At 44.1% G+C, this 67,295-nt stretch overlaps 1 protein-coding gene and 1 long non-coding RNA gene across 4 annotated transcripts; both read left to right on the forward strand.

Annotated features, from left to right (window-relative positions):
- Nucleotides 1–2,843: 2,843 nt before the first annotated feature.
- On the forward strand, nt 2,844–54,802 carry rbm39a (RNA binding motif protein 39a). Of its 3 annotated transcripts, XM_072515260.1 has the most exons (19): nt 2,844–3,215; nt 9,288–9,460; nt 11,282–11,351; nt 14,004–14,053; nt 16,006–16,200; nt 17,665–17,682; nt 19,518–19,589; nt 27,925–27,978; nt 33,515–33,632; nt 37,192–37,344; nt 39,210–39,347; nt 41,027–41,092; nt 41,242–41,446; nt 45,160–45,246; nt 46,404–46,436; nt 48,225–48,306; nt 50,796–50,901; nt 51,795–51,873; nt 52,525–54,802. In XM_072515260.1, coding segments are annotated over exons 2-19 (1,629 nt in total). In that variant the 5' UTR covers nt 2,844–3,215; nt 9,288–9,458; the 3' UTR covers nt 52,626–54,802. The 3 variants fall into 3 exon arrangements, with proteins under 3 accessions (XP_072371361.1, XP_072371364.1, XP_072371363.1); XM_072515263.1 differs by lacking the exon at nt 9,288–9,460; XM_072515262.1 differs by lacking the exon at nt 17,665–17,682 and having other exon boundaries at nt 2,845–3,215.
- LOC140428607 (uncharacterized) lies at nt 11,701–13,653 on the forward strand. The gene is made up of 3 exons (XR_011948820.1): nt 11,701–11,788; nt 12,754–12,834; nt 13,602–13,653. It is a non-coding gene; the product is annotated as an uncharacterized lncRNA (long non-coding RNA).
- Nucleotides 54,803–67,295: the final 12,493 nt, after the last annotated feature.

Raw genomic sequence — 67,295 nt, forward strand, 5'->3', positions numbered from 1 at the left:
AGGGAAGGTTGGTAGTTTGAGTGAGGGAAGGTTGGGAGTTAGTGTGAGGATTGGGGGAAGGTTGGGAGTGTGAGTGGGGGTTGAGGGAAGGTTGGGAGTTTGAGTGAGGGTTGAGGGAATGTTGGGAGTTTGAGTGAGGGTTGAGGGAAGGTTGGGAGTTTGAGTGAGCGTTGAGGAAAGGTTGGGAGTTTGAGGGAAGGTTGGTAGTTTGAGTGAGGGAAGGTTGGGAGTTTGTGTGAGGATTGGGGGAAGGTTGGGAGTGTGAGTGGGGGTTGAGGGAAGGTTGGGAGTTTGGGTGAGGGTTGAGGGAAGGTTGGGAGTTTAAGTGAGGGTTGAGGGAAGGTTGGGAGTTCGAGTGAGGGAAGGTTGGGAGTTTGAATGAGGGTTGAGGGAAGGTTGGGAGTTTGAGTGAGGGTTGAGGGAAGGTTGGGAGTTTGAGTGAGGGTTGAGGGAAGGTTGGGAGTTTGAGTGAGCGTTGAGGAAAGGTTGGGAGTTTGAGGGAAGGTTGGGAGTTTGAGTGAGGGAAGGTTGGGAGTTTGTGTGAGGATTGAGGGAAGGTTGGGAATGTGAGTGAGGGTTGAGAGAAGGTTGGGAGTTTGTGTGAGGGTTGAGGGAAGGTTGGCAGTTTTTGTGAGGGTTGAGGGAAGGTTGGGAGTTTGAGTGAGGGTTGAGTGAAAGTTGGGAGTTTGAGTGAGGGTTGAGGGAAGGTTGGGAGTTTGAATGAGGGTTGAGGGAAGGTTGGGAGTTTGAGTGAGGGTTGAGGGAAGGTTGGGAGTTTGAGTGAGGGTTGAGGGAAGGTTGGGAGTTTGAGTGAGGGTTGAGGGAATGTTGGGGGAGTTTGAGGGAATGTTGGGGGAGTTTGAGGGAAGGTTGGGAGTTTGAGGAAAGTTTGGGAGTTTGAGTGAGGATTGAGGGATGGTTGGGAGTTTGAATGAGGGTTGAGGGATGGTTGGGAGTTTGAGTGAGGGTTGAGGGAAGGTTGGGAGTTTGAGTGAGTGTTGAGGGAAGGTTGGGAGTTTGAGGGAAGGTTGGGAGTTTGAGTGAGGGAAGGTTGGGAGTTTGTGTGAGGATTGAGGGAAGGTTGGGAGTGTGAGTGAGGGAAGGTTGGGAGTTTGAATGAGGGTTGAGGGAAGGTTGGGAGTTTGAGTGAGGGTTGAGGGAAGGTTGGGAGTTTGAGTGAGGGTTAAGGGAAGGTTGGGGGAGTTTGAGGGAAAGTTGGGAGAGATTGAGTGAAGGTTGGGGGAGTTTGAGGGAATGTTGGGGGTGTTTGAGGGAAGGTTGGGAGTTTGAGGAAACTTTGGGAGTTTGAGTGAGGGTTGAGGGAAGGTTGGGAGTTTGAGTGAGGGTTGAGGGAAGGTTGGGAGTTTGTGAGGGTTGAGAGAAGGTTGGGAGTTCGAGTGAGGGAAGGTTGGGAGTTTGAGTGAGGGTTGAGGGAAGGTTGGGAGTTTGAGTGAGGGTTGAGGGAAGGTTGGGAGTTTGAGTGAGGGTTGAGGGAAGGTTGGGGGAGTTAAAGGGAAAGTTGGGGGAGATTGAGGGAAGGTTGTGGGAGTTTAAGGGAAGGTTGCGGGAGTTTGAGGGAAGGTTGGGAGTTTGAGTGAGGGTTGAGGGAAGGTTGGGAGTTTGAGTGAGGGTTGAGGGAAGGTTGGGAGTTTGTGTGAGGGTTGAGGGAAGGTTGGGGGAGTTTGAGGGAAGGTTGGGGGAAGGTTGTGGGAGTTTGAGGTAATGTTGGGGGAGTTTGAGGTAATGTTGGGGGAGTTTGCGGGAATGTAGGGGGAGGTTGAGGGTTGAGGGATGGTTGGGAGTTTGAGTGAGGGATGGTTGGGAGTTTGAGTGAGGGTTGAGGGAAGGTTGGGAGTTTGAGGGAAGGTTGGGAGTTTGAGGGAAGGTTGGGAGTTTGAGTGAGGGAAGTTGGAAGTTTGAGGGAAGGTTGGGGGAGTTTGAGGGAAGATTGGGGGAGTTTGAGGGAAGATTGGGGGAGTTTGAGGGAAGGTTGGGGGAGTTTGAGGGAGGGTTGGGAGTTTGAATGAGTGTTGAGAGAAGGTTGAGAGTTTGAGTGAGGGTTGAGGGAAGGTTGGGAGTTTGAAGGAAGGTTGGGAGTTTGAATGAGGGTTGAGGGAAGGTTGGGCGAGTTTGAGGGAATGTTGGGGGAGTTTGAGGGAAGGTTGGGAGTTTGAGGTAAGATTGGGAGTTTGAGTGAGGGTTGAGGGATGGTTGGGAGTTTGAATGAGGGTTGAGGGATGGTTGAGGGAAGGTTGGGAGTTTGAGTGAGGGTTGAGGGATGGTTGGGAGTTCAAGTGAGGGCTGAGGGAAGGTTGGGAGTTTGAGTGAGGGTTGAGGGAAGGTTGGGGGAATTTGAGCGAATGTTGGGGGAGTTTGAGGGAAGGTTGGGAGTTTGAGGTAAGATTGGGAGTTTGAGTGAGGGTTGAGGGATGGTTGGGAGTTTGAGTGAGGGTTGAGGGATGGTTGGGAGTTTGAGGGAGGGTTGAGGGAAGGTTGGGAGAGTTGAGGGATGGTTGGGAGTTTGAGTGAGGGTTGAGGGAAGGTTGGGAGTTTGAGGGAGGGTTGAGGGAAGGTTGGGAGTTTGGGGGAGGGTTGAGGGAAGGTTGGGAGTTTGAGGGAGGGTTGAGGGAAGGTTGGGAGTTTGAGGGATGGTTGGGGGAAGGTTGGCCTATCTATTGAGTTTTGTTGGGAGAGAAGGCGTACGTCACTGAGGTTGCCACTGCGACCAGGTTGCCATGGTGGCGAGCGGCTGGCGCGCGGGCGGGACGCGCGCGGCGTGACGCGCTGCCCCTGCGAGACGTCACTGGTAAACCCCGTGCGGCGCTGGCGGCCGGGACGGAACGGGCGCCATTTTGTTGTCGTTTTGAGCGGTCGAGGTCGCTTGTCTGTTCAGGTGTCCGTGAGAGGAAAGGAAAAGTACACGTACCCACACAAACCATACACACACACACCGCACTCAGACAACCTCGATTTTCTAAAGAAAAATATTTTAAAAAACTTCTTTGCCTCGCAGATCCGTCTTTAAAAAAAAAAGTACACGCATATATCTTTTTTTAAAAAGAAGAAGCGTGATCGAGGCCTAAGGGCGGAAGACGAAGCCGAGCAGCAAGGCCTGAAAACCGGGGCTTGAGGAGGCGGAGAGTCAGCATTAGGCCGGCGGAGGAAGGCTCCCAACCTGCAGATTGGACCGGATTCGCGCACCCTTTCACTTTAAGGTAATTTTCGCCCCCCCCCCACCTCCGCAGTATGTTATTTAATTCGCCGACCTTCCCCCCCTTCCCCTCTCTCCCTCCCCCCCTAGGCCGCGTGTTGTTTGGACGGTGTTGGAACAGGCCCCGTTTGGACCTTGGAGCACAATCGGGTCGCCTTCGTCGTATTTATTTATTTTAAACCGACCAAAGGCGCAAGTGTCTGAAGGGAGGATTTGAGCGGTCAAATGTCGGCAGCTCTCCCAGTGACTAGCAACCCGCTGGGGCGGGAGTGAATAAATAATCCCCCTCCCGCTTAATGCGCCATAAGTTGGATCCTCTCGTTCCCCCTTCCCCGAAGTCGGCGGTGGACATTTTAACCCGTTGACGGAAATTAAGGTGCACAACGGAAAAATCAACCCGGATCGTTTTGGGAAGTGCGTGAGTCCCAGAGCGCTCAACAGAGACTTGGTGCCGGGCCCCGGAGGGCTTCAGTGTGCAGTGTCCCACTGGGGTGGAGAATGCGTTTGCTTGAAGGGAGGGCGGGGGTAAAGCCAGGGCCTTGGCACTGAGCTTCAATACCTCGAATGGCGTGAAACTAGCTCGCTGCACGGTCAGGGCGGGGGAGATTTATGAAAGCTTCGAGTTTATTTTTCTTGTGTTGTGTGGGTGGGTGGGGTGGGGGGTGATGATAAAGGCTATTACACAGACTGTTAAGTTGTAGGAATTCTCGCAACACACTGCGGGCAAAACCAGGTCAGTTTGAGAAGTGTGTGTTTTTGGCGATCAGGTTGGCCCGCAACTGCCCCCAACTTTTGTTTCTGATTTTAAGACCGCTCGCTGGAGACACCCGCCCTAGAGCCTGCTCAGCCATTCAGTGTGATCGTGGCTCATCCTCTATCTCGATGCCACATTCTCCAGCCTTCTCCCCATAGCCCTTGATGCCATTAAAACCGCAGAGAATTATCTATCTCGTGGATGCATTCAGTGACTTGGCCTTCACAGCCTTCTGTCGTAGAGAATTCCACATGTTGGCTGCTCTTTGGGTGAAGATATTTTTCCTCTTCCCAATCCCAAATGATTTTGTTAAATGGTAATTTTTAAAAAAGGGATGCACAGTTTTTTTAAATAAAACAATTGTTTCAGGCTATAGTCATGCTTTGTCCAATAAATATTGAATGCTGTGCAGTGACCTACCTGAGTTGCGACCCTTAAGGTTGCATACTTGTTGCCTCTCTTGTCATTTTATGTGGAGGAGGGGAGAACCATTTCATTATGTCAGCCATGCTTATTCCATGTTCTCAAGACTTGGACATTGATTCCAAGGTCTTAATTCTGAAGATTTATTATAATACTGCAAGGTTCAGTTAATTGAAAGCTTATTTTGGACTTGGGTTTTAGCTTTTTCTTTTAAGTAAGTCATACTAAATACGTTTATTTTAATTTTGAAGAAACACATCTGTGGTGATTGAATATGATTTATTAGTTTTGAACACCTAGCTTTACATTAAAATTCCGATTGTATTTAAATTGGTGGAGATTACCATTCACAATCACCGTGAGTTGAATGAAGTATGTCTTTATTGAAAATAGCTCAGTTGGGGCATGTATAATTTGAAAAGTACTTTTTATGGGAAAATTTACTTGGTGCATGCGAGTGCTTCTAAATTGTAGAATGGCAAGTGACAATTCAAGCTTTTTGTTTTGCAGTATAAGAACAAACTTAGACCATCCAGTACCTCAAACCTGTTCCACTAGGTTATTAGATTGTGGCTGACCTGTACCTCAACTCAGCCATCATATTTCTTGGCCTGGTGCCCTCTGATGTAAAGTCACGATGGGGCACAGCAGTCCCAACCCAAATGAATCTCCAGAAGCCAGGGCCTGACAAATCTCCCAAACAAGTTCTCAGGCGTTTTATAATTATGGTATATTCACTTCAAGAGCGCGCTAGAAAGGCCCATAGCTTTTCCCATGTTGCAATCATGCAAATAATGCTAATAATTATTTTAAATGAAACATTTGCATCTTTCATACGCTATCCTGTAAGTATCATACTTGCTGCCTGTAACAGGGTTCAAAGGAACAAGAGTATGATATTCAGCCTTCAAGCTTGTTCTGCCATTCAATCAATTGGTAGGTAATCTATGCGTCAGCTCCAGCTGCCTGTCTTTGCTCACTATACCTGGTTGCCCTTATCCAATAAACATCAATCTTTTTTTATAAATATTTCTATTTCACCTATTCTGATAAATACATAATAAAACGGGGGGGGAAAGAAAAGTAAATGTCCGTACCCCCCCCCCCCCCTAACAAAACCCTACCCCATTCTCCCTAACAGCTGACTGTGACCAGCTCTTTAAAGTACAAAATAAACTGCTGTGATCTTTTGTAGAACCCCTCCATTGCACCCTTCATGCTGAACTTCTCAAGGTGCAAAAACTCCTAAGGTTCCCCAGCCGTACAGAGGCACTGGGTGGAGAAGCTGACCTCCACCCCAACAGAACCCGCATGCGTGCAATCAGTGAGGTGAAGGCTAAGACATCCGCTCCCGTCTGCAGTTCTGACGGGTCTAACACCCTGGATATTTCCCCCAAGGGACTGGGCTCCAAATCAATTTGTAGAATCGCTGATGTGCTGAAGACCCAAAAACTCGCCAGCTCAGGACATGACCAGAACATGTGTACATAGTTGGCTGGGTCCCTCCCACACCACTCATACTTGTCCTCTACTCTGGTAAACAGCTGACTCATCCTAGACCTCATTAGATGCACCCTGTGTACCACCTTTAACCCTATAAGCCCAAGTCTTACACACAAAGATGTGGCATTCACTCTTCGCAGTACTTCAAACCACACCCTTTCCACGAATTCCTCCTCCCACATAACCGTAACCCCCTCCAGTGACGCAACATCCTCCAAGATACTCCTGTAAACTCCCGGAGTACTCCCCTCCTCCATCCCTGAAAGCGACATTCCATCTACCCCCTTATCCTCTCAACCCCTAAACTTAGCATCTAATCTTGCTAGTTCGAACATATGGCTTCCACAAATCTGCACCAACTTCGACACTGCCCCTAATTTAAAGTGCTGCTGAAATTGTCTCCATATCTTAAATGGCAACCCACCGGGTTACCCAAATATTTCCCTGGTGAGAACGGAAGTGAGGCCAATGCCCCCCAGTCCTGACCCACCCCCCCCCCTCCCACTTGAACCTGATTCCATCCTTACCCAAACTGCCTCCTGATCCTCGTACCAGCCCAACACCTCTGCATTTGCCTTTGAATGTGCCCCCTGACTCTGGAGAACCGCTTTCCAAATCCTGGGTACCGTGCCCACCCAAATGAAGGACGAGATCAATCTTTCCACTCCCTTAAAGAATGCTTTTGGTAGAAAAAAAGATAGACATTGGAATAGAAACAACCCTCGGCAGAATGTTAATCTTCACCGATTGAACTCAGCCTGCCTAAATATATCAAATCTTAATCAAAATATTTTTAATTGTTTCTGCATCCATGGTTGTTTGGGGTTCATGATCAAAATTCTCAGTACCATTGTAGGATGGGGTGTATGCAGATTTAGCTCCTAAAGTAAATATCTTCATTACCATTTTAACTATCTAAGCTCAGTGGAATGTAGTCCCAAGTTTATGCAACCTGTTCATAATTTGATCCTTTAAAATTTGGTTTCATTCTGGTGAGTTGGCTTTTTACCTTTTAGCTCCATATCTTTCCTGACGTTTGGCGCTCCATTCTGAATGCAGTCCACCAGATGTGAGGTCTCACCAAGTCTCTGTACATCTGAAGCATCACTTTCTCTTTGTATTCCAGTCCCTTGAGATCAATGTTCTGTCAACCTTTTGGATTACCCTTTACTGATTTGTGTGCATGATACCCAAATCCCTTTGTTCCTTCACAGTTCCTACTCTGTCTCCGTTAGGAAATAGTCCAATTGCCTTTCTTAGATCCAAACTGGGTGACTTCACTCTTATCCAAATGGATTGGCGCTGGACTAGTATTCCAGAGACCCAGGGTAATGCTCTGGGGAACTGGACCCGGGGTTTGAATCCCACCACGGCAGATGATGACATTTTAATTCAATAAAAAAATCTGGAATTAAAAGTCTAGTGCTGACCATGAACCATTGTCGATTGTTGTAAAAACTCACCTGGTTCACTAATATCCTTTAGGGAAAGAAATTTGCCATCCTTACTTGGTCTGGCTTGCACATGACTCCAGACCCACAGCAGTGTGGTTGACTTTTTTAAAATGCCCTTTGGTGGGCAATAAATGCTGGCTCAGCCAGTGACGCCAACATCCCATGGATGAATAAGTAAAAAAGATTTGCCATGGATTTTATGTGCCATCCCAAGGCTCCTTTCAACTCCATGTGCTTTTTTGCTAATCTGTATGGAACTTTTATCATTCTTCTGGGAGTTTATATAAATACATGAACATTTAGAAAAAGTTCAACTAAATTAGTTTATGATTCACCCATTGCAAATCTATGCTGACTCTATGATAGGCTTATGGCTATCTGCGCCCCTTCCAAATTCCAGCTACTTCTTTGCTGATAAGTGAAAGGTTTATGGATAGTTGGTTTTCTCCTTGCATAAATAATGGAGCAACAAATTTTTCAATCCAAAAACACACTTTCTGATTTTAGAGAGCTCTAATAAATTGATTAAAAAATGAAAGCCATCAGATCCTGTTGACTTGTCTACCTTAAGGCCTGTTATTTTCTCCAGTATTATTTTTGTACATATGTTTGTACTTGAATTAAATCCAGAAAGTTCCTCCCCATTACTTGTTTGATTTTTTTTTTTGTGACACTGCTATTTTTGTCCTCTTCCTGAGCAGTGAAAACTGACATGATTAACACGTCTACCATTTCTTCATTGTTTAATTTGTAGCATTGCCTGCATCCAGGACCATGTTTCTCCTTTCCACGCAACATATTTCTAGAAACATTTGCTGTTAGCTTTAATATCCCTTGCAAGTTTTCATATTTCCTTTTTGCACTTCTTGCTTTCTTTGTTACCTTTAATAGGTCTAGCTACCTTCTAGGATTTCCACTTCTCTTTCCCTTTATGGAAACCTTTTCTTTTAACTTGATACTGTCTCTTAACTCAATTGTTGTGGCAGCATTGCCTTTTAGGGGAGGTGTACTGGTTTTGCATCATACCAAATACTTCTTTGAATACCAGTTGTGCTGCTGTTTGCTCCTGCTAAATGTGATAATGCTAATAGGCTTTTCTTTTTGATAGATTTTGGGTAAATTAACAAACTTGTCAGATGGAAAACTAACAATAGATCCATTAAATTGGTCAGGTAAACTTTACTTTTATTGCTGTTCATTTATAATTTCTGACTTCAATTGAGGCTGGCTACTTCAGGACAACTAATTCTAAGAGATAGGGCCCAAAAAGATCAATGTACTTAATTTATTATGTCAAATGTGACTTTCCGTTTTTCTATCTTCAGAAATTAGTTGTCCAATCCGTGATGTGAACAGTCTTTCTGATGTCTTTGAAGAATATTTAACAAGGCACCAATGCTGTATCAGCACGTTTGGACAAATTCTAGGAACAGGATTGCCTCTCATTTCCTGAAGATTGTATGCCTATAAGGTTTAATGAATTTGCCAGTGTCATCCCTCCCATCACTTTTTTTGAACACTGTCATAACTGGAGTGATTATGCAGATTTGTCCACAAATACTTATGTAACTTTCCCATGATATTTGTTTTAGATCACCATTCTGGGGATTTAATTATCTAGTGTTAATGGATCCTGAGAATAAACCCGTGGCCATTTTTCTTTGAAGGCCATAGGAAAGGTTTTTCTGTTTGTTAGAAATCTAAATTGTGAAGAAAAATGTATCTGGCAATGTATTTATGCAAATGAAATATTCATGCAACTGAAACCCTGATGCAATCAAATTCTGTCAAGTGGTTCAGTAGGAAGATTCCATGGAAGTAAACTGTTATCTAGGGGATGTCAGATAGTTGTGGGGGTGGCAGTTAGAGTACTATCCACTTTGATGAAGAAGAATGTCATGTGCAATTGTAAAAAGAATCATTTTGTACCTATGTGTTGCAGATTCTCCTGTGTTGTTGAAAAAGGAGGGCTGATTTTCTACGGACTGCTAACAAGCCCCACAAAAAATCTACACTATTATATATCCCTATATTTGAAGGATGGAGCCGTAATTGTTGCTACGCCTTCACTGCAAAATCTGTGACAGTAGAAATTCTGTAACCATCAAATTTCATGTAAATTTCTCTGCAATTTCTATCCACTAAGGCGGGTTGTATTTTTCATACATTGTAAAACTATTCCAAAAATTAGTTCCTCCTTTGCCAGTTTTGGGATAAATTCATTTTTTGTTTTAAGTAGCAGTCAGTGGCACTTGCAGTGCTTAAGTTTTGCACAAGTCAGCCAGGTTTCATCTCACTACATTGCATTGTGTCCCTGATGCGCAAGTAAACAGGAGCAGGAGCTGTGTTGAAGACAGAATGAAAAGAAGTAATAATGAGAAACAATGGCAGACTAAAAGTCCATCTGAATAACTGTTTAAAGCATTTTGTATTAGTAAGCTGAATTTTTTAATTTCAGCCCAAAGTAAAATCATCCCAAGACTATCCATGAAATGAGTAATTTTTTGTGTAATTAAATAAAAATATCCTAAAATATCAACTTGGATATATCTTTTGGTCAGTGCTTGTTATATCAATGAAACATGATGAGTAAATGACATGGGTAAGTGGCCAAGTTCCAAGCCTCATGAAATACAGAATCTAGCTTGAACAACTTGAACCTGGAGAAAACGTGACTGTTAAATTATCGCCATGCTGAAACTGATTACTTATGACTTAATTTACTTGTCCTTAAATCTTTGATTTAATTTCATAGTTACTGACTTAAGTGGGAGTGTGTGTGGGGGGGGGAGAAATCAGTGACCTTACTGGAGCCGTGAGTTTGTGCTCGCCACACACACTGATGATCTGGATGTACCAAGCTGCAGGGTGATGGTTACCTTAACCAGAAAATGCTATGCATTTTCCTGTAGATGTTTTGGCTTCCATACATCTGTCATATTGCACTCGCTGGTTTGAGTAACCTTTAGAATGAGGTACTATTTAAAAACTCAACAAAAGCAAAATATATATTTCCAAAAGGGCTGCTCTAATGAAGGCTTTTTATACCAGAATGTTCAATTTTTGATGGTCTAAGCAGTCTCTTATTTAAATCATTATATTTGTATCCATTATAGTTGAAAATCATTTGTGTTTTTTAACTGATTTTTCTCGACTATGTTGGAAATGAAGTAATTTATCTTAAAACATAATTTCTTCACTTAGACTGTTCTGGTATTGCTGAGCATGTCTAAATTTTGAGTGCCATGTGTGATGCTTTTATTTGTGACTTTCACAGTTTTTTGTCTGAAAGCTACTTCTGGGATCTCTAGGGATACCAGTGGAATCATCTGTAAACAGGTGATTTCTTAAAACATTCTGCTAAAGTTTTCACATGGGAAAACTTTACCAATGTTGCTTTAAGTAGAATTGTCAGTGGATATGCACAGTGTGACCGAAATATTAAACACAATCTGTTCCTCAAATTTAATTTTGCTCATTGTTGTATTTTTTAGTGGAGGCATGTAACAAATTACTTTTTTCTTTCAATCATCGGGCAAAACAAATAGCAAAACTTGAAATTCTACCAAATTAGCTGCTAAATAATTTGTCTAATTATTGTGATGTATTTTATAAAAGATTTAGCAGCTTATTTTGTGTTCTGCGCATCCAGATATTAAAATAGACCGCAAGAAAGAAAGCTTCAGTTAGATCTTTGGGGTATTTCAGAAATGTTACTAAGGGTTTATCTTTACTCCAGTCCCTCCTAAAGCAAAAAAAAGTGCAGTTTGTCATGAAGTATTACAAAATGTTTGGGGACGAGAAGTGAGTAGACTTTTGCTAAACAATTACGAAGAATATCCAAACATTAGTCATTGTAACCTGTTTAGAAGACATTCTGATTCAAAACTATTACTGTATTCTTAATTGTCCCTGCTCCTGTTGTGTGTTTTTCAGGTGGCAATCCGAAAAGATGGCAGATGACTTGGATATTGAAGCACTGCTCGAGGCACCTTACAGGAAGGAGGTGAGGAGCAATGGCACCCACACAGGTCATAAAATACAGAACAATATAGCACCATTTATGAAACTACTGCTGTGCTATACTCATTGACTATCACAGTTCCATAACCCTTTCATTTTAATATTTACTGCATATAGAATACAGATATTTCACTACATTTAAGTAAAGTTTTTCTTTACTGTTGAGCTGGTTCTGCAACTAGAAATGAGATCTTTTTTTGCAGTAGTTTCGATTAGAGTGATGAATAAATGCCCATCTATCTCTTTTTGTAGACTTGCCTAGTGATATCACATCTCTACTACCATGAATACAGCTTTGATTCCAGTCTGAACTATCAAACAATAAGGTAGTAATTGCGTGAAGTATCGCTGTTCTGTGGTACCCTGGGTAAAAACCCAAAGCCCAAGAAAAGATGGCCTATTCTTTGGTATAGCAACAAGGTGAAAGTACGGTTTTAAACAGTAAACTTATTGCATTGTAGTATCAAAGAGTAGATGAATTGTAAACAACAACAAAAAAAATCCATTATTTAGAGGTTTTAGAAGAGAAACTAATATTCTGCATGCAAAAAAAGTTTCACAGAACCTAAACGTAAACTATATTGATCTGTTAAATTTTACTTTCACTGTATAATGCATTTATACTATTGATAGAATAAAATTCTACAGAAAACACGGCCCTGTTTACACAGAGAAATCAAGATTCGCGATTGGAAGTTTACAAAATGGCTGGTTTTGCAGTCTCATGCAGGCTGGGTGTAGGGAGTTCAAGTAGATAATTTCAAATAAAAGATTCCAGAGTATGGGCTAGAGTCATTGTCCAGAAGATAGACGCTAATGTATTTGTTCCAATAAATTATTTTGAGATTCCCAATCTTTTGATCACGCCTTTGCTGCAGTCGAAGCAGTTGGAAGCTTAACTGTAGTGTTTTGGGTGGTCTGCAAAGACTCGGAGGTTTTATCCCTATTGTTAATAAAGCAGAATGGAGTTGAAATACCTTTTTGTTTTTGTATTCTTTAAATAGTTAAATTCTGAGCGAAACTGATTTATTCCTTGTTCAGGAATTGTTATACAGGCTCTGCTCAAGATATTAAGACAAAGGAACATAGCGATAAATTAGTATTGTGATAGTTGGGCTTCTTGTTGCCTGTTCTCCAGTAAATTTTACAATACAGCCTGAGTAAGCCTACAAAAAGTACTCCATCTAACTTTTACGCCTGAAGATAGATTTTAGGCTATTTATGTGCCAGTAGGTAGAGCGCTTGTATCCGATTGGTGTTTCGCTGAACGAGGTGGGATAAATGTAGATACACATGAAAAGTGTGTCTGAAACAGACTCTACAAACTACAGAACAAATGCATAACGTCTTTCATCTGTTCTAACACAATATTTTGTTTTGACTAGCTCAAGGCTTGACGGTCCTTCTGCAAATTGTATAACTTGCTATACAGAATGCTATTTGTCACACTACACATACACGTCGGGGTAAGGGAGGAACCTTTTGCAATCTAATATGAAACTGCTGCCAGATACTTGAGAATTCTTTTTTTCTGGAAGCTTTTAAGTAAAATGCTTTTGCAGTACAATCACAAAGCATGCTTCCTCTGCAGTGTTACCGAGTTTGACTCTGGTCTTGCATTCAATTTTATGATTACTTTTAGCGAGGAGTGTCATTTAAAAGTCGGTCTGTCACGTGATTACAGTAATGCAGATTTTAGTGTCCGTGACAGATCATTTTAATTTGCATGCTTTCAGACTTACCATAAAACTTAAACTTTGAAGGGAGTTTATACTGTGGAACAAGTGCCAACATAATTAGTAGATTGGCAGGGGGGGGGGTTCGTTTTAAAAGAAACACCACGAGTTTTGCAATAGTTAACCAAATATAAATTAAAACTTCACTTGTGCATGTAATTAAGCCTATGTGCTCAGTTTTTAATGAACCTCATAAGAATGTTCTGTGATCAAAGGGTGTCATAAACTAAAATTCGTGGTGCAATTTGGAAAAGAAGGCGCTCATTTTGAAAACGAAATAGATTGTGATGTGATACGTCAAGCTTTGCCGCTGCAAAATAGTTGGATTGTGTTTGAATAGTGTTTCTTTCATTTTACCTGGTTTAATATAAATAATGTTCCCTGTGTAAACAGGACCACATTTAGGGAATGATTAGGCTGAACTGGTGGATTATTGAAGACTTCAGATTTCTTGGGAATCGACGTTACTAAGAGGTGTGATTCCCTGTTTGCTTCAGGGCGAGATGTGTGAGAGAGGTGACTTCAAGCTCTTACAGTCGCACCCTTCCAGCACAAATGGGCGAAGACGTGAGGAACAGGACTGGTCGCAGGAAATCAACTGTGGCTTACAGCTAACAGCCACACATGTCTTAGGCACATTTTTAGCACTGGTACTGACCGGTGTGTCAGTAGCAGCAAGATAATCTATCTTCCTAAATTCCTAATTTTAAATTATGTAATTAATAAAATCTAATGTCTATAGAAGGGTCCGTTTCAAAGAAACTTTAGAGTTTCTAATATAAGTAATATTTTTTTAAATCATTATGTTCTATATTTTCTTATTCCCTCTTCCCTTCCCCTCACGACTTGCAAAATGTTTCCCCTTCGTCATTCTGATGTTCTTCTGTCGACCTGCCTAGGATGAGAACAAATCGAGCAAAGCCAATGGACAAGAGGAGCGTAGTAAAAAGTAAGTTTTTAAACAACCCAAAATTTGATAAGATATCATGTTTCTATTTTGAAATGCTTCGGTACGGTGAGTACAAAATAGGATTAGTTCCAAGTCTGATAAAGATATGTTTCTAATTTGAAATGCTTCGGTATGGTCAGTACAAAATAGGAATTTTCTTTATTGTTCAGTTTGTAAGCATGTGAGATGTTTCTCACTATATTTTCATCTGATGCTTTTAAAACCTGGAGAAATCTTGAGCAAAGGTTTTCATCTTAAAGAACAGAGTGCAAGAGCTTGTGGGGTAAAGCCTTCATGTAACAATTGGATACAAGATGCTCTCTCACTTCCAGTGTCCAATTTTGGGGGGAAGACTTTTAAAGCCCTTATGCCCTGACATTGAAAATGACAGTTTATATCCATACTGTTTTTTTAAGGAACTGAACATCTTTTTAAGAAACTACTGTATTGATAGATCATCTTCCCCCTGATCAAAATTTTGTAAATTTTAGCTGTGATGTTGGAATACTGCAATTACTATAGCATTCAGAATAGCTTTTACTGCTGTTAGGTTAGTCCTATGGAGCTAAACCTATACCAATAAAATAAAATAGTCTCCCATTGTCCTTCACACCATTCGGTCTCCATATGTGTTTCTGGAACAGACCTCTTCATTCACCTGAGGAAGGAGCAGCGCTCCGAAAGCTAGTGACATCGAAACAAACCTGTTGGACCTTAACCTGGTGTTGTAAGACTTCGTACTGTGCTCACCCCAGTCCAACGCCGGCATCTCCACATCAATAAAATATTGGTTGCGCATTTAAAAAAATTGAACTTTCATTTGATCTGGGAAGCCAGATCTGTGCATCAGTTTCAACGGTCTGAATTCGCCGATCATTTCAAAAGCCTTGCTTGGTGCATTGATAGCACATGGAGTTTCTGATGCTGATGTCTATTTCCCTTGAATCTGTCAAGCAAGCAAAATTTCAGTGGTGCAATGCCTTGCTCTGAACTCGCCTTGTGCCGAGTCCAGACTATTTACATTGGCCTTTGTTTTCCTTCTCACATATTGTTACGTAGTTATTTGATCTGGAGTGTTTCCATCTCTCCAGATGAGTTTGAAGGATTTGTAGAAAGTTATTTCTGAGGTGTTTGGTTTACCAGTGACTTTTAGAGCTCATCATGTATATGCTGTACCACATATTGTTACAGTTCCTCTGATCCAGTTCTTGAATAAAGAATATATCCAGAGGATATAGTTTCTGTTTTATTAAATCCTCTTGTTTTAAAGATGTTGATTTAATCATTCCACAACTTTGTAAATTGACAGACTATAGACCCAAGTTTATGCAACCTGATATTTTTAAGCTCTGGTACCTATCATTCCAGAGAATTTGTGCTGTACCCCCACAAGACTAATTTAGTTAAAAACTGAATGCAACATTCTTGTTGGAGTTTGACCCAGGCTCTGTATATTTGAAGTGTGACTTCCTCGTTTACACATTCTAACTTCCTTGAGATAAAGACCATTGGTTTTTGACTATGTACTTGTGCACTCCTTGTCGTTTTGTTACATGGATACCAAAGTACCTTTACTTCACTGTTCCTATTTTCTTTATTTTTGTGTGTTCATATCCAGCTATAGAAAATATTCTGGTATATTTCTCCAATGCAATTTGCATAACTTCACTTTTCCACAATTAACTTCATCTGCCATAATTTTTTTCAGTCTTTTGATATCCCCCATGTTCTACTCCAATCCACACGGCTTAGTATATATTTGGTGCTATTGTATAGATTTGGTTTCATAGTACATATTATCATTGCATCATTTGGCTATAGAATCATGCTGTGAAATTTGTGCTCTCCCATACGTAACTTAAGCTGTTTTGAATTAATAGTAATGCACTGTCCTGCAATCAGCGGGTATTGATTTATATGACTACATGATGTCACTTACGTTGTTTCCTCAGGAAAAAGAAGAGCCGAAGTCGCAGTCACAGTCGTGAAAGGAAGAGAAGCAGAAGCAAAGAGCGCAGGCGCAGCAAAGAGCGAGACAGGAAGAGAAGCAGGAGCAGAGAGAGAAAGAGCAGCAAGAGTAGAGAACATCGTCGCAGTCGAAGCAAGGACCGCCGGAGGGTAGAACGAGGCCGTTATAGGAGCCCATTGTATGTTCACTTTTTAAAAACCGTTTCGCTCTTTGAAAGCTTAAACCTAAACCAAAGATGTTGGAAATATTCAGTGGGTAAGGCAGCATCTGCCCGAACAAAACAGTTAATCTTTGCAGTTGATTACCTTTTTATGAATGGGATTCTGATGGAAGGTTGTCAACCTGAATGTCTAGCACAGTTCTATCTCTCCAGATGCTGCCTGGCTGACCTGTGTATTTTTAGCATTTTCTGTTTTTATTTAAGACTTTCAACATCTGCAATATTTTCCTTTTGAGACCGTAATTATTTTTCAGCTGACGTGCATTTACTAAACATAAGTGCTGCTAAAATAATTTCTAGCTACAGAATTAGATAGGAATGCTTGGGGAGTAGGTTCAAAGCGTGTCAATGTTTTCACATCCAATGCTGTAAGTAATAGTGTATTACAAATTTGTACTGGTCCGAAACTGGTTTGAGGTCAGTCTTTTTAGCATGTGTAGACCTAACCAGAACAAATCTGTTTTGGGTAGAATATCATACATACCTTAATTTATTTCAGGATATGTTTTATATTGTACAAGTAAGTGTTTTAATTCCTCTGTTAATACAGCGCCAAAATTTATGAATCAAAACATAACTAGTGATCAACATCCAGACCTCTGGCAGAGGTCAACATTTCTGCCACTGTTACTTCTACACAGATACAGTTAATGTGTAATATAGTTGTGTCCGTTCTGACTCTTAGCTAGTTATCTCCATACTTGTTGTTCCAGTAACGCATTGAATAATGTCTCATGCTAGGTATATTGCAACCAGTGTACTAGCACATTAGTTCTCAGTGGATCGAATCCTGGTGCCTTCTTTTATTCTCTCCAGTCACTTGTTGGGACAAAAGGCTAATCACAATTGCTTTTACTTCAAGAGCAAAACTTGTAAAATTGATGATGGGCAGTTTTTTTAAATGTCATCTTCCTCCCAGAAATAAATCTACACCAGCCTGAACAACATTAGCAGCACAGATAGCTAATAAGAGATGGATAATTGGGAATTATTTTGCGTGGCAATTTGAGAGTTAAAACAAGGACCTAGCAAGAGAGAAAGTGTTACTTGTGGGGTATTTTTAATCTATTTCTCTGCTCTTGGTGCAGCTTCTAATCCTGATGTTCTAATATGGTACTGGTATGGTATACATTTTCAATTCTGTAAAGGTTTTCTTTAAACTTCAGAAATACTTGACGATTGCTCTTAGATTCAATTATGAAATCAGTTCTGAGAAAACGCTGTTCCATTCTAATTGCACCTGCAGTTCACGAGTTGGCAGCGTGTTCCTGTGTTAGCCACAAGATGGCTGTTGAGGATAATCAATGCTTGCGAAAGTAGTAATAGTTTAAACTGACCTCAGTCAAAACAGTGGAATTGCTGATGCTTTAGAAGTTGAGTGTGTACTCATGTAAATTCTTTCTACCATCTTTACCTGCTTAGTTTGGAGAAGCGACTTATGTAAGTATTTGTAGTATTCTAATCCCTACAATTATACTCATGGTCAAAACTGAAAGCTGTTTTAGCCTTCAGCTTGTGAGAATGGAGACTATGTTGTGACATGTTAACTATCAATAGTAGTGTTAAATTAATATCTCACAAGCTTGGTCTGACAATCTTTCATGTGGTTCTGTTCTTTTGAAATGGGCATGAATTACCACAAAGATTGCAACGACCATACCTTTAAAAATGCTTTATTTAGTTTGGTTGTCAGAATTTGATAAGGCACTGCTTGACATCCCATTCATATACTCTGGTAATGGATAACATACTGCAATTCAAATATTGATGGTGCCCAAATGACTCAGAAACTTAAACGTTTACCCAAAATGTCAGCCAATTGGTGACTTCTTAGGTTGGTTGCTTCCTCCTTTCCTCGCATAACACCCCCCACCCCCCCAAAAAAAAGCCTGTTTAAGACCATATTTGCATCTAGCGATAGTCATCCTGTGCATTTAATCACAATTATCTTTAGAATGAAACTTCATTCTTTTAATGTTATGTTTTATCATTTCTGCCAAACTTTTTTAAACAGAAAACTCTTCAATTTATCTCATCCTTTTTCAACATTTGAGGTGATGTGCAACTATCTTAAATGGTTGACTAATTTTATATTGTGAAGAAATTCTGTAATTGCAATTGCATTGCCTTCAGAGTGGAGCCCCCCCCCCCCCCCCCCCCCCCCAAGAAAGGACTGAACAACAATATGCATACTGTTTTTGTAGAGGGGTATTCTTAAAATAATTTTAATTACTGTGTTGTACAAAACCTCCAGCTTATGTACATTGGATAGACACTGGGCTGAGTGTACATTCATAGAGAAGCTGAATTGCTACCTCAAGTTATTTTTCTCTCACCATGCTCTACGTTCTGTTCCAATCCAATGTGATTTTTTTGAGAATGGGCGTTAAGGACACAATCTCCTTGTAAGATACCTTTATTCATATTGGCTGAAAGGTTGCCCACTGAATATTGGCCTCATTTTCAAGCTTGATTTAGTTTAGAATCCTCAAAATAAATCAAGTGCATTTTCTTTTTACGTAATTGTGAACTGTCGTGGAAGTTAGATTTTATTCCATAGAATCCCTATGGTACAGAAGGAGGCCATTTAGCCCATTGACCCTCTGAAAGAGCACTCTGCCTAGGCCCACTCTTCTACCCCATCTATGTAAATCTGCACATTAATCATGGCTAATCCACCGAACCTGCATATCTTTGAACTGCGGGAGGAAACCGGAGCACCCGGGGAAACCCACACTCACTCCAGGCCTGAATAGAACCCGGGTTCCTGGTGCAGTGAGGCAGCCGCACTAACCACTGTGCCGCCCCAAAGTTCTTATGCATTCAAAAAGTTTGCAATACATGTAGCTCATTGTGCCCCATAACTTTCTGTATTGTGTGTTCTCCCCTCTGTTTTGATGGTTTTCTGAATGATTTTAATCTGCATCCTTTTGAATTGGGATTTGTTTGTAATTGGCCACGACTATTACCATATAATTTAAATTTACATTTAAGTAATAATGGCATGTGCATATGGTAAACCATAGATCAGAAAGCCCATAACTTGGATAGCCCTGGGAAGTTGATCTTTGTATAATAGTAATGGAATAGATGGGTAAAACGATTCTTTAACTGGTGACTATTGTCAAACTTCATCCATTATAAGGCTTTATATCACTTTCCATTATTGTAAAACTAACATGCTGCCAGTGTCATGTAGGACTTGTTGATGCATTCAAAACCCAGTGGCTGATATGTCTTGTAGCTATAATTGGCTTTGTCTCTTTTAATTCTAGTTCTGGTCCAAAATTCGGCAGTGGTAGCAGCAGCAGAGGGAAGATTGGCATGCAACCCGGTATCAAAATAAGGTATGTTATTAAATTGTATTCCCTAGGAGTCCTATTTAAAATGGCAAACTGGTACATTGTTTTTCACAACTCTTAAATATAAGAAACGCTCTAGAATGTGCCCACCAGTGTGTGTCTCAATTTTTGTTGATGTCTTCAACTATTAAGTTGTATGTTACAGTCCAGTGGTATATATTCAAATGTTTTAAAATAAGCTTTGAAGCTTTTTTTTCAGATTCTAGCACACATGTAAAACATGACAATTGGTTTGTGATTTTTTTTTAAATTTCTAGGTTTTGCAGTCTATTTACACTTAACCTAATGGACAAGAATATTGGGAAGTATAGGAGTGGGAAAGATCATTGGCGTCCACCTGCTCATCCCAGTGTCTAGAAAATAGTTCTCAAAACCCTTGATTCTTTCTTTAACCAAGTAATTGCCACTTTTCCTCAATTTGCTGAATGTGAACCATGCTCTCCTTTAACTGTCTATATCATACCCGACCCATAAATGTATCAGCCATGATTGAATGGCAGAGCAAACTCGATGGGCCGAATGGCCTTATTCTGCTACTATGTCACAGAATCACAGAAAAATACAGTGCATTAAAAGCCCTTCGGCCCATCGAGTCTGCACTGCTATATGAAAGGCACCTGATCTGCCAATCCTAATTTCATTTGCCAGTACTTGGCCCATAGCCTCGAATGTTAAGACATGCCAAGTGCTCATCCAGGTACTTTTTAAACGATGTGAGGCAACGCGCCTCTACCACCCGCTCAGGCAGTGCGTTCCAAATCGTCTCTGGGTAAAAAAGGTTTTCCTCAAATCCCCCCTGAACTCATGCCCCTTACCTTGAACTTGTGTCCCCTCGTAACCGACCCTTCAACTAAGGGGAACAGCTGCTCCCAGTCCATGCCCCTGATAATTTTGTGAACCTCTATCAGGTTGCCCCTGTCTTCTCTGCTCCAGCGAAAACAACCAAAGCCTATCCAACCTCTCTTCATAACTAAAATGTTCCACCCCAGGCAACATCCTGGTGAAAGGCCTCTGCACCCGCTCCACTGCAATCACATTCTTCCTATGATGTGGCAACCAGAACTGTACACCGTACTCCAGCTGTGGCCTCGCCAATGTTCCATAACTCCGAACATGACTTCCTTGCTTTTGTAATCGATGCCACGATTGATAATGGCAAATGTACAATGCCTTTTTCACCACCCTATTAACCTGCTCGTCTGCCTTCAGAGATCTATTTCAAACACGCCACGGTCTTTGTTCCTCAGGACTTCCCAGTGGTACCATTCATTGAATATTTCCTTGTCAAATTGCTCCTTCCAAAGTGTAACACCTCTCACTTTTCAGGATTAAATTCCATCTGCCACTTTTCTGCCCGTTTGACCATCCTGTCTACATATTCTTGTAACCCAAGATTCAGCCTCAGTGTTTTAAAAAAAATATAAGACCATAAGACATAGGAGCGGAAGTAAGGCCATTCGGCCCATCGAGTCCCCTCCACCATTCAATCATGGCTGATTTCAACTACATTTACCCACTCTCTCTCCATAGCCCTTAATTCATCGAGAAATCAAGAATTTATCAACTTCTGTCTTAAAGACACTCAACGTCCTGGCCTCCACCCCCTCTGTGGCAATGAATTCCACAGACCCACCACTCTGGCTGAAGAAATTTCTCCTCATCTCTGTTCTAAAGTGACTCCCTTTTATTCTAAGGCTGTGCCCCCGGGTCCTAGTCTCCCCTGCTAATGGAAACAACTTCCCTACGTCCACCCTATCTAAGCCATTCATTATCTTGTAAGTTTCTATTAGATCTCCCCTCAACCTCCTAAACTCCAATGAATATAATCCCAGGATCCTCAGACGTTCATCGTATGTTAGGCCTACCATTCCTGGAATCATCCGTGTGAATCTCTGCTGGACCCGCTCCAGTGCCAGTATGTCCTTCCTGAGGTGTGGGGCCCAAAATTGCTCACAGTATTCTAAATGGCGCCTAACTAGTGCTTTATAAAGCTTCAGAAGTACATCCCTGCTTTTATATTCCAAGCCTCTTGAGACAAATGACAACATTGCATTTGCTTTCTTAATTATGGACTCAACCTGCAAGTTTACCTTTAGAGAATCCTGGACTAGGACTCCCAAGTCCCTTTGCACTTCAGCATTATGAATTTTGTCACCGTTTAGAAAATAGTCCATGCCTCTATTCTTTTTTCCAAAGTGCAAGACCTCGCACTTGCCCACGTTGATTTTCATCAGCCATTTCTTGGACCACTCTCCTAAACTGTCTCAATCTTTCTGCAGCCTCCCCACTCCTCCATACTACCTGCCCCTCCACCTATCTTTGTATCATCAGCAAACTTAGCCAGAATGCCCCCAGTCCCGTCATCTAGATCGTTAATATATAAAGAGAACAGCTGTGGCCCCAACACTGAACCCTGCGGGACACCACTCGTCACCGGTTGCCATTCCGAAAAAGAACCTTTTATCCCAACTCTCTGCCATCTGCCTGACAGCCAATCGTCAATCCATGTGAGTACATTGCCTCGAATACCATGGGCCCTTATTTTACTCTGCAGTCTCCCGTGAGGCACCTTATCAAAGGCCTTTTGGAAGTCAAGATAGATAACATCCATTGGCTCTCCTTGGTCTAACCTATTTGTTATCTCTTCAAAGAACTCTAACAGGTTTGTCAGGCACGACCTCTCCTTAATAAATCCATGCTGACTTGTCCTAATCCGACCCTGCACTTCCAAGAATTTAGAAATCTCATCCTTAACAATGGATTCTAGAATCTTGCCAACAACCGAGGTTTGGCTAATTGGCCTATAATTTTCCATCTTTTTCCTTGTTCCCTTCTTGAACAGGGGGGTTACAACAGTGATTTTCCAATCCTCTGGGACTTTGCCTGACTACAGTGACTTTTGAAAGATCATAACTAATGCCTCCACTATTTCTTCAGCTATCTCCTTTAGAACTCTAGGATGTAGCCCATCTGGGCCCGGAGCTTTATCAATTTTTAGACCTCTTAGTTTCTCTAGCACTTTCTCCTTTGTGATGGCTACCATATTCAACTCTGCCCCCTGACTCTCCTGAATTGTTGGGATATGACTCATGTCTTCTACTGTGAAGACTGACGCAAAGTACTTATTTAGTTCCTCAGCTATTTTCTCGTCTCCCATCACTAGGTTACCAGTGTCATTTTTGAGCGGCCCAATGTCTACTTTTGCCTCCCGTTTTTAATGTATTTAAAGAAACTTTTACTATCATTCCTAATGTTACTGGCTAGCCTACCTTCATAATTGATCCTCTCCTTATTTCTCTCTTTGTTATCCTCTGTTTGTTTTTGTAGCCGTCCCAATCTTCTGACTTCCCACTACTCTTTGCCACATTATAGGCTTTCTCTTTTGCTTTGATGCATTCTCTAACTTCCTTTGTCAGCCATGGCTGCCAAATCCCCCCTCTGATGACCTTTCTTTTCTTTGGGATGAACCTCTGTACTGTGTCCTCAATTACTCCCAGAAACTCCTGCCATTGCTGTTCTACTGTCTTTCCCACTGGGCTCTGCTCCCAGTCGATTTTCGTCAGGTCCTCCCTCATGCCCCTGTAGTTACCTTTATTTAACTGTAACACCTTTACCTCTGATTCTACCTTTCTTTCAAATTGGAGATTGAAATCTACCATATTATGATCACTGCCTCCTAAGTGTTCCCTTACTTTAAGATCTTTAATCAAGTCTGGCTCATTACATAACACTAAGTCCAGAATGGCCTGTTCCCTCGTGGGCTCCATCACAAGCTGTTCCAAAAAGCCCTCCTGTAAACATTCAATGAATTCCCTTTCCTTGGGTCCACTGGCAGCATTATTTACCCAGTCCACCTGCATATTGAAGTCCCCCATGGTCACTGTGACCGTGCCTTTCTGACATGCACTTTCTATTTTGTGCCCATGTCTATTCAGAATTTTTCAACAAAACTTTCAACCATACAGACCCCCCCCCCCCCCCCGTTACAGAAAAAAAAGAAAGAAAGCTCGCATAGCAAGACATGAACATGGCAAGTCAATAAGATGCAGAACTTTGTACATTGGATTCCTCCCGTACATGTCAGTTTTCCAGATCATTCATGTGTTTTCTTGCTCAAATGCCCCCCAGAAACCCCCCCCCCCCCCCGGTTGCTGTTGCTGCTGTCCGACCTTCATCTAACGCTCCGCGAGATAGTCTAGGAAAGGTTGCCACCGCCTGTAGAACCCCATGCGCAGACCCTCTCAAGGCAAACTTTACCCTCTCCAACCTGATAAACCCTGCCATATCATTTATCCAGGCCTCCACGCTGGGGGGCTTCGCCTCTTTCCACATTAACAAGATCCTTCGCCGGGCAACTAGGGACGCAAAGGCCAGAATGCCGGCCTCTTTCGCCTCCTGCACTCCCGGCTCGTCCACTACTCCAAATAGTGCTAGCCCCCAGCTTGGCTTGACCTGGACTTTCACCACCTTAGATACTGTTCCCGCAACTCCCCTCCAGTGCCGGGCATGACCAAAACCTATGGACATGGTTCGCCGGACTTCCTGAGCACCTCCCACATCTGTCCTCCACCCCAAAGAACCTACTCGGCCTCGTCCCCGTCATATGCGCTCTATGAACCACCTTAAATTGTATCAGGCTAAGCCTCGCACACGAGGAAGAGGAATTAACCCTACTTAGGTCATCAGCCCATAGCCCCTCCTCAATCTCCTCCCCCAGCTCCTCTTCCCAGTTACCCTTCAGCTCCTCTGCCAAAGCCTCCCCCTCTTCTTTCATCTCCTGGTATATCGTCGACACCTTGCCCTCTCCGACCCATACGCCCGAAATCACCCTGTCTTGAATCCCCTGTGCCGGGAACAGCGGGAATTCCCTCACCTGCCGCCTCTCAAACGCCCTCACTTGCATGTACCTGAAGGCATTTCCCGGGGGTAGTCCAAATTTCTCCTCCAGCACCCCTAAGCTCGCAAACGTCCCATCGATGAACAGGTCCCCCAGTCTTCTAATCACAGCCCGATGCCAGCTCTGAAACCCCCCCCCCATCCATCCTTCCTGGGACAAACCGATGGTCATCTTTGATCGGGGACCACACCGAGGCTCCCATCGCACCCCTGTGCCGTCTCCACTGCCCCCAGATCGTTAGCATTGCCGCCACCACCGGGCTCGTGATGTACCTTGTCGGCGGGAGTGGCAGCGGTGCCGTCACCAGCGCCCCCAGGCTCGTTCCTTTGCAGGACGCCATCTCCAACCTCTTCCACACTGCCCCCTCTCCCTCCATCACCCACTTACGGATCATCGCCACGTTGGCTGCCCAGTAGTAGCCACCCAAATTCGGCAACGCCAACCCTCCTCTATCTCTGCTACGCTCCAGGAACCCCCTCCTTACCCTCGGGGTCTTGCTCGCCCACACAAATCCCATAATGCTCCTGCTTACCCTCTTAAAGAAGGCCTTGGTAATCACAATTGGGAGGCATTGGAATACAAAAAGAAACCTCGGGAGGACCACCATTTTAATCGACTGTTCCCTGCCCGCCAGCGAGAGTGGCAACTTGTTCCACCTTTTAAAATCCTCCTCCATCTGTTCCACCATCCGCGTCAAATCAAGTTTGTGCAATGCCCCCCAGCTCCTAGCTACCTGAATCCCCAAGTATCGAAAGCTCCTTCCCGCCCTCCTCAACGGTAGGTCGTCTATCCCTCTTCCCTGATCCCCCGGATGCACCACAAAGAGCTCACTCTTTCCCACATTGAGCTTATAGCCCGAAAAGTCTCCAAACTCCCTTAGGATCTGCATGACCTCAACCATCCCCTCCACTGGATCCGCCACATACAGCAACAGGTCGTCTGCGTACAGCGACACTCGATGTTCCTCTCCCCCTCGAACCACCCCCTTCCATTTCCCCAACTCCCTTAACGCCATGGCCAAAGGTTCAATTGCTAATGCAAACAGCAGAGGGGACAGGGGGCACCCCTGCCTCATCCCTCGATACAGCCGGAAATACTCCGACTGACCTCTGGTTCGTGACCACACTCTCCACCGGGGCTCTATACAGGAGCTTAACCCAACTAATAAACCCTCCCCCGAACCCAAACCTCCTCAACACTTCCCAGAGATACTCCCACTCTACTCGGTCAAAGGCCTTCTCCGCGTCCATGGCTGCCACTATCTCCGCCTCTCCCTCCACTGATGGCATCATTATCACATTTAGGAGCCGTCGCACATTAGTATTTAGCTGCCTACCCTTTGCGAATCCCGTCTGGTCCTCGTGAATAACCCCCGGGACACAGTCCTCAATCCTCGTAGCCAACATTTTTGCCAGCAACTTAGCATCTACATTCAGCCTCAGTGTTAACTGCACCCGGCCTATCTTTCTGTCATCTACAAACTTACCTATCCTACCCCCCACGTAGTCATCTAAGTTATTTATATGAATGACGTATAATAGGGGATCCAGCCCTGTGGTCCGCCACTGGACACTGACTTCCAGTCACTAAAGCTGACATCTATCATCACCCTCTGTTTCCTATAACTCAGCCAGCTTTGAATCCAACTTATCAAGTTCCCCTGTATCTCATGTGTATTAGCCTTCTTTATAAGTCTCCCATGTGGGACCGTGTCAAATGCTTGGCTGAAATCCATGTATACGACATCAACTGCACTACCCTCATCTGCACACTTAGTCACGTGCTCAAAAAATTCAATTAAATATGTTCGATATGACCTCCCTCTGACAAAGCCATGCTGACTGTTCCTTGTGGAGATGCTGGCGTTGGACTGGGGTGAGCACAGTAAGAAGTCTTACAACACCAGATTAAAGCCCAACAGGTTTGTTTCAAATCACTAGCTGTCAGAGCATTATATATATGTTTCTGGAACCTACCCCTTGATTCACCTGAGGAAGGAGCGGTGCACCGAAAGCTAGTGATTTGAAACAAACCTGTTGGACTTTAATCTGGTGTTGTAAGACTTCTTACTTGTGGAGGTTGATTCTCTCCTTCAGAGCTTTCTCCATTAGTTTCCCCACCACTGACGTGAGTCTCACCTGGCCTATAGTTCACTGGCTTATCCCTACAGCCTTTCTTAAATAGTGGGATCACATTCACAGTTCTCCAGTCCTCTGGCACCTCTCCCGTGGCCAGAGAAGAATGAAAAAAATTTGGATCAGGGCCCATGCAATCTCCTCCCTCGCCTCCCACAGCAAAATGGGACATTTTGTCCAGACCTGGAGATTTCTCCACTTAGGGTGCCAACACCTCCAACACCTTGTCCCTCCCTATGACAACTCGCTCAATAACTTCAGTCTCTCCATATCGGAGTTCCACATCTGCCTCCTCATTCTCTCGGGTGAAGATAGATGTGGAATATTCATTTAACACCCTACCAATGTCATCTGTTTCCACTGACAAATTCCTCCTTGGTCCCTAATGTGCCCTGATTTTTCCCTAGTCACTTATGGTCTTTCCCTCTTGTGCAGCTTAGTTAATTCCCAATCGCCTTTTCATCTGTCCTCCCAAGTTTAGAACTTATTCAGGAACTTTATATTTTGAGTTGTTCATTTTCTCAAGGGATGTAATCTTTGTTCAGGTGAACATAGCATTCATATTAGAACATAAAGCATAGAACATACAGTGCAGAAGGAGGCCATTCGGCCCATCGGGTCTGCACCAACCCATTTAAGCCCTCGCTTGCACCCTATCCCCATAACCCAATAACCCCATCTAACCTTTTTGGACACTAAGAGCAATTTAGCATGACCAATCCCCCTAACCAGCACGTCTTTGGACTGTGGGAGGAAACCGGAGCACCATATTCTATGTATCAAAATATTTAATACATTTGGACAATAAAATCAGTTCTTGATTTACACTGCAGCTGTTTATTTCTTAAAACTATTAAACTGCTTGCACATCCAGAGGAATTTATTCATTATAGCTTTTGGTAATTCTCAAACTCGGATGTTTTTTCTTGTGACATTGACTGACTGTTTGTTTATGGAAATTATTTGGCATCACACAAAGCTTGTGACCCCTTAGTGGATCGTTTTAATTCCAGCAGCCTCGAGTTAATGATCCTGAATGTTGGAATTTAAATTTGTCAGAACTTGAATTAGTAAATTGTCAACTAGTTTTTGCAATACAAGAAATGTATCTGAGCAAAGGCTTTCAGAAATACACCTTGCCCTTGGAAACTTGTACCTGATTTACATGCAGCTGTTTATGAAAAGAGTTAAACTGCTTGCACGTCTAGAGAAATGTATTTATTATTGCTTTTGGTACTTCCATTAATACATACTAACTTGCTCCTTGTGTTTTCTTTCAATTCCAAAGTCGAAGACGCTCCCGAAGTAGAAGCCCACATAAAAAGGATAAAAGTCCAATAAGGTAACACTTCAGATGCAGAAAGAACGCTGATGGAATTTTTAAAATGCTAATTAGTCTTGTACATGTTTACAAAATTGCAACTCTGCAGGAGTAGTACTTTCGCTGTTCATTGTAAACTGGTGAGACCCAATCCGGTCTGATTTACATTATATTTAAGATTTTTGTTTTGAATTAGATGTTTGTATTTTGGGTTGTACACCATAAAACCAGTTGTAATTAATGTGACCAAGGATGTGCCCGATGGACTTTGCTCTCAGTTCTTATATGTTGACTGCTGTGATGTTCCGCTGTTTTTTTTTAACTGGGGTACTACTGACGCATTAGTAACTAGGGTAGTCTCTTCCTCCATTTAAATTTTTTTTAAAAAAAAATGTACCACTTTTATACTCCATTCAAGAGATTTGTTTTTTTTGTACTTTCTGTTTCATTCTGGTTTCTAAGAATGTAATTTTGGAAAGCCTTGTGGTCTCAGCAGCAAAACATGCCAGCCCACCAGCTTTAGTCCTGTTCTTCCCTTGACACAACACAATTGAATTAACAAATAATTCTGAGAAAAGTACCCAAAATCTATGGCCCTTGGCAGTCCAATAATTACAGTCACCAGGTTTGTAAATGTAAACACAATTATGTTTTATTGATAACAAGAACTGTAATGAAATATGCACCAAATGCAACTAGTTAACTTATCTAATTCCTAATTCCCCCAATTTACCCCAATCATCATATATATTTATATATAATATATACACACACATGCTAAGAGGGAAAGGGAGGGGTGAAATAAAAAGTAAAATAATAAAATTCTTTGTTTCAGATGGTTGTTGTTAGCGCACGCCTTCAAACCAGGCTTTCATTTTTTTTACGTTTATAAAAAATAGTTCTATTTGGTTTATAACGTTTTATTTATAAAACATAACCCCCAATGAAAAGAATTACAAAATTCTTTCTCTTTACCCCCCCCCCCCCCCCCCCCCAAAATAGAAGTTGACAGTAACCAACTCTACTTGCCCCCATCTCTTGTGGGACCCCTCAGTTGTCCCCCTCAATGTGAACTTCACAATCTCAAGATACAGGAGCTCCCATCAGGTCCCCCAGCCACACAGGCACAGGGCAGGGAAGCTAACCTCCACCCCAACAGGACTCAGCCTGTGAGCAATCCGCCCCCTTCTGCAGCTCCAGTAGGTCCGACACCCCAAATATGGCACCCAGGGACTGGGCTTCCAAGTGCAAGATCGCTGACGTGGTGCTGAAAAAAGACCTCAACTTCTCCAACTTCAGGCAGGAGCAGGACATGTGTACATGGTTGACTGGGCCACTTCCACACTGCTCACCAGTTTCCTCCACCCCCTCAAACAACCAGCTCATTCGTGACCTTGTCAGATGTGCCTCGTGCACCACCTTTAACTGTATTAACCCCATTATTGCACACAAAATCCAGGCATTCCCCCTCCGCAACACTTCACACCATAACCCCTCCAACCCCATCACCGACAGCACTCCTTCCAACAATGAGGAGGAATGTGTTACCAGAAACGATGTGAAAACCTTCCTTGCAAAATCTTGCACCTGCGTATACCTAAAAGCCCCCCCAAAACCTCTGCAAGCACGCAAACCGCCCTTCCAAAAAGCAGTCCTTCATTTCCATCATCCCCCTTCTCCTCCCATCCCTGAAACCTAGCATCCAATCCCGCCGGCTCAAACAAATTATTTTCTTGGATCGGCCTTGACCTCATCCCTAACTTAAAATGCTACTGAAACTGCCTCCATATCTTCAGCTTAGCCACCACCGGGCTACCTGAATATTTCCCTGTGGCAAATGGAAGCAGCGCCATTGCCAGCACCGCAACCCCAACCCCCTACAAGAGCCTGCCGGCATCCTCACCCACATTGTCTGCAGCTCCCTACCCTAGCCCCGCACCGTATCTGCATTCGCCACCCAATAATATAGCAGGTTTGGCAGAACGTTTCGACTGTCGCCCTCTCTGAAGCACCGCCTTCCGAAACCCCTCAATCGTACCTGCCCAGACAAATGACAAAATCAGCTGTTCAGCCTCCATTGAAAACCTCAATTCTTCTTTAAGGCCTGCATCCAGCCTGCCACCTCAAAAGTTCCGCCCTGACCCTGCCCACAAGGCTCATAAAATTTAATTTACGGAGCCAATCCCGAGCCACCTGCAAGCCGAGATACCTGAAGTGAGTAGTCTCTACACAAGACGACTGTCCTCCAAGCCAGCTCCTGTCCCTGGCGGGGAGACAAAGGCACTTGCTCATCCCAAATTTCAGTTTATATCCTGAAATAGCCCCAATCGCTTGAGCAACCCCATTATATCCTCCACCGTGGGAACTGGGTTGGAAATATATAATGAACGGTCAGCATACAGGGTTTACTCTGTACTCTTTCGCCTCTTTTCTCTCTCCCCACCACACACACATACACTTCTCCAAGCTCCTCAACACAGTGGCGAAGGGCTCTACCACCAGTGCAAACAAAAGGAGTGGGTCATGGGACACCCCTGCCTCGTTCCCCGATTCAACTGAAAATATTCCAAGGTCACCTGATTAGTACATATACTGTCCTTCGGTTCCTTGTACAATAATTTAACCCACGCCACAAACTTAGGCCCAATTGCAAACCGTTCCAATACCAAAAACAAATTATTCCACTCTACATGCCTTCTCCGCTTGCAGTGCCATCACCATCTTCTGATTGGGAGGGCATCATGTTTTAGCAAGTACCACACATTAGAGGACAACTGCCTACCCTTTACAAACCATATCTGATCCTACCCAACCACCTGCGGAAGGCACTCCTCCAGCCCAAGATCCAAAAAGACGAGGTGTTGGGCGTCTTGAAAAATATTACGGTAGATAAATCCCCAGGGCCTGATGGGATCTACCCCAGAATACTGAAGGAGGCTAGAGAGGAACTTGCTGAGGCCTTGACAGAAATCTTTGGGTCTTCACTGTCTTCAGGTGATGTCCCGGAGGACTGGAGAATAGCCAATGTTGTTCCTCTGTTTAAGAAGGGTAGCAAGGATAATCCAGGGAACTACAGGCCGGTGAGCCTTACGGCAGTGGTAGGGAAATTACTGGAGAGAATTCTTCGAGACAGGATCTACTCCCATTGGGAAGCAAATGGACGTATTAGTGAGAGGCAGCATGGTTTTGTAAAGGGGAGGTTTTCGAAGAGGTCACAAAGATGATTGATGCAGGTAAGGCAGTGGATGTTGTCTACATACTTCAGTAAGGCCTTTGACAAGGTCCCTCATAGTGGACTAGTACAAAAGGTGAAGTCACACAGGATCAGGGGTGAGCTGGCAAGGTGGATACAGAACTGGCTAGGTCATAGAAGGCAGAGAGTAGCAATGGAAGGATGCTTTTCGAATTGGAGGGCTGTGACCAGTGGTGTTCCACAGGGATCAGTGCTGGGACCTTTGCTCTTTGTAGTATATATAAATGATTTGGAGGAAAATGTAACTGGTCTGATTAGTAAGTTTGCAGATGACACAAAGGTTGGTGGAATTGCGGATAGCGATGAGGACTGTCGGAGGATACAGCAGGATTTAGATTGTCTGGAGACTTGGGCGGAGAGATGGCAGATGGAGTTTAATCCGGACAAATGAGGTAATGCATTTTGGAAGGTCTGATGCAGGTAGGGAATATACAGTGAATGGCAGAACCCTCAAGAGTATTGAAAGTCAAAGAGATCTAGGTGTACAGGTCCACAGGTCACTGAAAGGGGCAACACAGGTGGAGAAGGTAGTCAAGGAGGCATACGGCATGCTTGCCTTCATTGGCCAGGGCATTGAGTATAAGAATTGGCAAGTCATGTTGCAGCTGTATAGAACCTTAGTTAGGCCACACTTGGAGTAAAGTGTTCAATTCTGGTCGCCACACTACCAGAAGGACGTGGAGGCTTTAGAGAGGGTGCAGAAGAGATTTACCAGAATGTTGCCTGGTATGGAGGTCCCATTAGCTACGAGGAACGACGGAGGTTGAGGGGTGACCTGATAGAGGTCTACAAAATTATGAGGGGCATAGACAGAGTGGATAGTCGGGCTTTTCCCCAGGGTAGAGGGATCAATTACTAGGGGGCATAGGTTTAAGGTGCGAGGGGCAAGGTTTAGAGTAGCTGTACGAGGCAAGTTTTTTTTTTTTTACACCGAGGGTAGTGGGTGCCTGGAACTCGCTACCGGAGGAGGTGGTGGAAGCAGGGACGATAGTGACATTTAAGGGGCATCTTGACAAATACATGAATAGGATGGGAATAGAGGGATACGGACCCAGGAAGTGTAGAAGATTGTAGTTTAGTCGGGCAGCATGGTTGGCATGGAGGGCCAAAGGACCTGTTCCTGTGCTGTACTTTTCTTTGTTCTAAGCACCCCCCAGCCACAAACATCTTCACCAACAGCGGCACCAGCCTGTCCAAAAACCTCTGACAAAACTCCAGTACTTTACCCCCTGCATCTTCCCTCCCACTGTCCAAACCTCCTCAATCCCTACTGGCTCCTCCAACCCTGCCCTATCTTCATCTCCCACTGTGGGACATTCCAGCCCCTTCAACAACTCCCTCATTTCTGACTCATCCCCCGGGGGCTCCGACCTATACAACCTCTTATAAATCTCTTCAAATGCCCTATTCACCTGCTCTGACGCTGCTACCAGCCCCCTCACCTCGTCCCAAACCTGAACAATCTCTTGGGAGGCCGCCTGCCGGCGAAGCTGTCTCACCAAGCGGCTGGCCTCCTCCGCATACTCAAACCACACCCTTCGTCCACCTCACCTGTAGACAAACTGAAAATCTGCAGTTCCTTTCTACTGGCCAAAGGTTCCTGAGTGGGGTCTTCCGCATACTTCCCATCCACCTCCCAAATTTTGTCTGCCAACTGCTGCCAGTCCTCTCTTGCCACCTTATTCACCTGCACCTTAAACAAGATGATCTCGCCCCTTTCCACCGCCTTCGGCACCTCCCATACCACCAACGGGACCTCTCCATTTTCAAACCAGGCTTTCTGGTCGAGATTCCTGCTTTTCTCTGTATTGGTTTTCACTGTAGATTCATTCAGGTCTCTGTGGTTTCAGAAATGCAGCAACTTTTCTGGAGAAAACAGGAGAGCAGGTCCTTCCCCCTGAGTAACCAGGATTCAAACTCTGCTTTCCTTCGGACTCTGGAAATTATCCCACTTGGGCAGGATCCAATTACCACCTGTTACCAGGCAGAATACGGCCGTTTGGCCAATTCATTGGCCACCAGCTAACCAATCGGACAGCGTGCCACCCTATCTCTCAGGTGTCACCGAGTCTTGAGTTCTGCTGTCCAAAGCTAGCAGTGTGTACCATGATGTAACTTTGAATTCCTCATTATCTATGCTGCTTGACTTAAAGATGTCCATTAAGCATCCATGGATCAAAAATGATAATGGCAAAAATAAAGGGAAAATAAGGGAATCAACAGGAAGGACCCTTACAATATAATCTTTACACATTATTTTGAATGAATATTCTCCATATCTTAAGCATTGTTTACTGTCAATAGGGAGCCAATTGATAACATTTCACCTGAAGAAAGAGACGCCCGAACAGTATTCTGCATGCAGCTTGCAGCGCGAATTCGACCGAGAGACTTGGAGGAATTCTTTTCTTCAGTGGGAAAGGTAGGATCATTGTTATTTGTATTTCTGCTAATCGGCGGATGAGCTCATAGAACATACAGTGCAGAAGGAGGCCATTCGGCCCATTGTGACTGCACCGACCCACTTAAGCCCTCACTTCCACCCTATCCCCGTAACCCAATAACCCCTCCTAACCTTTTTGGACATTCAAGGGCAATTGAGCATGGTCAATGCACCTAACCTGTATGTCTTTGGACTTGGAGAAAACCAGAGCATCGGGAGGAAACCCACGCAGACACTGGGAGAACGTGCAGACACCGCACAGACAGTGACCCAGCGGGGAATCGAACCTGGGACCCTGGTGCTGTGAAGCCACAGTGCTAGCCACTTGTGCTACCGTGCTACCCAATACTTTACCAGAATTTCTTAATTCAGTGGAGAAAATGTTATATGGTTTTCATTTTTAAAGACGTTTGCTCCCATATCTGATTTCAATTTTCTTTAGAACTGGCAGTTTCTTGTCCTGTAATTCCAAAATTCCACCCACACATCTCCTGTCACACCAGGGGCGACAACACTCTAGATCACTGCTACACAAAAATCAGGGACGCCTACCGTTCCATCCCTCGACCGCGCTTTGGAAAATCATACCATAAGACGGTGCTCCTTCTCCCGGCATACAAGCAGAAACTTACGCGGGAGAATCTGGCTAAGCAGGTTGTGCAGTGCTGTTCTGAAGAAACCGAAGAGCTCCTACGTGAATGTTTGGAGATGGTGGACTGGCCCATATTTAAGAACTCTGCGACCAATCTAAAAGAGTATTCCACCGCCATCACAGACCTCATCAGCAAATGTGTGGCCAACTGCATGCCAGAGAAAGCAGTACGTATGTTTCCCAACCGGAAACCATGGCTTAAATGGGAGATTGACTCCCTACTGAAGCACAGGTCTGATGTGTTCAAGTCAGGCGACCCTGACCTATACAAGAAATCCAGGCATGACCTCCGCAAAGCCATCCAGGATGCCAAGAGACCATATCAGACCAAGCTGGAGTCAGACTAGCGTTACAGACTCGTCGATTGTGGCAAGGCCTAAACAACGTAACGGGCTAAAAAGTGAAGCCGAGCAGTATCTCTGGCAGAAGTGCACCCTTCCGTGATGAACTCAATGCATTCTATGCTCGGTTCGAGCAGGAAACCATCAACCTGCTTTTGACTGCCCCGGACATACCCATACCCACCGTCACAGATCGGCCTTCCTGAAAGTGAACCCTCAGAAGGCGAAGGGTCCAGATGGGGTCCCTGGTCATGCAATCCGCCTGCGTGGACCAGCTGGCAGATGTGTTTGCGGACATCTTCATCCTGGTCGTACTCCTCTCCGAGGTCCTCACCTGCTTCAAGAAGACCACCATCACACCGGTGCAAAAGAAGAACCAGGCAATGTGCCTCAATGACTACCGTCCGGTGACCCTGACATCAATCGTAATGAAGTGCTTCGAGAGGTTGGTCATAAAGCACATCAACTCCATACGTCCAGGATCCCTAAATCCACTGCAATTCGCATACTGCCGCAGCCGGTCCACAGCAGACACCGCCCTCCCTGGCCCTACACTCATCCCTGGAGCATCTCGAAAACAAGGACTCCTACATCAGACTCCTATTTAATGACTACAGTTCCACCATCAACACCATAATCCCAGCCAAGCTCATATCAAATGAAAGCTCCAAAACCTAGGACGTGGTTCCTCATTCTGCAACTGGATCCTTGACATTCTGACCCACAGACCACCATCAGTAAGAATAAACAACAACACCTCCCCCACAATAGTACTCAATACCGGGACCCCGCAAGGCTGCGTACTTAGCCCCCTACTATACTCCCTATACACACGACTGCGTGGCAAATTTTGTTCCAACTCCATCTACAAGTTTGCTGACAACACAACCATAGTGGGTCGGATCTCGAACAACAACGAGTCAGAATACAGGAGGGAGAACCCAGTGGAGTGGTATAACACCAACAACCTATCCCTCAATGCCAGCAAAACTAAAAAGTTGGGTCATTGACTTCAGGAAGCAAAGTACACGCCCCTGTCTGCATCAACGGGGCTGAGGTGGAGATGGTTGACAGCTTCAAATTTCTAGATGTGCACATCACCAAAAATCTGTCCTGGTCCACCCACGTCGACGCTACCACGATGAAAGCACAACAGAGCCTGAAGTTCCTCAGGAAAGTAAGGAAATTCGGCATGTCCACACTGACTCTTACCAACTTTTCCTACATGCACCATAGAAAGCATCCTATCTGGCTGCATCACAGCCTGGTATGGCAACAGCTCGGCCCAAGACTACCAGAAACTTCAGAGTCATGAACACTGCCCAGTCCATCACACTAACCCGCATTCCATCCATTGACTCTATCTACATCTCCTGCTGCCGTGGGAAAGCGGGCAGCATAATCAAAGACCCCTCCCACCCACCTTACGCACTCTTCCAACGTCTTCCATCGGGCAGGAGATACAAAAGTCTGAGAACATGCACAAATCTGTTCAAAGACAGCTTCTTCCCCGCTGTTACCAGACTTCTGAATGATCCTCTTGTGGACTGACCTGATTAATACTACACTCCTGTCTGCTTCACCCGATGCTGATGTCTATGTATTTACATTGTGTACCTTGTCTTGCCCTATTATGTATTTTTTTTTCATGTACTAAATGATCTGGTTGCGCTGCTCGCAGAAAAATATTTTTCACTGTACCTCGGTACACGTGACAATAAACAAATCCAATGCAATATAAGTTTATATAATAGTAAATTGTGCTAGTTTTTGAACACTCTAGTGCAAGGTGGGATACTGTATTGCTATTATGTTTGGTTCTATTGCACGTGTTGTAAAAAGACCGGCATCCTGCAGTCGGGGCTTTTGCATGTGAAACACGGTGCTGATTTGGGGATATCAACTAATGGTTATGAAGCAGAATCTCAAAGTTCCACTGGGGCTAACTTACATTTGCACAATACATAGTGCCCACCATTTCTGGGGCTTTGGGCAAAGGGGAAAGCAACAGCTCTATTGATTGTTGCAGTAATTAAGTTCAGTGGCGATGATTTCTTATCTTCCTCCACTTTTTCATGTCTGTCCCTAGTTATTGTAATGTAGTGGTGACTGCAGCAACCAGAAAAGATCTTTAAGTGGAAACTTTTGATTAGAAGTTGTGGTGACTCCTGTAAACATGGGTGAAGTTTATAATCTCCATGATAGCGTAGTATTGCACTGCTGTTTCTTACAGCAACCCTTATGCTCTGAAAATGTTGATAATGTGCCCCGCTGCTTGTTTTTTTCCCCATGCTTGCAGTTTCAGAGGCAGTAGTCTGCCAACACCTCGGTTCATTCAAATAAGTTTGGAGTGGGGTGAAGCCAGATTCAGCTTAGATTTTTTTATAGTGGTACTGATTCCATTCATAAATATGCTTTCCTTGGGAATTGGGCATATTTAAAATCCAAAGTCTAATGCTAGATGGAGAGTCCAGTGACTTTTAAACATTCTTGTGTAACGTATTAATACTTTGATGGTGTTAAATTGAATGGTATTTTTGCACAGGTACGAGATGTAAGAATGATATCAGACAGGAACTCAAGGCGTTCAAAAGGAATTGCTTACGTGGAATTTGTCGATGTGAACTCTGTTCCCCTCGCAATAGGTTTGACTGGACAGAAGCTACTTGGTGTGCCAATTATTGTTCAGGCTTCACAGGTAAGGGAATTTTACATCAGTATAATCTTCAAATTAGAAGCTAGGATCAGCTGAATTCATAATTGTCTTTTCCACTAATAATCGTTCTTTCCTTGACTAACCTCTCCTTTCTCTCCAGAATCTTTGTAGGTATTGCCACAATCCAAGCTCATCTCTCAAAACTCCCTCTTTCAATTTCTCCGACCTGGGGTTGGTGCCTTGTTCCTCAAGACAACCTTAACTGAAGTCTTGAATATTCACTGATTGTTGCATGAATCTACCTTGATCCTCACCAATAGCACCATTCTCTTCCATTATTCAACTTTGTTGAACTCTTAGCTTTCTGATCATAGCTAGATCATAGCTGATCAATCGGTAGATACCGATTGTCTTGTTTCCTACTCTCCCCTCCCAACACCCCAGTAATCCATCAAGGATCCTGTTGCTGACATACCCTCGTATACCACTGTCCCTAGTAGATATGATTGCTGTGAAAGTTTCAGCCTGTGCAAAACTTTGCCTGTGTCCTCTCCTGCATCAAGTTACACTCCCCTATCCCGTTTTGATTCATGTTGGTTTCCAGTCCCGCAATACTTAATTTAAAATGTTTATCCTCTCCAAGGCTTCAACTCCTCCTCTCATTAGCCTCCGACTCCACAACTCGCCTGTGTGGCATTTCTTAATTTACGTTCGTTGGAAGTGACTAACTTGCAGTTGCTGGGTTTATCCTTGCATCCTTTTTTAAACCAGGGTGTAGCTTTGGCAATTCTCCAGCCATCTACAGAGGATTGGAAGATTATGGTTGGTGCTTCCATAGTTTCAACCATTCCTCCATACCTTCAAATGAATCTAATGCAGTCCTCATGATTTAGAAACTCTTATGCACAGGGAGCCTTTCTAACCTCTTCCGCATCACTTTTCAGCCCACCCAGTGTCATAATTGCATCAAAGATAAAAGCAAATGACTGCAGATGCTGGAATCTGAAACAGAAAATACTGGACAATCTCAGCAGGTCTGACAGCATCTGTGGAGAGAAAACCTTTTCTCTCCACATGCTGTCAGACCTGCTGAGATTGTCCAGTATTTCTATTTTTGTGTCATGATTACTTCCCCTTTCACTCTGACTTTGGCAATATCTTCTTTGATAACGATGTTAAATGCAAGATGCTCATTTAGTACCTCAGCCATATTCTCTATTTGCAATTTATCTTTCTTCACCTCCCCCCACAAGCCACAAATCTCCCAGATTTGGAAATATATCACTTGTTTTATATCATTTGGTCAAAATGATATTATTTGGAGTCACTAGCTTTCGGAGAACAGCTCCTTCATCAGGCTGTACATGTACCACGGGGGGTTCAAGAAGGCAGTCAGTGCCATCCACTCATGAACAGCTAGCATTTGGTAATAAATGCTGGCCTTGCCAATGATGCTTAGATGTCATGAACAAATGAAGAAAAATAGAGTGTACCTGTGTATGTTTCATTTTCTCTACAATTGTCAGCAATTAACATGATAAAATACTTAATAAACAGAACTTTACTTCCCTGACAGCTGATAAGTGTGCTTTTCATCTCCGCACCTATCAGTTTTCATTGGATAACAAGGCTCCATGTTTTCTGTGAGGGTAAAACTGATTTTATTTTTCAAATTTAGTGAAGTTGGTATACTTATTGGCAAACCACTGCGTAAACTTAATGAAAGAATATCATGAGCTCCACAATTTAAAATTGAACTTTTATTAATTTGACCAGGGTCCTCTTGTAGTTAACAATTCAAACATTGCTCTCAATTTCATCTTAACATGGCATTATATCGATTTTAACTTGGGGTAATTCTATGTACTTCAAATAAGTAGGTTAACCAAGTAATTTGTGTGAAACAGGCCGAGAAGAACCGAGCTGCAGCCCTCGCTAACAACCTTCAGAAAGGCACTGCAGGACCAATGAGGCTATATGTAGGATCTTTGCACTTCAATATCACTGAAGAAATGTTGAGAGGAATTTTTGAGCCCTTTGGGAGAGTAAGTATAATAAAAGATTTATTGGGACCTTGTGACCAAGATTTTAATAAAACCAGATGCAGACACATGAGATTTTGTCGTATTACTGCTTGGTAAAATATTAGTTCTGTTAGAAGGGAGTACTTTAATCTATGTATACAATACTACTGGGTAAATATTACTTAATTTACTGGGTAAAGATCTGGTGGGCAGCATGGTGACACAGTGGTTAGCATTGCTGTATCACGGCCCCGAGGTCCCAAGTTCAATCCCGGCTCTGGGTCACAGTCAGTGTTGGAGTTTAAAAAAAAATTTAAGTATCCAATTATTTTCTTTATCCAATTAAGGGGCAATTTAGCGTGGCCAGTTCACCTCCCCTGCACATCTTTGGATTGTGGGGGGTGAGACCCACTCAGACAAGGGGAGAATGTGCAAACACCACATGGACAGTGACCTGGGGACGGGATTGAACCCGGGTCCTCAGCGCCGTGGGGCAGAGGCGGCACTGCTAACTATTAATTCGACGTGCCGTCCAACAATGCCTGTATTAATGATATAAACTTTCTACCCTAATATGCCAAATACTGTACTTAATCTTCACTTATATTTTCCACTATATCATTACATTCTGTTACAAATCCATTTCATACTGTTTTTCCTCATTTTCCTCCCATAAAAATTATGTTTATGGACTGTTAGGAAACCCATATCCTGTTATTTAATGGCATATTCTGTATGGTTTGTGGTACTGTAATTGATTAGGGCAGCACGGTGGCATAGTGGTTAGCATTGCTGCCTCAGTGCCGAGGTCCCAGGTTCGATCCCAGCTCTGGGTCACTGTCCGTGTGGAGTTTGCACATTCTCCCCGTGTTTGCGTGGGTTTTGCCCCCAGAACCCAAAGATGTGCAGGGTAGGTGGATTGGCCACACTAAGTTGTCTCTTAATTGGAAAAAATGAATTGGGTATTCTAAATTTATTTTAAAAAGGGGGGGGAAAGTACTGTAATTGATAAATAATTCCTGATAATTGATAAATTGTGGCATCTGGTCGCTATCCCAAGTTACATAAAATGGATTGTTTTGAGATCCTGATAAAACTCCTCATCGGTAATACACACTCATGGGGAGAACTGCAGATTAATACAAGGCATGTGTGTGCACGGCTGTCATCAGATAGGTTAATAAAAATCTACTGGCAATACCTAGTGACAAAATCTAAATATATGGATGTTTCTGTGAGTAAGATTGGCCGTGACTATAATTCTGTCAACGACAGCCTTTTGCTGTCTAAATTTAAGTGTAGTATTTGAAAAATGGTTGCTCCACATTACCTCTTGAACCATCACTAGCGATTAGTCAATGCCTTCAAGAGATGGGATTTAGGGGAAATTGGTTGTAAAAGCAAGGAGGAAAAATAAATTGTTTCCACTTGAGAATTTTTATTTTATGCTTTAATCTGGCAAGTTATTTCAGTGGAACATTAGTATAAAATCCACTTGCCGGGTGGCGCAGTGATTAGCACGGCGCTGAGGACCTGGGTTCGATCTCTGCTCTGGGTCACTGTCCATGTGGAGTTTGCACATTCTCCCCGTGTCTGCGTGGGTCTTGCCCCACAATCCAAAGATGTGGGGCGAGACTTTTTCTGCTAGCATTTGAACTAGCTTTAAATTGTGACTTTCTGCTTACTGTTCACCTCTTTAGATTGAAAACATTCAACTAATGATGGACAGTGAAACAGGGAGGTCAAAAGGCTATGGATTCATAACAGTAAGTTTTTTTAAAAATCTAAACCGTTTCTTCCCCCCCCTTTAGAACACCTCCATCTATTGAACATTTTCTCTTAACTGAAAGAAGAACTTAGTCATGGTATAAAATATTTTACAATGCTAACCAGTGCTTTTGTATTTTCTATTCAGTTTTCTGATGCTGAGTGTGCAAAGAAGGCTCTAGAACAGCTGAATGGCTTTGAGCTTGCAGGTAGACCAATGAAGGTTGGCCATGTTACAGAACGATCGGATTCATCCAATGCTAGCTCATTCCTAGACAGTGATGAGCTGGAGAGGACTGGTATTGACCTTGGAACGACAGGGCGCCTACAATTGATGGCTAGGCTCGCAGAAGGTATTTTGAATTGAGTGAATTGAAGGACTTTAAAGCTGATGTGAAATGTATATGCCTTAGATTCTTCCTTTAACACTTATTTAGATAGGGTACCATGACACTTTTGAGTTCTATTGAATCTGCAGTCATTGGAGCACTTTGAAATCTTATTTTCCAGTTTTGTAGCGCAGGTTTTGCTCTTGATGATCTTTCATAGCAATAGGACAGGTATTCCTTTGTTAAATCTGTTCTGCCTTTTGGTTGAAAGAGTCAAGAATTATAATATATTCCATCCTTTAATCATGCTGTTCATATGCTGCAGGATGTTTCAGATGTAGTTACAATACCTCCTCCCCTTCACCTCTGAAAGTGCTGACTTAAGGCCGAATCGTATGCAGCTTTTAATCCTATTTTTGATTGTCTTATGTATTTTTCAAATTGTTAGACATAGAATCCCTACAGTACAGAAGGAGGCCATTTGGCTGATTGAGTCTGTACTGACTAGGCTCTTTCCCCTGCCCTATCCCCAGAACCCCATCTAACCTGCACAACTTAGGACTGTGGGAGGAAACCGGAGCACACTGAGGAAACCCACGCAAACATGGGGAGAAAGTGCAAACTCCACACAGGGCCGGAATTGAACCTGGGTCCCTGATGCTATGAGGCAGCAGTGTGAACCACTGTGCCACCCAAGTTGAGATTTAGTTTAGAAATTATCAATACTACTGTTCTTTTTGCAACCTCATACTGGGGTAAAGTTGAGAGTAAGTCAAGACGATGTTTGTTTGTGTACAAGTTCAAGCTTGTCCACCTAAAAGCCTACAAATTGTTTACAGCTATCTGTAGTAATTTTTACAGTAGTCACTGGATGTTCATCGTCGTCATCCTTTTCTTTATTTCTTACTGCACATATTCTCTCCCAACGTGGCCCAAGTATGGGGATCGAGGATGTGCAGTAGCCAATTTTAGGAATTCTTATCGCATATCATCAATTTCACATAGAATTTACAGGACAGAAATGGGTCATTCGGTCCCACAGGTCTATGCTAGTGTTAGCTTCAAACAAGCATTGTCTCGTGCAATGGGTGCTTCTGGTCAGCCACTTATTTAACTGCCACTTAAAGTTGTCTATGCTATTTGCCTCAACTGCCACACTCGCCACTCTGGGGAAGGACGTTTCTCCTGAATTCATTATTGAATTTAATGGTGATCATCATGTTCCCGCAAGTGGAAGCATCTTTCTCTATGTTGTCAGACCCCTTCATAATACCTCCATTAGATCACCTGTCAGCCGGCACTGAGGACTCTGGTTCGATCCCGGCCCGGGGTCACTCTGTGTGGAATTTGCACATTCTCCCCATGTTTGTGTGGGTTTCATCACCCCCCCCCCCCCCCCCCCCCCCCCCCCCCCCATATCCTTAACTCCCCCGATCTGCCTAGCTGCGTCCCGCTTCCGAAGCTGATGCGCCAGCATCCGACTTGCCTTTTCCCCATACTCATAAATTGACCCCTGGGCCTCTTTCTCCTCCCTCCCCTCCCCCCCCATTATCAGGCCCCCCACTTCCAAGTCCGGGATCCGACCCATCTTGCACCGCATGAAACCCGCATCATCCCAGTTCGGGGCATACACATTGACCAGCACCACCCTCTCCCCTTGCAGCTTGCCACTTACCATTACGTACCTACCGCCATTGTCTGTCACAATACTCGACGCCTCGAACGGCACTCTCTTTCCCACCAAGATCGGCACCCCCCTGTTTCTGGCATCCAGCCCCGAATGAAACACCTGACCTGCCCACCCCTTCCTCAATCTTACCTGGTCTACCACCTTCAGGTGTGTCTCCTGGAGCATGACCACATCCGCCTTCAGGTGCGCGAACACCTGGGCCCGCTTAACCGGCCCGTTCAGTCCCCTTACATGCCAGGTTATCAGCCGGATCGGGGCTACCCTCCCCCGCCGACTAGCCATATCCCCATCTTGGCCAGCCACGCGCCCGCACCCCACTCCCGGCCCATTCCCTTCGGCGGCAGACCCCCTCCCCCCCTACTCGCTCCAGCTCCCCCTTGACCATAGCAGCAGCAACCTGGTTCCCCCCAGCTAGGGCCCCTCCTAGCTGCTTTACTCTCCCCATTGCACTCCAGCAAGTCAGCTGTCTCCTGCTGACCCTGGCTACTCCCGCCTCTCCTTCGGCGCCTCCCATTGTGGGACATACCCTCCTCCTGCATTACCCATCCACAGGCTCTCCGCCTCCCCCTTCCACCCAAACGCGGGAAACAACCCTCGCTTCCCCGCCCCCTCCAGCCTTCAGCGTGGGAAAAAGCCTGCGCGTTCCAGCTGCCGGGCCCCGCCACCTCTGACGCCGATCCTTTTACAGGCCCAGTCCCCTCACCCCCGACTCGGGCCCCATCCCCCCTTACCGGCCATCCACCCCTACTCCATTTACTTACCCTCTTCCAAGAGCCCACCCGACAGACCCAACCAAAACAGTGACCAACCCCCCCTAATCACCCACACCGAACCAAAAAGAAACAAGAGCAAAGAACCCCCCCCCTCAAAATGTAACACCCCAACAGCAATCCCCGACCCTCAGTTTGTGTCCAGCTTCTCGGCCTGGACAAAGGCCCACGCCTCCTCCGGAGATTCAAAATAGTGGTGCAGGTCCTTGTAGGTGACCCACAGACGCGCCGGCTGCAGCATGCCAAACTTCACCCCCCCTCCTGTGCAGCACCGCCTTCGCCCGGTTGTACCCGGCCCTCCTCTTCGCCACCTCCGCACTCCAGTCCTGGTATATTCGAACCTCCGCGTTCTCCCTCCCACCTGCTCCTCTCTTTCTTGGCCCACCTGAGCACGCACTCCGATCAGCAAACCGATGAAACCGCACCAGCACCGCCCGCGGCGGCTCGTTAGCCTTGGGCCTCCTCGCCAGCACTCTGGGCCCCTTCTAGCTCCAGGGGCCCCTGGAAGGACCCCGCTCCCATCAGCGAGTTTAACATGGTGACCACAGGCCCCCACGTCCGGCCCCTCCGGGAGGCCCAGAATCCGCAAATTCTTCCGCCTCGACCGATTCTCCATCTCTTCGAACCGTTCCTGCCATTTCTTGTGGAGCACCCCGTGCGCCTCCACCTTTACCACGAGGCCTAAGATCTCGTCCTCGTTGTCGGAGATCTTTTGTCGGACCTCGTGGATCGCCACCCCCCTGGGCCGTCTGGGTCTCCAGCAGCTTATCGATAGAAGCCTTTATCGGCTCCAGCAGGTCAGCTTTGATCTCCCTGAAGCAGCGCTGGATAACCTCCTGCTGCTCCTGCACCCACTTCATCCACGCTGCCTGGTCTCCGCCCGCTGCCATTTGGTCGTCTTCCCTCGCACCTTCTTTGGGTTCACCAATTTTTTATTCACCCCGCTCCTGGTCCAAGCCATACACTGTCGGGGAACTATTGCAATCTCCTTCCACACCAGGAAACATCGAAAAAATGCCGTTGGGGGCCCTGAAAAGAGCCCAAAAGTCAATTTTTAGCTGGAGCTGCCGAATGTGCGACCTAGCTCCGCATAGCCGCAACCGGAAGTCTCATTCTACCAATCTAAGTAACTCCCTTTAGCTTTACTGCGTTTCCTCATTTGAAGCAAGTTTGCTATCCATTCTAGCTATTCCTAAAGATCTGTATACTAAAATGCTTTTAGTGCTATGTCACTTAAACGTCTATTGTTTCTCATCAGTATATTTTGTTTGGTTCAGGAACGGGATTGCAAATTCCCCCAGCGGCACAGCAAGCTTTGCAGATGAGTGGCAATATTTCATTGGGCGCCATGGCAGCAGTAACAGGTATGTTTGAATTTCACAGTATTTTCATGTAATGAACAGGGTTGGCCTGAAGTGATTTTTCCTTTTTGTGTATTGGTTAAATCAAATTGTAATATACAATGGAAAATATTTCCGTTATCTGACAGCATTGAATTAACTATGTACGGAGGGTCTTGTATTCTAAACAATGAAGTTGAGATGGTCATTTTTACTTGCCATTGTGCTTTCCTACATGAGTTTGACTTGTCTTCCTTGAAGTTGGGCATGGTGAAAATGTTTATTCCAGTGAGAAAGTGGACAAATGTGGCGATGGAAATGTTACTGAGCTATTGTGTGGAAATGGCAGGAGCCACTGTAGGTTCTTGAGAAAAAGTGCTGGGTTGTAATTTCAGTCCATTGACTCTGTTGAGGATATGTAGGGGGGTATCCTGACATATGCTATGTAATTTGTTGGTGCCCACTGGTGCCTTGCATGTACAGAATGGACCCTTGGGAAAGATGTCCGAGGGTAACTGCGATGTGGATGTACTTCTGAGCCGTGGATAACCATTTTTAGGAAAAGTGGCATGGAAGAATACTGTGAATTATTTACTCTAGCTTTCATTATTGCCATCAGATGTCGTTTTCATCTTTGACTAGTATAATCATTTTTCACAGTGAAGTGTAAAGTGAGCGTTGATGTTTGCATGTAACTGCCTGGCTGGGTGCAGCAATTTTGCATATCCAGTCTTGATCAGCAGTCAAATTTCAATAAATGGTCAAAAATACATTGCTTGTTATAACGGGTGGCATAGTGGTTAGTGCTGCTGCCTTGCAGTGTCAGGGACCCAGCTTCAATTCCGGTCTTCAAAAATGTGCAGGTTAGATGGGGTTACGGGGAATGGGCCCAGGTAGGGTGCTCTTTCAGAGGGTCGGTGCAGACTCGATGAGTCAAATGGCCTCCTGCACTGTTGGAATTCTATAATTCTTATGAACAAGCCCATTAAACTTGATTTCTGAGAGTCTTGCCCCAGTACTTTACTGCAGTGATTTTCCTTTATGCAGTAGTTAATTGTATATTGATCTATGCAATGTTCAGCTCTAAATTACACGGCTTGTTGTGCAAACATTTGCATATTAGCTACCATTATTTATTTAAAAGTAACTTTCATATTTTCCCCCATCTGCTTTATACTTAGATTTGCAAGCAAGAATTATCCAACAGACTGAAGGTAAGAGTTTGCAGCAGTTGTCTTTTTCTAAAGTTATCTTTTGTCGTTAACAATCAGCGGAAGAATTGGAATTTAGATTTGTGGAGCTGTATTTGGTTCCTCAATGCACTCCAAAAAGTACTAAACTGATGATGAATTATATTTGAAACGTAGTCACATTCTTAAGTTAACCAGATTGTTCGAGAAATGTTGGACAGGACAACAGGAGAAAATTGCATGGGGCTTTTTATATCCACCAATTTAATATTTTGCCTTTTATATCCACCAATTCAAAACTTCTATATACTAAGAAAGTGGAATCTGGGGTGGCACAGTGGTTAGCACTAGCCTACGGTGCTGGGGACCGGGTTCAAATCCCGGCCCTGGATCACTGTCCGTGTAGAATTTGCACATTCTCCCCGTGTCTGCGTGGGTTTCACCCCCACAACCCAAAGATGTGTAGGTTAGGTGAATTGGCCACTCTAAATTGCCCCTTAATTGGAAAAAATAATAATTGGATACTCTAAATTTAAAAAAAAGGAAAGTGGAATCCTAGATTTATATACCAGAATTGTTACAATTCTGTGGTGAAAATTGTAGGACTGCACCTATACAACATTGAAGCATTGACCTATAACTTCCTGGCTCCCCCAGCATCAGATTTGGGGGATAGCCCGAAGGGGCATTGGGGAATCCTTATCAGAAGTTCCCAGATAATGGTTCATGCAGCAATGCACATAAGCACTAAATTCCTCTGGACAATTGCGCTGTGCTGGGAACCATTTGTTAAATTTGGATGATTCTGCCAGTGTTATTAAATACCCAGACCTATCCCTGCAAGGCACTCATCCCCTCTACCCACCTCTGGCTCTCCCAAACACCCAAATCCCATCCACTTACCTTAGATGCTTAGCTTCTCCCTGACCCCTCAAATTCACTGGGCCCTTTAAACTTTTTAAAATATAAATTTGGAGTATCCAATTCTTTATTTGCAATTTAGCATGGCCAATCCACCTACCCTGCACATTTTCTTTTTTGAGTTGAGGGACTGAGACCCACGCAGACATGGAGAGTGTGCAAACGCCACGTGGACAGTGACCTGGGGCCAGGATCAAATCCGGATCCTCAGCGTTGTGATGCAGCAGTGCTAACCACTGCACCACCGAGCCATCCAGGCCCTTTGAACCTAGCTCAGAGTCATAGAATTTTGAACAGAAGTCCATAGCCTTGTACACTGGCGTTTCAAGTGCCCATCTATGTGCTTCTTAAATGTAGCGGGGGTTCCCGTCTCTGCCACTTTCAGGCAGTGGGTTCCAGATTCCCACCATCCTCTGGGTGACAGTTTTTCCTCAAATCCCCTCTAAATCCCTTGTCCCTTACCGTAAATCTATGCCCCCTGGTTTGCACATTCTCCCCTTGTCTGCGTGGGTTTCGCCCCCACAACCCAAAATGTGCAAGCTAGGTGGATTGGCCACGCTAAATTGCCCCTTAATGGAAAAAATGAAATTGGGTACTCTAAAATAAAAAAAAACAATTGTGAAATTGAGAAAAGTGTCAGACTGCAATGTAAGTGAAGTTGAGAGGCACTATATCTGTTCAGCAAAAAAAAAAACAATAGCTGCAGGAACAATATCAATTTAACCCATAGGCTTTTCAAAGAAGCCAAGGACAGGGTTTAAAAAATAATGGAAGTACCTCCAACCACAAGACAGTTTTCAGAGAACATTTAACCATTTGAAATGTGCATGTTTGTGAATGCAGTGTCTTTTAGTTTTGAACAAGATTTTAAGTCTATTTTTATTATTTCAGCACTGAATCCCCCTGTGACTGTAAATACCCCACCAATAGCGACACAGTGTTTCCAGCTCTCCAACATGTTTAACCCGCAGTCGTAAGTATTTTCAAATTCGTTGCTGTTGGTTGCTTTCCTGAATTACATTATAAAATATAAGACCAAAATATATATTTTCCAGTTGAAACCTTTGAGAATTACACAACCTGTTTCACCAGTAGCCTGTCCGTGTTTTCTGCAGTTCGTTTACAGTCTGATCATTCAGTCACTTTTTTGTGATGAATAATTTGAATTTAACATAATCAATACAGCAAAGTAAGAATTTAGCGCTAAAGAAATTTGAATGATCATACTATTTGAATTAAGCCGCCTTGAATTCGAAGCAGATTGCCCAATTAAATCAACCTGGAAATTAATGTGGGGGAGAAGTAGCATTGTTTTATTCAAGAAAAGAGCAAGTTCTTTGTAAAGTACATCCCTTTGTCAGTTGCTATAGGTTCATATATTTTCCAGATTTTTGGAGATGTCGAAAAATAGCAAGTTTACCGCTTGGTGCGGCGGCAAGGTGGCACAATGGTTAGCACCGCTGCCTCACGGCGCTGAGGATCCGATTTCGATCCCGGGTCACTGTCCGTGTGGAGCTTGCACATTCTTCCCGTGTCTGCGTGGGTCTCACCCACGACCCAAAGATGTGCAGGGTAGGTGAATTGGCCACGCCAAAATGCCCCATAATTGGAAAAAATTAATTGGGTACTCTTTTATAAAATAAAAAAAAGTTAGTTAATTTAAAAAAGAAAATTTACCACTTGGCCTATAGTGGCTGTGCTGGCTGAAAAACTAGCCACACTGCCTAATCCCACTCTCCAGCATTTGGTCTGTCGACCTGCAGGTAACGGCACTTGAGGTAATATCCAGACACCTTGTAAATTAATTGAGGGTTTCATGCCCAACCACCCTTTCAGACAGTCCCAGACCTGCACTACTTTCTGGGTAAAAAATCTTTCCTCACTTCCCGTCTAATGTTCTACGAATCACTTTAAATCTATTTCCCCAGTCACTGACCTCTTTGTTAAAATAAATAGGCCCTTCTCATGCTCTGTCCAAGCCACTCAGTTTTGTACCTCTCGGTCAAATGTCCCCTCAACCTCCTGTTCCAAGGAGAACACCCCAGCTTTTCCGGCCTTTCCTCATACGTGCAATTTTCCAGTCCTGGCAAATCCTCATAAGATCTCCTCTCTGCTGCCTCTAATGCAATTAATTATTTCTGTAATGAACTGACCAGAACTGCACATGGCACTCAACTTGTGGCCGAACTGTTTTATATAATTCCAACATAGCCCTCCCTGGCTTAGTCTGCAGAATCACAATTTTTATTGATTGGCATGAGTGGCTGGTAGGAAACTGCACTGACTTTGTCTTTTAGTTACTGTCCTTAAATTGTGTGTAACAACTAATCTGATGCTAAGTATCCACTTGCTATCCAAAAGATAATCTGATGTCGCATTGACAACTTGCAACAGTTGCAAATTCACTGAAGCCTTAATGCATTTTTGGGTTCTTCTACAATCACGCTGTATTAAATTTCTACCCTAAACTGATGTGCTTTTATGTTGATTTCATGTGTTGAAATGTACTGAATGTGGCCAGTGATAGCTGATGCAGAGCAACTGTCTAAATTAGTTGGCCGGTTCTGATTATTTGCTTGTTACTGCAAGCAAGTTTCAATATTTTATTATCTTGTGTCAGCCGTCTCCAAAATGTTCACTCTTTCTAGTTACGCTAGTAATCCCTATGTCACTCTGTCTAATGTGGAGATGCCGGCGTTGGACTGGAGTGGGCACAGTAAGAAGTCTTACAACACCAGGTTGACGACCCAACAGGTTTGTTTCGAATCACTAGCTTTTGGAGCTCCTTCACCTGAAGAAGCTCTGATAGCTAGTGATTCGAAACAAACCTGTTGGACTTTAACTGGTGTTGTAAGACTTACTCTGTCTAATGCCTGCTTTCCTTTGAGACATTGAAATTATATTGGGGTATGGATCTCAAAGGTTTTTGTTAGGGTACAGCTCCACAAATGGCAGCCATCGTCTGGTGATTAGTATTCATTTGAGAACATTGGCAGCGAAAACAGCAAGTTTTTTGACTGGGTGGCATTGTAAGCAATCTTGACATTGTCCTAACTTAATATAAACAAGCATTTCAAGCGGAGATGGATAAATAATTAGCAACATTCCAATTTACTTTATGTTGAGCTTTGTTTTAATGTACCTCACTGTTGCCTAGCTGACTTTGCAAGTTGAATTTAGGTCCATCTTGTCTTTATGCGTTTGGTCAAGCACTAGATAAACCCACTGGGCCATCAAACTTGAGGCCAAATTTAATGCTTCCAGTCCTTCAAATAACAAACTGTTTTAATTTAGGACAAGTTAGCTCCTTGCCATGTTAAGTTGTAGGTTAAACAAATGAAGTGAGTTCCTAATGCTTCAAATTCCTGAAAATGTATTTAAATGTACACAAAGGTGTTTGAATGGGAAAATTGCAGGCTCTTTACTATGTTGTACTAATTATTGTGAAACATCCTTCTGAAGGGAAGATGATCCAGCCTGGGACAAAGAAATTCGAGATGATGTAATTGAAGAATGCAACAAACATGGAGGAGTAATTCACATATTTGTGGACAAAAATTCACCCCAGGTAAGCAGTTTGTTCAAACTGCCATTTTCTATTTGTAACAGGTATTTTCTTCAAATTTGCTGCTGGTAGCAGTACTGAAGCTGGCTGCAGTGTGTAACACAAGGAAAAAAGCAAAACTGGTGCATTCACTGGCACTGCAGTTGCAAGGAGTACAATGCATGAAATAAACACTCCATCAGAAAACAGTTATGTTTGTTCTGGCAACACCAAGAAAAGACAAGACAGTTGAGTGTACAGAACAGATTATTTATACAGTTTGTAGGTAATTAGTTCATACGGTACATAGGCTTCAGTCTCCTTGTTCGCTAGCTACGTGACTTGGCCCTGTAGGGAGAAATCTTCTTAATGTAAGCAATTTTTGGAAGACATTACCTGAAATCGTGGCCGATGCAGATTTGATGGTAACATTCATTAGCTAATTACTATAGGTGTACTTTAATCACTTGTGGCCCTTGAAAATTCTAAATAAATAATTCTAGACGGTGCACCTTTGTATTCCAGTTGACAAGAGGACACCTGAAGCGTAACAGAGCCCCTATGTTGATGCTTCGTCCCTCCTTGTGTTTCTAGAAGCCCTGCTGGTCCATTGACTAGTTATGGTTACTATAGTTCAGTTTGATTATTAACTCAACTGTGCTGCATGTAACAAGGGTTTTGTTGGGGGGGGGGGGGGGGGGGGGGGGGGGGGGTGGAGGAAGCAAATGTAATGACCTTTTCTTTGAAGTGTTAATATGGCCGGGGGGTGGAAGAAAAAACTGCAAAATGCTGAAATGGAATGAAACACAATGCTGGATCCATAAGAGCAGCATTTAAAAAATAAAAAAAAGGTTTGAGTGTTGATGTTCTATCAGAACTTGTTTTAACCGGTATAATGAGATCTCTCCTCTTTTTAGGGAAATGTCTATGTGAAGTGTCCGACTATTGCTGCTGCAGCTGCCGCTGTTGGAGCATTGCATGGAAGGTGGTTTGCAGGTGGGTACTGTTTAAATTGTGGTACCGATTGTTTGCATACTTGTGCCTATAGTTTATATTGAGACATTCTCAATCCTTCCATTTAACTGACAGTTATTAATATATGGAAGTTGATAGGAAAGTTTGGAGCAGTTTTAGTGGGCTGTTTGCATATTCTTTTCCGTTACAAATTGCTGCTGTTCTTTACTCCTTGTTGGCTTCTTCCTATGATCTTTAAGCGCTGGCTTCTCTGATTTGGACAAATTGCTGTTTATTGCAAATGTGAGTGTTAGCATTAAGTATAGTTGTTTGTTTAACCGCGATGTGGAGGGGTATGGTGATTCATCCCAGTTATGTTCTTCCCTGGGGTGCCGCATACACTTGAGATTAAACATATTTGCAAAATAAAGTACACGTCAAAACATTCTCTGGTACATACAGCGCATGGGTTCCAGCTCCTCCCTGTACTGTGACAGGACGGCCTTAAACTGGAGTAAAGTGCTGATGCCCATTGTGGATTGCTCCAGTTACATTTGGCTAGCTTGTTCAAAGCCTGAATTGAATCTGCAACTTCTTGGTCAGGTGGTTGTTAGTCACCCCTTAATCAGCTATGATATCTGCTTTGAACTTGATGGTTTTCATATGGAATTTAACTGTTTTTTTCTTTCACAGGCAAAATGATCACTGCTGCCTATGTGCCACTTCCAACCTACCACAACCTCTTCCCAGATTCAATGACGACCACCCAGCTGCTGACTCCAGCAAGACGATAGGAGATGGAAAGAAACTGAATATCCACCTTATTTGGAGGAATGTGGACAATTGTCACCTGTACAGATGATGCAAGCGGGGGAAACTCATACAACTCCCGATGAACTTACAACAAATGTTTTTTTTTTCAACTTTGCCAATCCCTAGTAGAAGGAAATAAAATGGCAGAAGTAGATCTACACAAACACCCTCAGGCTGTTTTATTTTGATTTTTGGTGCAGTGCATTACATTTTGATGACACAGTAGCGTTGATGAGCTTGTCAGCAAAAAAGTATTGAAAGACAGTTTTATTTGGGGTTTTGAAGTTATTTTGTGGTTTCTGTAATAAGACTACTGCAGTCAGAAGGACTCCATTGAAATAACACTGCACTCTTTTTACCCATTTTAAGTTATAAGTTTAGCTCATTGATTTTGGTGCTCTTCTGATCAGACTTAGCAGATGAGCCGATTAAATTTTAAAAGTATCAGTTCATGAAAATGTCATGAAAATACTACTGCATCTAAATGCGGTATTGGAAAAGGTAATCTTCAAATGCATAGGTTGCAGCTCTTTTGAATTAAAGACCACATTGTTAACACTCAGCACTGATCGTTCACTGAATTTATTCTAACCGTGTGGAGCACCAATTGATACGGCAAGATGAGGGTGAGTGGCCCTGCTGAAACAATGAGGCAAGTTATAAGGAGTGTTGAAGTGAGTTTAAATACAATCTGGAAAAGAGTTCCAGTCAAGCCTCTTTAGACTAACTGGAAAAGTGGCCCTGTCTGGCTACAGATTTGTTTTTGATTGTTGTTGGGGATTTAGATTGCCAACCATTTTGGGCTGATGTATTTATAGCCTGGGGTTCAAACATGAAGCAGTTTACACAGATATCCAGAAGTTTGGATTAGAACCAGTTGGAAATATACTGGGGATATATTCAGATTTTAATTTGTGCAACAAGTGCACAATGGGGAAATTTCAGCCAGCTTCCATTCCGTGTTCATGATTGATAACTGGAGTGGTTTTCTATACCAGAGTCAGCCTCAGCCAGTCTAATAGAAACATGATTACACCTAGTTCTAAAAAGTGTTAAAAAACTAGGTTTGGCTAGCATTTTTATGACCAAAGTTCTGGGTTTTCATTATATAAGAGGTAAATTGCAAAGAAACAGAGTTCTAAATAGCCTTTGTGTACAGTTGGTCTCTAGGCAACATTTAAGATTAAAACTATTGTATATACAGTTGGCCTTATTTGGTCTGTTCTCAGTGGTGACCTTCAACCCCCCCCCCCCCCCCCCCCCCCCACCCATATGAGCTTTTCTTATGTAAATACAGTTATAACAGTGATGTGCTATCCTTGTGCTTCCATAGGATCGAGGCCAGACAAAGTTAATCTTACCTTAAAATACGTTAATTTGTGGCTGAATGAAGGAGGAAGAAGTGGGGAGCTCGGTGGAAAGGGGAAAAATAAAAGTCGTGAATAAATGGGGAAATGAAAACTGCATTGCTGAAGCAGGAAAGAAGCTACAGGCAACTATAAACCTCATTGGTCAGGCCTCCCTGTCTCAAATAGAGAAGTATTACTATCCCCTGTTTGTAATTGACGAAGGTGACCAAGATGTAACGTTCATATCAGAGGGTGTTGTCACTTCACCAGGGTTGACTACAGGCGGGCTTAAGTTGTAGTTTGGAATTATTTTTTCCTCATTGCATGTTTAGTTCTTTTTATTTAAAAAAACATTGTCAAATAAGAAAGCCAGATATCACTTTCAATGCATCTATTGGATATTAATTGCAGGTAAGCATAGTCTTTCTGTAATTTAACTTCACATGATTAGAATAACTCGAGGCCAGTTTAAAGGAAATTGTTTCTCACTGCCTTTATGTTGTAGAAACCTTCAGAAAAAAACCATTGGAAAAGTTAACAAGATTTCTTCGTAAATGCACAATCTTAAGCAATTAAGATGAATGGGGTAATAGTAATTTTGTCTGGCCGTGCGTGGTGTCTTTTGCTGTTTTTTTTTTAAGCTCTATGAGCTCTGGAGTGTAAACATCTGATTTTTTTTTTCTCCCCCTCCCCTTCTCCAGTGTGATTCAAAAGCAGCCTGGTATTTCTATTCCAAAGTAAGGATTTTGTAATTGGTATAAATTTTGTATAAAAAGTGCAAAATCACTCAATAAATAAGAGGAAAAACACTTGGGGGAAATTCTGAATTTTCTTTACATCAATATTGCTGGGTGTTGTGTACCGATTTGAGTAATTCAGCCATTTGAATGGTTCTTATTGTTTCATTTGCATGGAAGTTCATGTATTCCTTTTAGGCTGTAAGTGTTCTGATCCAGGTTTTGTTCAACATTTTCCTGTGGTGCTCATCAAAAAGGCCCTTTAAGCAAATAAAGTCAAAATTTTGCCCATGACATCTGTGTGTGGGATTGCAAGACCAGAATTACCAATTAATTTTCAATTATGCTTGCAATTTATGGTCTCATGATTATTTTAACAAAAAAAATCCAACATATTAGAGTGGTTATGGCTGCACCATGGTTACAGATTGCTATTGGATTGAGGAACTGGTTTTAAATGGTTGTAATTATTTCTTGTATAGCTAAGACAATAAATTACGCCAATTAAAAGCTTTTTTAAATCGTGCGAATCAATAGCTGACAAAATTGTCTTCAATGCATCTTAGGTCAAAACGTTTTTAAACATGACTTTACTGATAAATTTATTGCTTCCAAAAAGTCAAAAACAGGATAATGAGTTGGATCAGATATTTATTTTACTGTTGATACATGTATTTAATATTTGCAAATTACGCATTCTACCAGAGAAACTTCAGTCTGCCGGTATTTGGTTTAAAAATGCAGAATTTTCATCGTGGTCCCCAATAGTTTTTATTTTAGGCAATTTTAAAAAAACTTCTGGTAAGAGGTTGCTGCATTTTGCACTAAATTGATGCGTATAAAGTACTTGCTCCAGATTAATTCTCAGATGAATTGATAAACAAGGCAAAGGATACACTAAGATACTGAATAAAGACTGATTATTAAAAGTGAATATGGGAAGGTGGCGCAGCAGTTACCACTGCTGCCTCACGATGCAGAGGACCTGGGTTCGATCCCGACCCTGGGTCACTCCGTGTGGAGTTTGCACGTTTTCCCTGTGTTTATCTGAGTCTCACCCCTACAACCCAAAGATGTGCAGGGCAGGTGAATTGGCCACACACGGTAGCACAGTGGTTAGCACTGTTGCTTCACAGCACCAGGGTCCCAGGTTCAATTCCCGGCTTGGGTCACTGTCGGCGGAGTCAGCATGTTCTCCCTGTCTCTGTGGGTTTCCTCCGGGGGCTCCGGTTTCCCCTCTCAAGTCCCGAAAGACGTGCTGTTAGGTAATTTGGACATTCTGAATTCTCCCTCTGTGTACCTGAGCAGGTGTCGGAATGTGGCGACTAGGGGATTTTCACAGTAACTTAATTGCAGTATTAATGTAAGCCCACTAAGGGAAGTGGAACTGGAACTTGCTGAAGGCCTTGCCATAATCTTCCAAATCTCCCTGCATATGGGAAATTATCGAAGTGTCAAATGTAACAGCCTAGTCTAAGAAAAGTTGCAAGGGTATTCCTAGTAAATACCTATCAGTTTAACATCATTGGTGGGAAACAAAAAAAAACAATTAACAGGGGCTTTGAGTTCAGGTCAACCAGCTTGGATTTGTGAATATATACCTCAGATTTGACTTTGTTTTTGATGAAGTAACAAGGTTGATGGGAGTACATGAATGTTTATTGATTTTATTAATGTGCTTAAAGCAGTACAAAAGACTGGTTAATAAATTGAGGCTTGTGGAATAGGATGCTCTGCTTGGATTTTTAGAAAAAACTTAAGGACAGAAAACAGCAAGTAAATAAAAACCATGCAGGAAAAACTCAGCAAGTCTGGCAGCATCTGGAGAGAAATAGTTAACATTTCAAGCGGATATGACTTCAGAGCTGGTAGTAAATGGTTGTTTGGATTGGAGGATGGTGGTGGTGTTGCCCAAGGATCAGTGTTATTTTATATATAATCAGTGAATATGGAAATACAGAGTAACAAACTTTGCCGAGAATACCAAATATGCCATTGCGGCAAACAGTAAGGATGGTACTTGCCAAATGCGACAGCTCGTAGGCAAGTAGAAGGGACAGATAAGTGGCAGGTGGAATTTGATGCAGTGAAATGTGAAGAAATTTCATTTTGAGAGAAGGTTGGGTCAGGTCATATGCCATTACGCCATAGTTGCAGGGACAGAGGGGGACTGGGCGTTTCATGTGCATAGCTTGTTGTAAATGAGAACAGATTGAGAGAATTGTTGGAAAAGTATATGGGATCTTGGCCCTCAAATAGGGTAAAAAGAAAGGAGGTTATGCTGAACTCTGGTTTGAACAAACCATGCATCCGGTACTGGTCACCACGCTTAAGAAGGATGAGGATCATAAATGGGTGCAGAGATTTACCAAAATGGCTCCAGAGATGTGGGACTTTACCTGCAAGGTTAGATTTGGACAATGTGGCAGAAATCTCTTTCTTCTCTTTCCCCCCCCCCCCCCCCCCCCTCCCCTTTGATCTCTGGCAGGTTTTGGGAAAGGGGGGAATTTGGGGAAGAACACATGTATGCACTGGGTATTAATGACTTGAAACTTGCTGCCTACAAGGTTGATGGAAGCAGAGGCAATGATTTCAACCAGAAATTGAATGTGGCACTCGACGGAACTAAATTTGCACGGCTATGGGGATAGAATGGAGGAATGGGACTGAATCGATTGCTCCAATGTTACAAATTAGATAAGATGTTGAACAAAAACAAAACTTATTTCTTAACTGGGTAAATAACAAATTTGCAATGTTTAACCCTTGATGCACCTTCCAGTTATAAGACTGCTACTTTATAAAGTGTGTGCAACAATTTGCATTTCTATAACCCTTCAAAGGGTTACAAGTAGTGTTGAGCAAAATTTGATTAAGCCACCCAAGATATTTGGACAAACGACCAAAAGCTTGGACAGAGGTAGGTTTTAAGGAATGTTTCAAAGGAGGAGAGGGGCATAGAGCGGTTTAAGGAGCCAATACCAGAGTTTATAATCTTTATTGTTGCAAGTAGACTTACATTAACACTGCAATGAAGTTACTGTGAAAATCCGCTCGTCGCCACATCCGGCACCTGTTCAGGGTCACTGAGGGTGAATTTGGAATGTCCAAATTACCTAACAGCACGTCTTTCAGGACTTGTGGGAGAAAACTGGAGCACCTAGAGGAAACCCACGCACACTGGGAGAACGTGGGCCTAGGCAGTTGAAAGCAGTGCTCCCAGTGGTGGAGCAATTAAAATGGAGAATGTGCAGGACACCTGAATTGGAATGTAGTGGGATTTGGGGGCTGAAGGCAGTTACAAAATTAGAGGGATGAGACCGTAGAGATGCTGCAACACATGGGAAGAATTTCAAAATTGTGGCTTTGCCAGAAAGGCAGGTCAGCAAGCCATAGCAACAACTTGCTGCAAGTTAAGATAGGGCGTATTCTTGATCATCACAAAAATGGGTGTTGGTGTCCTTTGCATGACCAATGTGAACTTTAAAGGCTGCAAGTGACTCTTGACCAGCAAGCAAACACACACCTGGAGTGTATTGAGGGTCTGCCCCAATAATAAAGGGTTCATGTTTGATTTTCTAGGTTAACTTCAAAAAATATTAACACCAGACTTAGCAAACAAGTTGAAGTTGAGACGAGCATCACAACAGGACTTGAAGCGAACAGTCTAGTTTACCACGTGTTACCAAATTATTTACCCAGTCTCTAACTAAGTACTCTTCAGCAAACAACACCAAAATTGCAAAGTAGTCTCCCTTGGATCATTTTTGCAGCAAAATGCAGTGAGTTGAGGCAATTTCATTTTACAATTTACAGCACAAAAACAGGCTATTTAGCCAAAATGGTCTATACTGATAATGCTCCATGTGAGCCTCCTACCCCTATACTAATTTCACTGTCCTTTTGCAAAATCCCAACCATGAACCCCCAGAATAAGCTCACTTGAAATATATTGGTCAGTTTTGTCAATTCACAATATTTATGAATGCACAGTGAGACTGATATATTTACTACTGCTTTAGAGACTAATACTACAGTTAGACTGAGTTGAAAGAAAATGCTGGAAAATCTCAGCCGGTCTGGCAGCATCTGTAGGGAGAGAAAAGAGCTATCGTTTCAAGTCCGATCCGGACGCGAAACGTTAGCTCTTTTCTCTCCCTACAGATGCTGCCAGACCTCCTGAGATTTTCCAGCATTTTCTCTTTCGTTTCAGATTCCAGCATCCGCAGAAATTTGCTTTTATTAAGTTAGACTGAGTTTCAGTGTATACGTGAAATAGTCAACAGAAATAATTTACGCTGAGTTCCCAAAGTTGTAGTTGCTTTCCTGAGAATATGACTATTTTATTGAAATAACTAAGACAATCATGGGTTCCCATAGGAGTCAACATTAAAGTCAGAATTAAATTTCTCCAGAAACTTCCCATAAGACAGGAGCAGAATTAGACCATTCGACCCATAGTCTGCTCCGCCATTCAATCATGGCTGATATTTTTCTCATCCCCATTCTCCTGCCTTCTCCCCATAACCCCTGATCTCTTTATTAATCAAGAACCTATCTATCTCTGTCTTAAAGACACTCAGTGATTTGGACTCCACCGCCTTCTGCGGCAAAGAGTTCCACAGATTCACCACCCTCTGGCTGAAGAAATTCCTCCGTTTTAAAGGATTGTCCCTTTAGTCTGAGTCTGTGCCAGAGAAAAGCCAATGTACGGGTTGAAATACCGTACCGTACAATGCATTCTGAGCTTAAATAGATTGCAATATAAAAGCAAAGCTATTAATTGAAGGTAAAGCCTTGCGTGGCTATGGGGAGTGGGACTTGTTCAATAGCTTTTCAAAGAAAGTCCACAGGCATGATGGGTTGAATGGCTTCCTTCTGTGGTGCAGTATATAATTAGAAGCTAGGATGCCCCTAGGTCTGCTCCACTGACCCATTTCTACCCCCCCCCCCCCCTTTATATTTTCACATCTTTTATCTGCGTTGTTTAGTAGCCCTGATTATTTTTTTTCACCCTATGAAGAAAATGTTTGGTCCTGCATCACAGATGGCTTGCCCAAGTCCTTCAATCATCTTCGGAAGGTTTTGTAGTATCTGGCTAAATTTTCACCATTCATGTCTGGTGATATTTACTTCCTGTCACCTGATCTGCAGTGGTGACACGCATCCCTGATGACACGCCGCAAAACGCAAGAAAGAGAAAATAATAAATGCAACATGCATATTAGAAATAAGTCGTCAAGTTCAGCAATGTGGCTCAGTGGTTAGCACTGCTGCCTCATGCGTTGATAACCCAGGTTCGATCCCGGCCCTGGGTCACTGTCCGTGTGGAGTTTGCACATTTTCCCTGTGCATGGGTCTCACCCCCATTACCCAAAATGATGTGCAAGGTAGGTGAATTGGCCATGCTAAATTGCCCCTTAATTGGAAAACAAATTGGGTACTCTAAATTTATCTAAAATAAATGAGTCCGTCCAAAAATAAAAGTTAAAGTGTTATGGGCCAGGGTTTTAAAAAACTCCACAGTATATCATGGAGTTCACCTGACCCACAACTGTTTATAGATTTTGGTTACGAGGAGCATAAGGGCCTACCTTTCAGGTGTTATTCAACAGAGGCCTTAAGCACTTTTAATCAAAAACTAAGTTTATTCTACGAATTCAGTTAACATTTCTATAAACACACACACTAAGCATTTTTAATCCACTACAAACTGATAACAGCATCCAATAAACCAGAAAAACCCTTTTATCAAAACAGGTTTGAATTCTTTCCAGAAAACGGTTATCACTTTTAAATTATCAAGTGATCTGGACACCTTTTAACATGGAGAGAGAGAGACAAGAGAAACCGTTGTCTGAATCCAGCTTCCAACTGTGTAAAGCGAAAGTAAAACCCAGAGCCACAGCCAGCTCCCAGCTCAAAATGAAAATAAAACCCAGTGCCAGCCCAGCTCCACCCACACAATGACAGCACTGAAGCCATGTGATAACACAAATCATTTCTTAAAGGGACACCCCCATGACAGTAGATAGTGTAACCTTGCTGCTGCTAAGTTGGGTGATTTCGAGAGCACTGACTTTGGCACATGAGCAGTTGGTTTGGAGATGCTTGGTTCTGCAGTTTAGCTGAAACGAGTTGTCCTGTTTTCAACTGTGGCTTTGCTGGCTTGTGACATGCTTCCAGCAATTGGAGAGACTTTTATTTTACTTGCAGTCACATGGCTGCCTCGTGGATGTTCTTCAGCTGTGACCTTCACCTTTGCAGGGCGCCATCTCCAACCTCTTCCACGCCGCCCCCTCTCCCTCCATCACCCACTTACGTATCATCGCCATGTTGGCTGCCCCGTAGTAGCCACCCAAATTCGGCAACGCCAACCCTCTATCTCTGCTACGCTCCAGGAACCCCCTCACCCTCGGGGTCTTGCTCGCCCACACAAATCCCATAATGCTCCTGCTTACCCTCTTAAAGAAGGCCTTGGTAATCACAATTGGGAGGCATTGGAATACAAAAAGAAACCTCGGGAGGACCACCATTTTAATCGACTGTACCCTGCCCGCCAACAAGAGTGGCAACTTGTTCCACCTTTTAAAATCCTCCTCCATCTGTTCCACCAGCCACGTCAAATTAAGTTTGTGCAGTGCCCCCCAGCTCCTAGCTACCTGAATCCCCAAGTATCGAAAGCTCCTTTCCGCCCTCCTCAACGGTAGGTCGTCTATCCCTCTTCCCGGATGCACCACAAAGAGCTCACTCTTTCCCACATTGAGCTTATAGCCCGAGAAGTCTCCAAACTCCCTTAGGATCTGCATGACCTCAACCATCCCCTCCACTGGATCCGCCACATACAGCAACAGGTCGTCTGCATACAGCGACACTCTATGTTCCTCTCCCCCTCGGACCACCCCCTTCCATTTCCCCGACTCCCTTAACGCCATGGCCAAAGGTTCAATTGCTAATGCAAACAGCAGAGGGGACAGGGGGCACCCCTGCCTCGTCCCTCGATACAGCCGGAAATACTCCGACCTCCTCCGGTTCGTGACCACACTCGCCACCGGGGCTCTATACAGGAGCTTAACCCAACTAATAAACCCTCCCCCGAACCCAAACCTCCTCAACACAGAGATACTCCCACTCTACTCGGTCAAAGGCCTTCTCCGCGTCTATGGCTGCCACTATCTCCACCTCTCCCTCCACCGATGGCATCACTATCACATTTAGGAGCCATCGCACATTGGTGTTTAGCTGCCTACCCTTTACGAATCCCGTATGGTCCTTGTGAATCACCCCTGGGACACAGTCCTCAATCCTCGTAGCCAACATTTTTGCCAGCAACTTAGCATCTACGTTGAGGAGCAAGATCGGTCTATACGACCCGCATTGCAGTGGGTCTTTATCCCCCTTCAAGATCAAAGAGATCGTCGCCTCCGACATTGTCGGGGGCAGGGTTCCCCCCCTCCCTTGCTTCATTGAAGGTCCTTACCAGCAACGGGGTTAACAGGTCTACATACTTCCTATAAAACTCCACCGGGAACCCATCCAGCCCCGGGGCCTTCCATGCCTGCATGCTCCCCAGTCCTTTAACCAGCTCCTCCACCCCAATTGGCACCCCCAGACCAGCCACCCCCTGCTCCTTCACCCTTGGGAACCTCAATTGGTCCAAAAATCGCCGCATCTCCTCTTTTCCCCCTGGGGGCTGGGACCTATACAGCTCCTCGTAAAAGGCATTGAATGCCTCATTCACTTTCACCGCACTCCGCACCATAGTTCCCCTGCCATCCTTGACTCCACCTAGTTCCCTCGCTGCCATCCTCTTACGGAGCTGATGTGCCAGCATCCGACTCGCCTTCTCCCCATATTCATACATCGCCCCCTGTACCTTCCTCCACTGTGCCTCTGCCTTCCCTGTGGTCAACAAGAACTCCGTCTGGAGACTTCGTCTCTCCCTGAGTAGTCCCTCATCAGGAGCCTCTGCATATCTCCTGTCCACTCTTAAAATTTCCCCCACTAACCTCTCCCTTTCCCTGCCCTCTCTCTTCACCCTATGAGCCCTGATGGAGATTAACTCTCCCCTGACCACCGCCTTCAGCGCCTCCCATACTACTCCCACCTGCACCTCCCCATTGTCGTTGGCCTCCAGGTACCTTTCGATGCACCCCCGCACCCTCCCACACACTTCCTCATCTGCCAGCAGTCTCACATCCAACCGCCACAACGGGCGTTGGTCCCTCTCCTCCCCCAGCTCTAACTCCACCCAATGCGGGGCGTGGTCTGAAATGGCTATGGCCGAATACTCCGTTCCCTCCACTTTCGGGATCAGCCCTGCCCAGAACAAAAAAATCTATCCGGGAGTAGGCCTTATGTACAGGGGAGAAAAAAGAAAATTCTCTGGCCAAAGGCCTGGCAAATCTCCACGGATCTACTCCCCCCATCTGATCCATAAACCCCCTGAGCACCTTGGCCGCAGCCGGTCTCTTCCCCGTCCTAGATCTGGAAGGATCTAATGCTGGGTCCAACACCATGTTAAAATCCCCACCCATTATCAAGCTCCCTACCTCCAAGTCTGGAATACGCCCCAACATCCGTTTCATGAATACAGCATCGTCCCAGTTCGGGGCATTTACATTTACCAATACCACCTCCGTCCCCTGCAACCTACCGCTCACCATCACGTATCGGCCTCCATTGTCCGCTACTATATTCTTGGCCTCAAACGACACCCGCTTCCCCACCGGTATTGCCACCCCTCTATTCTTCGCATCCAGCCCCGAATGGAACACCTGTCCTACCCATCCCTTCCTTAACCTGACCTGATCTACCACCTTCAGATGTGTCTCCTGAAGCATGACCACGTCTGCCTTCAGTCCCTTTAGGTGCGCGAACACTCGGGCCCTCTTAACCGGCCCATTTAGGCCTCTCACATTCCACGTGATCAGCCGGATTGGAGGGCTCGGCCAGTGCTGCAGCAACCCTATTGTCCCTCCCTCTCCCCCCCCCCCCCGCCTTCCCTCCCCCCCTCCCCGCTAGATCCACATCTAGCTCTTTTGCTCCCCCCATACTACTTCCGTGAGTCAGCTGACCCCGGCTTCCCCCGCCTTCCCGTTGATCTCCCCCGTGTGGGAGTCTCTCCTCCTCCTTACCTTCCTACCCCCCCCCCCCTCCCAGCGCGGGAAAAAGCCCACGCTTTCCTGAGCCAGCCCCGCCCCCTGTGGCACAGCTCCTGTTGCGGCCATTATCCCAGTTCCCCCATCCCCGAGTCTCACCTCCCTCCAGCACCGACGCCCACATTCCCCACTATCTCGTCAACAGAGACAAAAAAAGAATTTTAACCAGAACTCTACCCACATCCCCATCCATCATCCCACCCATGAAGCATTCTTTACCCATATTTACAACCCCGTATACAGCCAACATCCCCTCCACAACCACAGCCCCTCAGTTCGAGTCCAATTTTTCCGTTTGGACAAAGGTCCAAGCCTCTTCTGGCGTTTTGAAATAATGGTGTCGGTCCTGATAAGTGACCCACAGTCGCGCAGGCTGCAGCATGCCAAACCTGACTCTTTTTTTGTGCAGCACCGCCTTGGCCCGGTTGAAGCCAGCTCTCCTCCTTGCCACCTCTGCGCTCCAATCCTGGTAGACTCAGATCACCGCATTCTCCCATCTACTGCTCCGCACCTTCTTGGCCCATCTCAAAACACTTTCTTTGTCCGCGAAGCGATGGAACCTTGCCACTATCGCCCTTGGCGGCTCATCAGCCTTGGATCTCCTCGCCAGGACCCGGTGAGCCCCTTCCAGCTCCAGGGGGCTCGGAGAGGCCTCCGCACCCATCAGCGAATGGAGCATCGTACTCGCGTACGCCCCGGCATCAGCTCCCTCGACTCCTTCGGGGAGACCCAGAATCCGGAGATTCTTCCTCCTCGACCTGTTCTCCAGGACCTCGAGTCTCTCGGCCCACCTCCTGTGCACCGCCTCGTGCGCCTCCATCTTTACCGCCAGGCCCAGGATCTCATCCTCGTTCTCATTCATTTTATCCCTCACCTCGCGGAGCTCCACCGCCTAGGCCTTCTGGGTCTCCTTCAGCCCCTCGATCGCCAACAGCATTGGCGCCAGCACCTCCTTTTTAAGCTCCTCCACGCATCGCTTGAGGAACTCCTGCTGGTCCGGCCCCCATGCTGCTCGATCTCCGCCCTCCGCCATCTTGTTTTTTCCCCCTCGTTTTTGCCGCTGCTCCAGAGCCTCTTTCTCCGACGCTCCACCGCTAATCTCTGCCATACAACGTAAGGGGGGACCTTACTTCACCTTCCCACACGGGATTTAATCAAAATATTTCCGTTGGGGCTCCTCTGGAGAGCCCAAAAGTCCGTTATCGCGGGAGCTGCTGAAATGTGTGGCTTAGCTCCACATCGCCGCAACCGGAAACAGCTGTGACCTTCACAGCACACACTAGCATAGTCGAACTAGAACACTAGACTAGCATACACAGGCCAGGGTTGCAGTTCATTTTTAACCTGTATTCCTGGAAGGGGAAAAATGCAAACACATCTGTCACCCAGATCTGCCTTCTTTCAACTCACAATGTCTACATCTGTGACATAACTCTCGGGAGATGGTTTCTGCTGAGACGGTAATCAGCCTCCAATTATCTCCACTGGAGATTACAGTTTAATTTTTCTATTGCATCTCTTTTGTTGAAGCAACTCTGCCTGAAAAAAGGTGCAACATTCCATGGTCTCTCATGATTGAGTACAGTCCACATAGGAACTTTCCAGACAATCACTGAATTATATTTTCAGAGTTTACATTCTCAGCTAGCTTTGGCCTGTATATCCTTTTATAGAAAACATATTGTCATGTGAGAGTACCTTTGAGAAATGGGTGTTTATAAATGGGTGTGTATATAAGTATCTGTAGTGAGAGTACCTTTAAAAAATGGGTGTTTATTACTGCAGTGATGTCAGAGAGTGGGTGGAGCTGGGCTGTCAGTTTTTTACTTTTGTTTTAGGCTGTTTGCGCCAGGGTGTGTTTTAGTTTCGTTTTCAGAGCTGGGTAGCTGCAGTCACAGCCAGAAGGTGTATGAATCTCTCTCTAATCTAAAGACTAAATCGATCCTGGTGATTTAAAACTAATAACAGTAGTGACTTTAACCTGATGTGCTTCTGGTAAAAGGTGTTTTAAGGTGGTGGTGAGCTGCCTTCTTGAACCGCTGCAGTCCGTGTGGTGTAGGTGCACCCACAGTGCTGTTAGGAAGGGAGCTCCAGGGTTTAGACCCAGCGACAGTGAAGGAGTGGCCGATATATTTCCAAGTCAGGCTGGTGTGTGGCTTGAAGGGGAACTTCCGGGTGGTGGTGTTCCCATGCATTTGCTGCCCTTGTCCTTCTAGTTGGTAATGGTCATGGGTCGAGAAGGTGCTCTGAGGCTACTAATCTTTTAGGCCAGTTTGATGAGGTGCAGCCATTGTCAGCCCATTCTTACTCTTTATGAATGAGCATTGTTGATCATCCATCTGATTGCCCTGTAACTGACTCAGCAAGTCAAAAACCTTTCATCTCTCAGCACACTGGAATTGATTCTCTTTTGTGGAGTGTGGGCTCCAGCATCCTTTAACATCACAGAATTCCTGGTATCCTTAAACGCATTTGCAGATGTTACTTTTGTGCGTTTTGCCTCTGAATCGATTTACAATTTGGCTGATGGCTTCCAAAGTGCAGGTTTCTGTTTCACAAGAACATCACTGTTCCAGTTCTGAACCTTATCTGGTGTTAGCTTCACTAGTTCCATTTTATCCATACTTTGACGTCGCCCTAATCTTGGCCTTGCATGTTCGGAGTTGGAATCCAATTCTTTTTTTCCAAATTAAGGGGCAATTTAGCGTGGCCAATCCACCTACCCTGCACATCTTTTTTGGGTTGTGGGGGCGAAACACACCCAAACAAGGGGAGAGTGTGCAAACTCCACACTGACAGTGACCCAGAGCCGGGATCGAACCTGGGACCTCAGCACTGTGAGGCAACCGTGGGAATCCAGTTCTTGGCCGGTGCCCAAGATGGCGTTGTTTGCACTGTAACTAATGCCCAGGACTACCTGAAGATCTGAAAGATTCATCCAGGCTGCAAGTTCACCACTTCTATCCCCTACCTCTTTTGAAATTTCAAAGCACCTCTCGGCAAATGCACAGCTTGTTCATGATTTCCTGGTGCAGTGTAAGCATTTCCTAAACTCCCAACAAGCTCTCCCTTCACCCATCCTATCTGCAAGCTCTTGTGCTACCATAAGACGTTTCAAATGGTATTTAACTATACAAGTAAAAGATCATCCTGATATCTGTTAGCAGCAGAAAATTGCAAATGACTTCAATTTAAAGAAAAACAATTAGAAAGATGAACATTATCCATTTTAGGCTTTTAGTTTAAGTTAATTCTTGACATTTGGTTACAATAGGAAATCGTTGCTATTTATAACAGAACTATTTTCTTATGTACATATATATTTGTAGCTGCATTTTAGTGCCAGTCTTTTCATGCTTTTATTTGGTAGTTTAATGAAGAGGGCTTCAAAGTGTATATGATTT

This window comes from Scyliorhinus torazame, chromosome 8, assembly GCF_047496885.1.
Source record: "Scyliorhinus torazame isolate Kashiwa2021f chromosome 8, sScyTor2.1, whole genome shotgun sequence".
Lineage (NCBI taxonomy): Eukaryota > Metazoa > Chordata > Chondrichthyes > Carcharhiniformes > Scyliorhinidae > Scyliorhinus > Scyliorhinus torazame.

Excerpts from the sequence above, each read along its gene's own strand:
- rbm39a (XM_072515260.1), top strand. Across the intron at positions 19,590-27,924 it reads CAACCCGGTATCAAAATAAG|TCGAAGACGCTCCCGAAGTA; the intron begins GTATGTTATTAA and ends TCAATTCCAAAG. Across the intron at positions 51,874-52,524 it reads GCATGGAAGGTGGTTTGCAG|GCAAAATGATCACTGCTGCC; the intron begins GTGGGTACTGTT and ends TTTCTTTCACAG.